The sequence below is a fragment of the Prionailurus viverrinus genome, chromosome X, assembly GCF_022837055.1.
Source record: "Prionailurus viverrinus isolate Anna chromosome X, UM_Priviv_1.0, whole genome shotgun sequence".
In the NCBI taxonomy this organism is placed as follows: Eukaryota; Metazoa; Chordata; class Mammalia; order Carnivora; family Felidae; genus Prionailurus; species Prionailurus viverrinus.
Window position 1 is genome coordinate 91754837 of NC_062579.1, and position 71757 is coordinate 91826593.

Below are 71757 nucleotides of genomic sequence, written 5' to 3' on the forward strand. Positions count from 1 at the left end.
CTTGCGGATCTTTGTTCCCGAGCTTGAAAATCGTCCACGAAACCCCTGCGAAGCGTATTGTGGCATCGCCACGGGGATCCGACCCAGGGCAGTGCTTGGAAACGTGGAAGTCCCAGCTTACATTTGAAAGGGTGACCCTTCAGGACCAAAAGGATCCAAAGGACAGTGCCCCAGCCACCCTCTCTAAGCTCAGAGAAAGGGCTGAGCCATCTCTTCTCGGTGGGCCCGGATGGAAGAGCGAGAAACAGGAAACGGAAGAGGTCAAGGGAGAAGCAGTGGGAAAAATACAGCCACTGTCAGCGCCACCTCCCTGCCACCACGTTTGGGGTAAAAAGCTGCCCTCATTGGGGCGCCTGGGTGGCTCAGTAGGTTGAGCGTCTGACTCTTGATTTCGGCTCAGGTCATGTTCCCACGGTTTGTGAGTTTGAGCTGAGCATCGGGCTCTGTGCTGGCAGCATGAAGCCTGCTTGGGATTCTCTCTCTCTCCTCTCTCTGTCCCTCCCGCCTCCCCCACTCGTTCTCTCTCTCTCCCTCTCTCTCTGTCTGTCTGTCTCTCTCTCCCACAAATAAATGAACATTAAAAATTGTTTTTTTTAAAGCTGCCCTCGTGGTAGGTCAGTGCACCTGCCATCCTGTCTCCTCCGTCTCTTGGCCCTGGGGAAGGATTTCCCCAGTGGGACAATGTGCAGGGTGGGGAGTGGACACTCCCGTGTATGCAGGTGATTAAACGAGAGAGGGACAGAGAGACGGGCATCTCGAATAAAAAAGGGGGAAGCCAAAAAAATAAAACAAGGATTTCTGCTCTTAAAAAAAAAAAAGACTCCTAAACTTTGCCTGAGGCGCCACCCGGGGGCCCCACGTATGAAATGAATCTGGGATCCAGGAGAAACAAAGCACTGCCCAGTGTTCCTGGACACATTAAGTTGGTATGTGTTTGGCGATGTCTGAAGGTGGAGATGGTATCCAAAGTTAGAAGACGCTTTGAATAGCGCAGAACAAACCATCGTTGAATACTTGCTATGCACCAGATGCTAGAAATAATTAAAATTCAGATCCTGCTCTCAAGAAGGTCACAACTAAGTGGGGGGGGGGAGAGATTTGGAAAGAAAGAAAGAAAGAAAGAAGAAAGAAAGAAAGAAAGAAAGAGGAAGAAAGAAAGAAAGAAAGAAAGAAAGAAAGAAAGAAAGAAAGAAAGAAAGAAAATTTCAGGACAGAAAACTAAATGCAGTGGTAAAAGTGTATGCTGGATTCTGAGAAAGGACTGGGAAGGGTTTCCTAACCCAGGCAGGAGAGATGGGGGAAGTGGTGCCTGATTTAAGTTTTACAAGATTGACTCCTTCATCCATTCTCTACGATGTAAGGCCCGTGAAGTCAGGGACTTATTTTGTTCACTGCTGTAGGTCCAATGCCTAGAACAGTACCTGGAACGTGGTAGCTCAGTATTCATTGAATAGATGAATACATGCCTACTGTGTGCCAAGCATTGTGCTAAGCACTTGGGAGACTTGGAGGAGGGGTGACGGAAAGGGAAGAATCAAGGAAGGTTTCTAGGTTTCTGGCTTGAGAAGAGGAGGATTGTGTTAATTCTTCTTTAAACTTTTGGTTGGAATTCACCAGCGAAGCTTTCTGGTCCTGGGCTTTGTTCTGGTGGGAATTTTGACCACTGATTCTATGTTTTTGCTTGTACCTGTCTTTTCAGACTTTCTATTTCCCCTTCAGTCAGCGTTGGCAGCTTGTATCTTCCTACAAATTTCTCCATTTCATCTGGTTTGTCTAATTTTGTTGGCATGCAATTGTTTATGGCACTTCTTTAAAAAAAAAATCTCTATAATGTTGGCGGTAACGTCCCCAACTATTGCTGTTGAATTGTCTATTTCTCCTTGCAATTCTGACAGAGTTCGCTTCACATATATGGGGCTGGGCTGTTTTTAGGTGTGTATATATTTATAATTGTCATATCCCCCTGAATTGCTGACCTCACTGTTATTATCAAATCTTCTTCCTTGCCTCTACTAACTTCTGTCTTAAAGTCTCATTTGTCTGGTATTAGTTTATCCGTTCCAACTCTCTTCTGGTTACCGTTTTCATGATACATCTTTTCCATCCTTTTACTTTCAACTTAATTGTATCTTTGAATCCAAAGCACGTCTCCTGTAGACAGCATATAATTGGATCAAGCTTTTTTATCCATTCTTCCGATCTCTGCCCTTTGATAGTAGTGTTTAATCTATTTGGATTTAACTTAATTACCAAAAAGGTAAATTTTACGTCTGCTCTTTTGCTGTTTGTTTTTTCTATTTCATGTCTTTTGTGTTCATCAAATCCTCCACTACTGCCTTATTTTGTATTAAATGCATTATTTTCTGGTCTACCATTTTGATTACCTTATCATTTCTTTTACCATATTTTCAGTTATTTTCTTACTGGTCTCCCTGAGGACTGCAATTAATACATTCACCTATAAAAATCAAGTTGAAATTAATGCCAATATTATGTAAGAACTGTGTTCCAAGATAGCTCCATTCCCTCCTCCATCCTTTGTGCTGTTATTATCATACAAGTTACATCTTTATGCTGTATGTCCATGTACACAGATTTATCATGATTGTTTTATGCAGTTGTCTTTTGAGTCAGAAAGGGAAAAAAGGAACGTGGCACACAGTCTAAAATTAATATTACATGTTGCTTTGACATCTGGTAAAGTTGGGAAGGCCTCCGGTGGCCTAACTGCAAATTCTCCTCCCCCACTCTGCTTCCATGGATAAGGTCCCCTCGCCGAACAACCCTCCTTATCACGGACACCAGGCATAGTTCCTGCTTATCCCTGAGTAGTGGGTTTCTGTTCCCTGCCAGCCCATAGAATTACTTCAACAAGCCAATCACATCCTCTTATGGGAACCAGGGATCACCCCATCTTCTTGATACTACAAAGCCTGCCCTTCACAACGCTTGGTTGTACATCCCGATCCCAAGTGCAAACCGCCTGTGGCTCTATGTGACGTGCAGTGTCCTCCTCCTCCCTCAGGCTGTCAGTATATGCGACTAATAAACTGCTGCCAAGCTCACGTGTCCAGTGTTGGGTGTTGGGTGTTCATTCATCCCCATAATTCTAGGGAGGAATCCCTCCCTCATCAGTAGGGTGAAGAAGAGGTGATCAAAACAATTGGCATCATGAAGAGGATAGACCAACCATGACCAAGGACACCTGGTTAGCTTTAATTCACTGCTTATGGCTAATTAACAGATTCCATGATATGGCGGATGCTGTCTGGGACAGAGTTGTCAATTGCTAATGGACTTGCTCTTCGGCTTACAGGGCACTGTGTGGTCTTTGCCACGTATCGGTAGCTCTTACTCTAAATGTTCTAATTCTGGGGCACCTGGATGGCTCAGTGGGTTAAGCGTCTGACTCTTGATCTCGGCTCAGGTCGTGATCTCACAGTTCATGGGTTCGAGCCCTGCGTCGGGCTCTACTGATGGTGTGGAGCCTGCTTGGGATTCTGTGTCTCCTTCTCTCTGCCCCTCCCCCGTTTGTGCACGCTCTCATGCTCTCTCACTCTCTCAAAATAAATAAACATTAAAAAAGTTTAAATGCTCTAATCCTCACAACAAGAATTGTTGCTAATTGACATGTCATTGGGTTTGGTCTGGGTTTGGCAGGTGGGCGCTGGGCCTCCTGCCAGTGAAGAAAGCACACACAGTATCCTAATCACTTGGCACTTGACTACCAAGAGTGGAGCTATCACTCTCTGGTTACTGTGTCTAGCCTGGTTATTGTCACCAGCTGCTTGGGCAGCCGTGCAAACCTGTTTATGATTGTGCGCTGCCAGGATGGGGACACCTCTCTGTGAGGTTTGTGGAAAGGAAGGAGACTGCCGTCCTGGGGAGAACTAAGCATGGCACCCCGGTTGCCTAATGGTCATTGTTGTTTAGACAAGGGTAGTATCTTTGCTTCTCTCTCCTGTGCTGCTACCTCCCTTGCTACTGTAGCATATGATCTCCTGACCCCCCCCAAAGACACCGAGGTGCACATCCATGGTGACCCACGGCCCAGGTACTGATGACTTTTACAAATGGGAAGGAGTATTTTGTACTTAATTGCTTTCCCCATGCACAATCCCTAGCCAGTGTGCCTGAGCTTTGCCTAGCCCTGCCGCCCACCAGGAAGCCCAAGGGCTAATCTTGCAGTCATGGGACTTGATGGATCCCATTCAGGTCACAGACAGAATGATTTTATTGGTTATGGACCTCAACCCTGGAAAGATTGACTGGCATCCCCTGGAGGAAGAGACAGCTGCCCATGAGGCAGGCCCCAGGGCCCCTGAACCTTTCCCCCTAACCACCAAGAAGGTCCATATCATGGGTGATTGGACAGAAACAGAAACTAAAATTGGAGGCTTTGCTTGGCTGGAAATCTAAATTACTGTGAGAGAATTTTTACAGAGAGAAAAATAGGGGGAGAAAGGAAAGCCCTTGTGGGGAAAAAAGTCGGGCCATACCAGAATTGTGGACCCAGTGCTCTCCTGCTATGCTATTCTGCTATGCCTCCTTTGCAACAAAGAACTCACCCCTCAGGGTTGCAAGGAAAAAACTTAAATCAAGACAAAGGCATGCACTTTGATACTACTGGAAATCCAAAATTTCCTAAAAGAATTTATACAGCAAAAAGACTAAAGGGCACTGATTGACTTTTGCGCCTCTACAACACAGGTTCTGAATTAACGTCCACATTTGCTTAAATGCACCAATTGGCAAACCTACATGGACTTGATCAATAGTGGGACTCAAATTACAGTTATACCTGGGGACCCATTAAACTTAAACAAGGTACTCTCTATAATCTTAAGGGAGTTACTGAATATAAAATAAAGGACAGATAGGTATGCCTCACCTTAACGATCAGAATTAGTATTTTGCCAAAATTTCCCATGGTCATTGCACCCATGACCCTAAACTATCCTCCAGGGGGCACAAACATTCTGACCCAATTGAGTAATAAATTAAAATTATATAAAGTCTTCGGCCCTTATAAGTTGGCTTGACTAAATGAGATGCCATGGATTCCCCAGTTTAAAAAGTTAATGGGCCAGTGTAACTCAAAACAGGGCCCTGAAGGATTCAAAGTTATGATATGAGATCTAATTAGTGAGGGGTGAGTATCCCCACTGCTTCTTCATTTAACATCCCAGTTTGGCCTGGTCTTAAACCTGAGGAGAATGATCGGTGCCTCACAGTGAATCACCGTACGTCAGTGCTGTGGTCCCGGCCATTAAGACCCCCATATCCAACACTGACTATTGGAATTAGTGACTCCATCCACTCAGCACTGGCAGATATTTTGCTATTATAGATTTGAATAATATATCCTGCTCGGTGTCTGTTTCAACAGTCTCTCAACTGCTGTTTGCTTTCCTCTCTGAAAGGAAACAATACATCTTTTACCAGGCTACCCATGGGATACCTCAGCAGCCTTGCCATTATGCACCATCTTTGCCGGCAAGATCGGGGATCCTAACAGCATCCACCTCTGTCTAGAAACACAGATATGACATGACATGCATGACACCCTCCTCCAAGGAGATTCATGTGACACATTTATTAACGACACGCAAATACTGATAAAGGAACTCACAAAAAGGGGACAGACCATTGCCACACACGTAGTCAAGGCTCCACCACCTCTGTCACATTCCTGAAAACTCTTTGGTATACTGAGGGCTACTCCATCTCCGGCAGTTAAGAAAACAGCTGCTGACCCTCTCAGCACCCACAATGTTAATACAAGTCCAACATCCTCTAGTATTTTGTTGTTGTTTTGGAAATACCATAGTCTTCTTTTTTTTTTTTTTTTGAAGTTTATTTATTTATTTATTTTGAGAGAGAGAGAGAGAGAGAGAATGGGAGAAAGGCAGAGAGAGAGGGAGACAGAGAGAATCCTAAGCAGGCTCCGCCCTGTTAGCACAGAGCCCAATGCAGGACTCGAACTCACGAAACCGTGAGATCATGACCTGAGCCAAAACCAAGAGTTGGATGCTTAACCAACTGAACCACCCAAGTGCCCCGACCATAGCCTTCATTCACAGATTTTACTTAATCTCACTGATGCTGTTACATGCAAATCATTTTGCCTTGAATCGGTCTCCAACACAAAGCTCCAGAATCTGTCCAAATTGAAATCAACAAGCACTCTAAGAGTGTCCTCAGAGACTCCGTCACTGTAACTTTAGCAACATCCTTCCATGCCTCCTGGAATCTCTGGGCCACCTATGATGACCATAAGTGGTCTATAGGCCTCTAATATAAGAAATTGCCCTTCATAGCCCTGCACTATGTACTATTAGAGCAACAACTGCTGGCCACATAGTGAGCCTGAAAATCAAGGCTCTCACAGTCCCTAAGCCTGTGGCCTTCTATACCCAGCTGCCCATTATGCTTTGGGTCATGGAAGCAGCACTCCATAAGCACATTACAGCCACTGAGACCTCCTTGTTACAGGATAGAGCTAAACCTGGGCCCTCTAGTAGATCCCACATACAGAAGGATGACCTTCTCTATCTTCTGTCACTTGCCAGATGCCATGATGCTCAAGGAGGTCAACCCTCTCCCAGACCCCTGGCTACCTAGAGACCCCTTTAGGATCAACTGAGTGACCAACAATGGGAGTTCATACACTTTATAGATGGCGTTGCACCGTCATACATGATGGAGTTCAGTAGAATGTTGCTGGGTTTCCTCCCTTAACCAGAATATCCCTGAAAAGCATGGCACTGAAGAGTCAGCACAATTGGACATACTTTAGGTAGTCATTTTAACACTGGATAACTGGCCAACAAATAGTATCATTTGCACATTTTTAAGAAACCCTTGGGCCATTGCCCAAGAGTCGCCCTCTTTTGGAGTGAAGAACTCTGGGAATCTCTTGCCTCACAGATATCCAAAATATGAATGAAGGTCACATGTCTCTACATATACTAAGGCCACACACAATACAAGGCCCTACCAGGATATTCCTGATCACCTTTGTAGTTACATTATTGCCAGTGACAAGGACACTCATTTCACTTCTCAGAATACACAATGAAGGCTCTTAAAGAAGGCTTTCAGAGGCATCTGGGTGGCTTAGTCGGTTAAGCATCCAACTTCAGCTCAGGTCATGATCTGCTTCGGGTTCTGTGTCTCCCTCTCTCTCTGCCCCTCTCCTGCTCATTCTCTCTCTCTCTCTCTCTCTCTCTCTCTCCCCCTCCCTCTCTCAAAAGTAAATAAACATTTAAAAAAAGAAGACTTTCAGTGGAATTTTCCCTCTAGGATCCAGGAAGTTGGTTTAATTGAAAGGCATAATGAATGGGCTCCTCAGATAACTCTTATTTAAGTTACAGAGTGGCAAATGGGCCCCCCCACTGGGTGTCACTATTGCTACAGGCATTGATTAGTCTAAATTCATGGCCCCTGGAGACATGCACTCCCTGCATTAGTGCCACACAGGTCCCTCAAATGCCTTTTTTGGCCATAAAGGGGGGCATCTCTAAAGTTCAAGTTTTTGAAAACTATCATTTCACCATGTGGCCCTTTTCCTCCTGGTCAAGTACTTACTTCACTTCCTAGGGAGGCATCTACTCTCTAAAAATCTCAGTCATAACCAAGATTGAAACCGATAAGACATTCAAGGGGTCATGTGTGATGCCAGTCCTAAAATTAATATTAAGTGCTGCCTTGACAGCTGGTAAAATCAGGAGAGCCTCAAATAGACTAACCACAAGTTCACCTCTCCACTCTGCTTCCATGGATAAGTTCCCCTAGCCAAAACAACAAAACAAAACAAAACAAAACAAAACAAAACAACTTCTGATCATGGGGACCTGGCACAGTTAGTTCTTGCTCATCCCTGACCAGCAGGCCTCAGTTTCCTGCCAGCCTATAGAATTATTCAAAAAAGCCAATCACACCCTTCTGTGGGAACCAAGATTCACCTCACCCTTTTGACACTAGAAAGTCTGCCTCCCACAGACCCTGTTTGTTCACTCTGTGCTCAAGTGCAAACACCTTGTTTCCCTGCACGGCATGTGGTGCCCTCCTCCCCTGGCCTGTGAGCATATGTGACTAGTAGACCACTGGCTTTCTCATCTACGCAGTGTCAGATGTCATGTGTTTGGCCATCCCCATCATTCTACATTGGGGAATCTATTCTTCACCAAAGCGTTGAAGAGGAAGTGATTAAAGCAAGGAGTTACAAAGAATAAAACCACACTTGCATTGTCTTTTATATTTACCTATGCAATTAAGTTTATCAGGGTTTTTTTCTTTTAATGTGGATTCAAGTTAGTGTCCTTTCACTTAAGCCTGAGAAGTTCCCTGTAGCATTTCTTATAGGTCAGGGCTGCCAGCAATGAATTCTCTTAGTTTTTGTTTATCTGGGAATGTCTTGGTTTCTCCTTTATTTTTCAAGAAAACTTTTGCTGGATATAGAATTCTTAGTTGACAGTCTTTTTCTTTCATCACTTTTAATGAGTCATCTAACTGCCTTCTGGCACCCTGGTTTCTGATGAGAAATTAGCCGTTAATCTTCTTTGCGTGATGCTTTTATCTAATGAGTCACTTCTCTCTTGCTGCTTTCAAGATGATCTCTCTGTCTTTGTCTTTTGACAGTTTGATTATGATGTGTCTTAGGTGTGGATCTTTTTTGAGTTTTTCCTACTTGGAAAATCTCCTTTGTTTGGCTTCTGGATGCGTAGATTCACGTTTTCTTTTTTTATGAAATGTAGGAAGTTTCTGACATTATTTCTTCATCTGTACCTCTTGCCCCATTCACTCTCTCCTCTCCTTCTGGGTGTCTCCTTGTGTTTATGCTTGGTTGTGTCCAACGGGTCCCAGAGGCTCTGATCACTTTGCTTTCGGCCCCTCAGATTCAAAAATCTCAACTAGCTTATTCTCAAATTCATGGATTCTTTCTTCTGCCTGCTCTATTCTGTTGTCAAGCCCCTTTGTTGAATTTGTCATTTTCTCATTGTCCTTTTTAACTTTGTACTTTCTATTTCATTTGTTTTATAATTTATTAAGTTTATTTATTTGTTTTGAGATAGAGAGAGACAGAGAAAGAGAGAGAGCATGAGTGGGGAGGGGCATAGAGAGAGGAAGAGAGAGAATCCCAAGCAGGCTCTGTGCTTATTTCAGGCAAGAATCATCAATGGATGAGAATATAATCAGAAAAAGAATATCTATATAGTATTGAAGTATCTTTCCATAAGATCTGTATTAATTACAGAGAGTAAAATGTAACTTTACATTAGAGAAGCCTGTGAGGGACCACCTTCACCAAATGGTTGAAGTTAATTAACATTATGAGCAAAAGCACAAAGCAATATCATGTATCTCTGAGGTGATGCACTATAAAAGACACAGCATCACTCTTTGGTATTCCTGCCAAAAATGAATAACCTAAATCTAATCATGAGAAATCATCAGAAAAATCTAAATTAAGGGACATTTTATAAGATAAATGGCCTGTACTCTCTAAAAAGTCAAGGTCCAGGGACACCTGGGTGGCTCAGTCCATTAAGTCTCTGACTTCAGCTCAGATCATGATCTCACAGTTCGTGAGTTCAAGCCCTGCATCCGGCTGTCTGCTGTCAGTGCAAAGCCTGCTTCAGATCCTCTGTCGCCTCTCTCTTTGCCCCTCCCCCACTGGTTCTCTCTCTGCTCTCTCTCCCTTTTTCTCTTCCTCTCTCTCCCTCCCTCCCTCTCAAAATAAATACATAAATTCAAAAAACAAGTCAAGGTCCAGAAAAAGAATGAGGAACTATGCAAGGTTAAAAGGAGACTAAAAAGACAATTAAATGCAATGTGTGATCCTAGGTTGCATCCTGGACCAGATTTTTTTCTTTTTGCCCTAAAGATAACTAGTGTGACAATTGGTGAATTTAAATTTAAGATGAGTACATTTGATAATAGTCTGTTATTAATGTTAATTTCTGATTTTGATAATTGTTCTGTAGTTATATATGAGAAGTTCTGTTTATAAGAAATGCCTATTTTGAGGTAAAGGAACATCAAGCCCACAACTTAATTTTAAATGTTTCAGCAACATATATAGGGGAACAGAAAGCAAATGTTATAAATCGTTAACAGTTGGGCAATCTGTGTCTGTGACGGGTACAGAGTGTACCCGTGCAATTTTTCCGTAAGACTGATATTATTTCAAAATAAAACATTTTAAAAATTCCTAGGAAAAAATCTAATAAATGTGTGCAAGACCTCTATATGGAAAACTATAATACTTTCCTGAGAGACATCGTAGATATATAGAAGGGATATACATTATTCATAAATTAGAAAACTTATATTGTAAAGATGTTAATTCGCTCAAATACAGACTCAATGAAATTGCAGTCACGACCCCCCCAATGTTGTGTGTGTATGTGTTTGAGAGAGAGAGAGAGAGAGACAAGAGAGACAGAGAGAGAGAGAGAGAGAGACTTAAAAGCTAAATTTTATTTATTTTTAATGTTTATTTAAAATATTCATTTTTGTTTTTTATTTTTTAATGTTTATTTTTGAAAGAGAGACAGAGCACGAGCGGGGGAGGGGCAAAGAGAGAGAGACACACACACACAGAATCTGAAGCAGGCTCTAGGCTCCCAGCTGCCAGCACAGAGGCCAACATGGGGCTTGAACCCACAAACAGTGAGATCATGACCTGAGACAAAGTTGGAGTTTAACCGACTGAGCCACCCAGGCGCCCCTAAAATGTTTATTTATTTTTGAGAGAGCACAAGCAGGGGAGGGCAGAGAGGGAGACAGAGGATCCGAAGCAGGCTCTGTGCTGACAGCAGTGACTCTCAACCGACTGAGCCACCCAGGCACGCCTTAAATTTTAAATGCGTAGAAAAATACAAGAGGTATCGTAGACACTTTTAAAGAAGCAGAGGCAGAAGTGAGAGGACTTACTTAACCAAATATCAGACATATTATAAAGCTATAGTAAACAGGATGGTATAATATCGGCACAGAGAGACAAGAGAGCCCTAGAACAATCCATATATATGGAGACTTGTATGACAGAGATGGTGCGGGGAAATGGAGAGAGGATGGTGTGTCGTTTTAAGACCTCTGATAAACAGAAGTTGAAATGGGGCTAGAAATGCAGGAGGTTTATTGGGAGTGGGGTGGGTATCACCTGTGAAAGATAAAAGGGAAGGAAGCAGGATTGTGTAGTAGGAGCCTCAGACTTGCTAAATTTTTGGCCAGTGCAACAGGGAGCTCTAGAGCAAAGGTTACCGGGTAGAGAAGTCCCACATCGGGCAGAATTGCCCGGATGTAGCACTCACTCCGCGTTGAATGGCGAGCTCTTTCTCACGGGGAGGTCCTCCGTGGCTGCCACAATCCATCTCTTGTGCTGAGCACATCAGTTTGTGCATATCTGGGGACAAGTTTTTGTCGTTTTCCCATAGGCCTCTCTTCCCGAGTGACAATTAGAAGAGGGAGAGGCTAGTGGGGAAAAAAAAAACTGCAGCTCCCACTGCCGCAGGTGGTCTCAGAACTACAACCAGAATCCCTTATCTCCTCCCTAATTGTCTCCATCCTAAATTCCTCCTGCCCCCGGCTATCACCTCTGCTGGTCCCGGCGGCTTACATGGTGAAGTGGGTAAAACCCTCATTACTGAGAAACCTGAGCCCCAGTAACCAACCATACATATCTCAGTTCGGGGCTGCTGCACTCGCCTATTCACAATTAAAACGGAGCAAGGCAAAAGAGTACCAAGAAGGGTCCAAATGGATTACGTAAGCTCCCTCCCTATCTCGCCCTGTCCGTATTCTGTAACAGCAGTCCGTGTTTTGTACCCGGGACTTGCCAGGAACTCTCCAGTGCGTGTGTTCTCACGCCTTACTCTGCCCACTCCACGGGGTCTGCTGGATCGTGCGAGTTAAGCATCAGGGCTGCTTTTACCGCCCTGTGACTTACTCAAAAGTGGTAGACTTCCATGCCCCTGACTGCGCGGAGTGAGTGGACCTGTGTTCCCAGGTATGGAGTGGTTTGCTCTAAAATCTAAATGGTCCGTCCTAGTGCTGTGCTTTGTTTTACAAGACACCACAATTTGTCGTCTACTTTGGCAGGGATTTCCCTGTGTGCTCCTGACCACTGGATTCTTAAAAACTCCATTAAATGTTTATAGGCTTTATCTCCTACAACCTGGAGCACATGTGTCGTACCAAGGCCTCCAGAGTGCTAGCCATCTCTCGCTCATCCCGCTCGATCAGCACAGTGAGGTCACCGATGCAATGGATCAGAATGATGTTCTGCGGATGTCCAGAGAGGCCAGATCTCTTTGAACTGTGTTATGACAGAAGGCAGGAGAAATAACATGTTCCAGAACAAAACTGTAAATGCATATTGTTATACATTCTGCGTGAATGTGAGCTCTCTCTGATTCTCTCTCTTGATTGAGATAGCAAAGAACACATTTGCCACATCAATGGCCATCTATCGTGTACCTGAAGCCAAATTCATTTGCTCTAGTAAAGGTACCATGACTGTCATAGAAGCTGTGATTGGCTTCTACCTGCTTGAACTTGTAGTCATCTCCAGTTATCGTTCAAGTCCTAGTCAGTTTCTTCAGAGTCTATACTGGTGTATCAAATGGGGAACACCGTCGCTTCATCACTGAGATCCTTAAGGGTGCCACCAATCTATGCTACACCCCATTCTGGGGCAGGGGATGGAGCATTCATTTTGGTTTACTATCTCAGCTGTGGGCTGCAGCTTCAGAGTCGTGGACTTGGCCTTTCTACTATCGTAGCTCTTATGCCACAGGACAAAGACCTAATGTGGAAGTTACTCCAGCTGCTAAGTATGTCAATCCTAATGAAGACTCAGTGACCAGAGAAATGACCACCTGGTAGGTCTACAGGTCCAGTGGAGCTGAGTATTAGTGTCCAATAGTCCTCGAAATGGCTCCCCTTTCCCCAGTGTACAGTCACCCACATAAATGGCCCTAGATCCCTTTGGAGAAGAGCTGAGACCATGGTGTATAATATCCATAGTGATTTAGGGTCCTTCCTTCTGGGGAACTTCCCACCTTTGCGGACAAGGGGTTCTAGGTCTGAAAACTGACTCAGGTCCAGGGACTCAGGTCCGGGATGCAAGGGATCATAGTTTGCTCAGACTCCTGTGTACATATAAATATATAATATTTTTATCTCTTTGTTGACTGTCCATCTATTTGGCCCTAGGGACCATACTGCATTTCTTTTCATTTTTTTACTTTTGAGAGAGAGCGAGCACATGCACAGGGGAATGGCAGAAGGAGAGAGAGAATCTTAAGCAGCCTCCCTACCCAGCACGAAGCCCAACATGACTGTGAGGTCATGACCTGAGCAGAAATCAAGAGTCAGATGCTTAACTGGCCAAGCCACCCAGGCGCCCTAGGGACTATACTGTATTGATCCTCTTGACTCCCCGAGTCAGGGAAGGGGTGGGGCACTTGTGCAGGTTCTAAGGGTGCAGAGAGGTCCAGGGTTGGGGTATAGATAATCAGTGGGATGTCCAGTTAAATTAGAATTTCGGATAAATTGCTAGTGGAAGTATATCCCATGAAACCTTTTTTCATTTTTATTTTAGAGAGAGAGAGAACATGAGTTGGGGAGAGGGGCAAAGGGAGACAGAGAGAGAGAGAGAGAGAGAGAGAGAGAGGTGGAGAGAATCTTAAGCAGGCTCCACGCTCAGCATGGAGCCCAACTCAGGGCTTGATCCCATGACCCTGGGATCATGACCTGAGCCGAAATCAAGAGTCAGATGCTCAACCGACTGAGCCACACGGGTACCCCGCCCCAAAACATTTTTTTATTTGTCATCCTTATTTGCTAAATCTGGCAATGCTTGTCTGGGGAGCTGCTATGATCTGAACGTTTATAACCCCCACCCCAATTCATATGTTGAAATCCTCATGCCCAATGTGATGATATTAGAAGGTGGGGTCTTTAGGGTGATTAGGTCATGAGAATGGAGCCGTCACGATGGAGTTGGTGCTCTTATAAAAGAGACCCCACAGAGCTCCCGAGCCCCTCCTATCAGGTGAGGACACAGCTAGATGTCTGAAACCCAGAAGAGGACCCTCACCCAGACCATACTGGCACCCTGAGCTCAAAATTCTGGCCTCCAGGGGCGCCTGGGTGGCTCAGTCGGTTAAGCATCCAACTTGGGCTCAGGTCATAATCTCCCAGTTCATGGGTTCGAGCCCCGCATTGGGCTCTGTGTCTCCCTCCCTCCCTCCGTCTCTCTCTCTCTCTCTCTCTCTCTCTGCCCCTCATTCACTCATGCTCTGTCTCTCTCTCTCTCAAAAATAAATGAACATTTAAAAAAAAATTTTTTAAAAAGGAAGAGAAAGGAGGATGGGGCACAGAGAACCTCGAATTGTGAACGTGTTGGCATCTGGAAGAACCCATTAGAGAAATTGCTCACTGGGGGAAAAGGATCAGGTCTTAGTACGCCTCCCGCATGCAGTCACTGGCCAGGGGCTGCCTGGGAGGAGCCTGGCTTCTGCTTAAATGCTTTAGCAGATCTCCAACGGGCTGCAGCTTGAGGCTGACCGCTAACTGCTCTCTTGGCAGCTGGATGGCGAGTTCTTCTTCAAAGAATAGCCAAGAGGCACAGATGGTTATTTTCAAAAATGGCGGGGAGATGATTGGGTACCCGCATGGAAACACTGAAATAAATTGGGCCCTTCAATTAATACGCTCAAATTAGTTACAAGTAGATTATACACCTAAATTTAAAGGGCACAATTATGCTTTTAAAATGTACATGATGGGGCACCTGGTGTTAAGGATCTGACTCCAGCTCAGGTCATGATCTCAGGGCTCATGAGATCGAGTCCCAAATCGGGTGAGCTCGAGCCCTGCTTCGGGTGAACACTGCTTCTCTTTCTCTCTCTCTCTCTACCTCTCTCTCTCTCTCTCTCTCTCTCTGCCCCTCCTGAGATTCCCTCTCTGCCCCTCACTCACTTGTGCCCTCTCTCTCTCTCAAAAAAAAAATAAAATAAAATGTACGTGATTATGTTGACAACTTTGGGATAGTGAAGAACTTCTTACACAGTACATACAACTGCTAGCCATAAAGGGAAAAGATTGATAACCTTGATCACGATAAAATTAAACAGTTCATCAAAAGACACCATTAAGAGAATTAAAAACTGAACCGCAGGGTAGCAGAAGGTATTTGCAATATATATGTAGCAAATAAAGTTCGAGGACCTAGAACGTTTACAGAATTGCTGGAACACAATAAGAAAATGAGAAAAATGGGCCAAAAGTCACAGAAGTGGAAATCCAAATGACCAATAAACATATAAAAATGTCCTCAACTTTTCAGGGAAATGCATATTAAAACCATTATGTGATATTACCACACATTCACTAGGATGGCTACATTTTAAATATGTTTTTTTTAAGTTTATTTATTTACTTTTTGAGCGAGACAGAGAGAGAGCACACAAGCAGGGGAGGGCAAGAGAGAAAGAGGGAGAGAGAGAATCCCAAGCAGTGCAGAGGCCGACATGGGGCTCAAACACAACGAACCATGAGTTCATGAACTGAGCTGAAACCAAGATTCAGCCACTTAACCGACTGAGCCATATAATTTGATTGAAACACTTTGAAGAAGCTTGCCACTATCTTGGAGATTTGAAGCGAATACATTTTGTGACCCAGCAATTTCACTTCTAGTTATACACCCAACAGAAATGTGTACGTGTGTTCATCAAAAGGCACGTACGAGAGTTTTTTGGCAGCATTAATAGACCTTACACTTGAGTCACCCAAAATGTTGGTCAGCGGGCAGTAGAAAAGATGAAAAATTGTAATATATCCGTACAATGGAATACTATTCAGCAATGAAAATTAATGAACTACAGTTCCGTTCAACAACATGAATGAACCTTACAAACATAAGAATGATATAAACAAGACAAGAACAAATACAGTCGACCCCTGAACAACATGAGTTTCAGCTGCACGGGTCCACTTCTATGCAGATTTTTTCAATAAATACAGTACAGGACTGTGAGTGTATTTTCTCTTCCTTATGACTTTCTTAATAACATTTTCTTTTCTCTACCTTAATTATGAGAAGACAGTATATCATTCACATGACATACAAAATATGTGTTCATCGACTGTTCTGGTTATTGATAAGGCTTCCAACCAACAGTAGGCTATTAGTAGTTAAGTTTTGGAGGAGTCAAAAGTTACAGGTGGATTTTTTGACTGCACAGGGAGTCAGCAACCCAACCCCTGTGTTGTTGAAGGGTCAATTATATTACATACCGTATGACCCCGTGTATATATAGTTGAAAAACAAGTAAAGTTGAAAAACATTGTTTAAGGAATCATATGTAGATGGTAGAACTGTAAAGCAAAGTAAGGGCATGATTAATCCAAAAGCTAGGATGTTGGTTATTTCTTGGAAGAGGAAAGGTGGGAGCAATGAGGAAGGCACACATGGGAGGACTTTTTCTACTTTTTCCAATTTTTTATTATGGATATTTTCACAGACATAGGAAAAATTGAAAAAAAATAACACAATTAATACTCACGCACCCTCCAGTTAGATGTAATAATTGGTAACATTTTGGTATTTGTTTTATATCCTTCTGTGTATACATACATGCATATATATTTTTTTCATTTTTAAATTTTGTTAACGTTTATTCATTTTTTGAGACACAGAGAGAGACAGAGTGTGAGTGGGGGAGGAGCAGAGAGAGAGGGCGACACAGAATCTGAAGCAGGCTCCAGGCTCTAAACTGAGCACAGAGCCCAACGTGGGGCTCAAACTCACGGACCGTGAGATCATGACCTGAGCTGAAGTTGGAAGCTTAACCGACTAAGCCACCCAGGCACCCCTATTTTTTTTTTAATTTTTAAAGAGAGAGAGGGAGAGAGATCATGAGTAGGTAGAGGGGCAGAGGGCAAAAGAGAGAGAGAGAGAGAGAGAGAGAGAGAGAATCTCAAGCAGGCTCCACGCTCAGCACAGAGCCCAATGTGGGGCTCAAACCCACAACCCTGGAATCACGACCCAAGCCGAAATCAGGAGTCCGACACTCAACCGACCGAGCCACCCAGGCACCCCTACATATATATATATATTTTAACAACTTTATTGACACACAATTAACAGCCCATACAGTTTACCCATTTTTAGTCTACAACTGATGGTTTTTAGTATCGTCACAGATACATGCAGCCATCACCGTATTCAATTTTCGAACATTTTCATCACCTCAGAAATAAATTCCATACTTTCAGCTATTAACCCCCCATCCCTCCATCCTCCCAGCCCTAAGCAAGCACGAATACACTTTCTGTCTCTGTAGATTTGCCTATTCTGGACATTTCATATACATGGAATCATATACGTGGTTGTTTTTGCAATTAGCTTCTTTCACTTAGAATAATGTTTTCAAGTTTCATATATGTTGCAGCATGTGTCAGACCTTGCATTAGTCTGTTTGGGCTGCCATAACAAAATGCCACGCACTGGGTGGCTCAAACAGTTCTGGAAACTGGAGGTCCAAGATCAAGGTGCCAGCAGGTTTGGTTTCTGGTGAGGCCTCTCTCCTCAGCTTGCAGATGGCTGCATTTTTGCTGGGTCCTCACATGGCCTTTGCTCTGCGTGCCTGCAGAGAGAGAGAGAGAGAGAGAGGTTTCTCTGGTATCTCTTCCTCTTCTTATAAGGCTGCCAGTCCTATCAGACTAAGGCACCACCATTCTGACCTTATTTAATCTTTATTATCTCCTTAAAGGCTCTGTGTCCAAATACAGTCCCATTGGAGGTCAGGGTTTTCAACATACACATTTTTGGAGGGACACAATTCAGTCTATAACAGTACAGCGTTCCTATTTGTGACTGAATGATATTCCATTATATAGATATATCACATTTTGTGTATCTATTCATCAGTTGATAGACATTTGGGTTTTTTCCACCTTCTATCTATTATGAATACTGCTACCATAAACGGTGGTGTACAAATTTATGTGTCGACATGTGTGTTCATTTCTCCCGGGTTGTATCCCTAGGAGTTGAATGGCTGGTTCATGTGGTAACTCTATGTTTAGCCATTTGAGGAACTGACAAACTGTTTCCTCTTCTTTTTTAAAAAAATTATTTTTTAATTTACATCCAAGTTAGTTAGCATATAGTGCAACAATGATTTCAGGAGTAGATTCCTTAGTGCCCTGACCCATTTACCCCATCCCCCCTCCCACAACCCCCCCCCCAGTAACCCTCTGTTTGTTCTCCATATTTAAAAGTCTCTTATGTTTTGTCCCCCTCCCTGTTTTTATATTATTTTTGCTTCCCTTCCCTTATGTTCATCTGTTTTGTCTCTTAAAGTCCTCATATGAGTGAAGTCATGATATTTGTCTTTCTCTGACTAATTTCCCTTAGCGTAATACCCTCTAGTTCCATCCGTGTAGTTGCAAATGGCAAGATTTCATTCTTTTTTGATTGCCGAGTAATACTCTATTGTGTATATATACCACATCTTCTTTATCCATTCATTCGTTGATGGACATTTGGGCTCTTTCCATACTTTGGCTATTGTTGGTAGTGCCGCTGGAAACATTGGGGTGCATGTGCCCCTTTGAAACAGCTGCCTGTATCCCGTGGATAAATACTTGGTAGTGCAATTGCTGAGTCATAGGGTAGTTCTATTTTTAGCTTTTTGAGGAACCTCCATACTGTTTTCCAGAGTGGCTGTACCAGTTTGCATTCCCACCAACACTGCAAAAGAGATCCTCTCTCTCCGCATCCTCGCCAACATCTGCTGTTGCCTGAATTGTGAATGTTAGCTATTCTGACAGGTGTGAGGTGGTATCTCATCGTGGTTTTGATCTGTGCTTCCCTGATGATGAGTGATGTTGCATATTTTTTCATGTGTCGGTCGGCCATCTGGATGTCTTCTTTGGAGAAGTGTCTATTCATGTCTTTTGTCCATTTCTTCACTGGATTATTTGGGGGTTTTTTTGAGTGTTGAGTTTGATAAGTTCTTTATAGATTTTGGATACTGACCCTTTATCTGGAAGTGTCTATTCATGTCTTTTGGCCATTTCTTCACTGGATTATTTGTTTTTTTGGGTGTTGAGTTTGACAGGTTCTTTATAGATTTTGGATACTAACCCTTTATCTGATATGTTATTTGAAAATATCTTCTCTCATTCCATTGGTTACATTTTAGTTTTGCTGATTGTTTCCTTCGCTGTGCAGAAGCTTTTTATTTTGAGGAGGTCCCAATAGTTCATTTTTCCTTTTGTTTCTCTTGCCTCTGGAGGCGTGTTGAGTAAGAAGTTGCTGCAGTCAAGGTCAAAGAGGTTTTTGCCTGCTTTCTCCTTGAGGATTTTGATGGCTTCCTGTCTTGCATTTAGGTCTTTCATCCATTTTGAGTTTATTTTTGTGTCTGGTGTAAGAGAGTGGTCCAGGTTCATTCTTCTGCATGTCGCTGTCCAGTTTTCCCAGCACCACTTGCTGAAGAGATTGTCTTTATTTCGTTGGATATTCTTTTCTGCTTTGTCAAGGATTAGTTGGCCATACATTTGTGGGTCCATTTCTGGGTTCTCTATTCTGTTCCGTTGATCTGATTGTCTGTTCTTGTGCCAGTACCATACTGTCTTGATGATTACAACTTTGTAATACAGCTCGAAGCCCAGGATTGTGATGCCTCCAGCTTTGGTTTTCTTTTTCACGATTGCTTTGGCTATTTGGGGTCTTTTCAAATTTTAGGATTGTTTGTTCTGGCTCTGTGAAGAATGCTGGTGTTATTTTGATAGGGATTGCATTGAATATGTAGATAGCTTTGTATAGTATTGACATTTTAACAATATTTGTTCTTCCTCTCCAGGAGCATGGAATCTTTTTCCATTTTTTTGTCAGACTATTTTCTGAAGCGGCTGCACCCTCTTACATTCCCACCAGCAATGTACATGTGTTCCAGTTTTACCAATTCTTTGACAATTGTTATTATCTGACTTTTTAACTTTTATTTAAAAATTTTTTAAATGTTTACTTATTTTTGAGAGAGAGACAGACAGAATGTGAGCAGGGGAGGGGCAGAGAGAGAGAGAGGGACACAGAATCAGAAGCAGGCTCCAGGCTCTGAGCTGTCAGCACAGAGCCCAGCTCGGGGCTCGAACTCACAAGCCGGGAGTTCACGACCTCACAGATGCTTAACTGACTGAACCACCCAGGCGCCCTTTTATTTTTTATTTTTAATTTTTTTTAATGTTTTGCTTTATTTTATTTTTGAAAGCGAGAACGTGCAAGCAGGGGAGGGGCAGAGAGAGAAGGGGACAGAGGATCCGAAGCAGGCTCTGTGCTGACAGCAGCGAGCCCCTTGTGGTGCTCAAACTCACAAACTGCGAGATGGTGACCTGAGCTGAAGTTGGACACTCAACCGACAGGAGCCCCTCTGAGTTTTCCGTATAGTCATCCTCATTTTTATGAGTGACATCTCATTGTAGTTTCGATTTGTATTTCTTTGATCAATCATGATGTCAAGCATCTTTTTTAATGTGTTTATTGGCTATTCGTATTTGTTCTTTGGAGAAATATTTATTCAAACCCCTTGCCCAATTTTTAATTGGGTTATTTGTCTTTGTATTATTGACTTTTAAGAGTTCTTTATATGTTCCTTTTTTCTTATTTCTTTCATTTCCTGATCTGGTCTCAACCTGAGCCATCTAGGCGCTCCAACAACCCCCACTATCTTTGAGAGATCCTTCAAACTAGAACTTCTCTACACTGTTGCAAATGAAGTCAGTTCCTTTGGGAAGACATTCAGAGCCCTCTGTTTATGGCCTGCTTCTCTCCCCCGAGCAAAATCTCTGATCCACGGCTCTGGAGCTGGGGGTGGAGATAATGGTGCACTTTTCTCTGAGTGGCACCTCCATTCTAGAAGCTTAGTGTTCGGTGGAACGGGGAGCGATAGCCTCAGGTTTTCTAGGCTTGCTTTTCCCAGCACAGAAGCACCACCTCACAAGCCAGCACAGGGGTGAGTGGGATCTCCATATTTCTCAGTGGTACCATGCCCAAGATAGAGGCCTCCACCCCACGTGTGGGGGGGAGGTGGAAGAAGGAAGCCTGTACCTTTCCACACTCAGTGGATCCTAGCCTCAGCAACAGATAGCTAAGGGCCAGATGAGAAACACTCACCTCTTGCCCCTCCGGAGAAAACAGCCCTCCAACGGGGAACCAGGAGAAGGGGGAGCCCTATGTCCTCAGCTGCACCAATCTGGGGTGGAGTTCTGTCCTCACGGAGCTAACAAAGGGAGATGAAAGTTCGCCTGGGTGGCTCAGTCAGTTAAGGTTCTAACTCTTGGTTTGGGCTCAGGTCATGATCTCACCCTTTCGTGAGTTCGAGCCCCACGTCGGACTCTGCGCCGACAGCGCTGAGCCTGCTTGGGATTTTCTCTCTCCCTCTCTCTCTGCCCCTCCCCCACCGTGTGCTCTGTCTCTCTCAAAATAAATAAATAAACTTAAAAAAAAAGAAAGGGAGATGGAGGGAATGGGTCGTGGCTCAAATACTATAGATACTCCATGTTCTCACCAAATTTTAGTAGACTTTCTTGAATAGATGCTTCTTAATTTGTTGTATGTCCTTGGGATCATTTCTAGAGAGATTTAATGACTGCATGTATATTTTCCATAATTTTCCGCAGTTTCATCAGAGAGCCGGTCCACAGAGCTCCTCACATTGTCATGCTGGAAGTGGAACGCCTATATATATTTTTTGCTGCGCCATCTCAAAATAAGTTGCAGACATCAGGAAGCTTTATCCCTAAATACTTCAGCATGCGTCTCCCCAAATTGAGGACATTCTCCTACGTAATGACAATACTATTATCATTCTTGAATAAATTAACATAATTCTATAGTATTGCCTAATAAACATGCCATATTCAAATTTCTCTAAGAATGTCTTTTACTAATCCTTTTTGGGGGGTGAGTAGAGACAATAACAAAACAAGGTTCACATGTTGCATTTTGTTGCTTTGTCCCTTTAGACTTCTTGAATTTACTATTATTTTTAAATTTTTTAATGTTTATTTTTGAGAGACAGAGACCAAGTGTGAGCGGAGGAGGGGCAGAGAGAGAAAAGGAGATACAGAATCCGAAGCAGGCTCCAGGCTCTGAGCTGTCAGAGCCCCATAAGGGCTCCGAAACCACGGACTGCAAGATCATGACCTGAGCTGAAGTTGAACGCTTAACCACTGAGCCACCCAGGTGCCCCAGAGTTCTTTAATTTATTTTTTTTTAATTTTTTTTTCAACGTTTATTTATTTTTGGGACAGGGAGAGACACAGCATGAATGGGGGAGGGGCAGAGAGAGAGGGAGACACAGAATCGGAAACAGGCTCCAGGCTCTGAGCCATCAGCCCAGAGCCCGACTCGGGGCTTGAACTCACGAACCGCGAGATCGTGACCTGGCTGAAGTCGGATGCTTAACCGACTGCGCCACCCAGGCGCCCCAGAGTTCTTTAAAACAAACCTTTCGGGGCACCGAAACTTATAGTTTGTGAGTTCAAGCCCCGTGTCAGACTCTGGGCTGAGAGCTCAGAGTCTGGAGCCTGCTTTGGATTCTGTGTCTCCCTCTCTCTCTCTGCCCCTCCCCTCCTCTCTCTGTCTCTCAAAACTAAATAAACATTAAAAAATTTTCAAACAAACCTTTCAACTTTTTTAATTTATTTATTTAGAGAGAGACAGAGACAGTGCAAGTGGGGGAGGGGCAGAGAGAGAGAATCCCAAGCAGGCTCCATGCTACCAGCGCAGAGCCCGACTCGGGGCTCGAACTCACAAAACCATGAGATCATGACCTGAGCCAAAACCAAGAGTCGGACGCCTAACCAACTGAGCTACCCAGGCGCCTCCCAACTTTTCTTTTCTTGTTATTGATATTTTGAAGATTCCAGCTAGTGTCTTTTAGAAGTTCACATGGGGAGAAGGTTATTTCTTGAGTGCTGTCAATCTTCTATTTCTTGACCTCCGCAGTGGTGTAGTAGGGTTCTTGCACAGAGAGTCATGACCCCGAGGCTTTTCTTTCCAGGAAGCAACTTTATTCGTGCCGGCACCACTCAGTTGGGTTTGTACCCGAAGAACTGAGCCCCGAACGCCACTTGGCGTAGTTTTTTTAAATATGTTTTACTTCCTTGTCTCCCATTTATGGTAACACACAAACATGCAGTCTGATTAAGTGGTCTCATGTTACAAGGTCATGAGGGATGTTGTCACGTATGCATAAAACCAGGTTGCCTTGAGGGTTTTTTTTCCCCTTTCCATATAGGGAGGGGACCCTACCACAGTGGTTTCCCTATGGTGTTGGCTTTTTAACATTTTTCATTAGGCTACACAATAATATTCTATGCATCAAATTTGTTTGTCATCAGTACTAAAAAGAAATGAGCTCTCATGCCACGAGAGGACCCTTAAATGAATGAATGTACTTAGAGATGCCAATCTGAAAAGGTTATATACTGTATGATTCCAACTATGTAACATTCTGGAAAATGTGAAACTATGGCTACAGTGAAAAGGTCAGTGGTTGCCAAGTGTTAGGGATGGGGTGGGGATAAATAGAGGGAGACAGAGGATTTTTAGGGCAGTGAAATTACTTTGCATGATACCCTAATGGTGGATACACAGCATTATACACTTGTCAAAATGCATAGAATGTTCAGCACCAAAAGTGAACCCTAGTGTAAACTGAACCATGGACTTTGGGTGATAATGATATGTCAGTGTAGGTCCACCGATTGTGACATACCGCTGTGGTGTGGGATGTTGATAGTGGGGGAGTGGGCAGGGGATATATGGGAACTTTCTGTATTTTCCATCCAATTTTGCTGTGAGCCTAAAAAATAATCTATTTAAAAATCTGTAAGAATATTTCACAACTTTTAGAAATGGAGAAGTATCTAGAAAGGAGTGACTGTAGTTCTAGTGCTCTAAGTTTCTCACTGTTTTTAGGAGTCATGTCAATATATTCATTTTAAACTTAGTTAAGTACACTGTACTGTCAATGTCCAAATTCTTTTTTAAATTTTATGTATGTATGTATTTATTTATTTATTTATGTTTATTTATTTTTGAGAGAGATAGAACACAAGTGGTGGAGGGGCAGAGAGGGAGACACAGAATCTGAAGCAGGCTCCAGGCTCTGAGTTGTCAGTGCAGAGCCTGCTGTGGGGCTCGAACCCACAAACTGCGAGGTCATGACCTGAACCGAAGTCAGACACTTAACCGACTGAGCCACCCCGGTGCCCCCAAAGTCCAAATTCTATGCTTTTCCATTACGTCATCCTTCCCCTCTAGAATCAAGTTAGGAATTGTTGACTTCCCAAGGCCTCCTGGATCCAGTCCTGAGAAGTGAACAGCCAGATACGGTGCCTGGGCTCATGTTTGCAGTCGTCATAGCTTCTTCCTCTTCCCTTCTTGTGAGAGTCTCCCTGCTGCCATGTTTGAAAGTTCCTTCCAAATCTCACTCTCTCCAAAGGGTTATTCTGTTCCCTTGACCTGTTGCAATAGCTGACAGGTAATGACCTCTTCCCTCGTGCCTTCCCCTGAAGCTGATCGCCATTTGCCCCCTGCCCCGGGGAGGGACATTGACAGAAGACTTGACATACCATTGGAAAGGTCTCGGACTCGTGATCAAGGGGATTAGACTAAGAAAGAGGCCGAGCTAATGATTAAAAGGAGAGTTAGGGATGAAGTTCCCTCGCTTCTATTCCTAGCAGTACGGTACCAGCAGGGGATTGGTTTGGATAAACGCCTGACTTTCTGATCTGTGAAACTAGGGAGGCCAATCTGTTTGGGCTCACAAAATACTTGGGGAAAAATATTTTTGTTGATGCCGTAAGAGTGACTGACCAGAGAAGTCTGAGAATTTTTATAAATAAAACAACCATGAATCTGCTTTGTAAACACACCATTCCACAGTGTCATTTCTTCTTCTTCTTCTTCTTCTTTTTTTTTTTAGCTATGTATTTATTCATGTATTTCTTTTTGAGAACAGATTGTTTGTGTCCCTGAGTAGATGCAGGCTTTGCTGGGAGGGGAAGGAGTGGCGGTGAGTTATAAGTAAGGTGCGGGCTCCGCCTTCAAGGTTCTTACATCCTTATTGGAGAGAAAAAACATTCAGCTAGGATGAGAACGGGCGGTGGCAAACCCGTGAAATACCTCACTGGTTTGGAGACCGTGATCATTTCTTTACACGCCAGAGGTGAGGCTGACCTTTGAAGAAAGGGAGGAAGGTTTTGTAGCTAATTAATCATGAAAAATGAGGGCACTCCGTAGGTTCCTTAAGAGTGAAGGCTAACGGATTAGCTTACAAACGCTCTTTTGGCAGCTGTGTTTTGTCTTAAAGAACGGCTCTGCTGATGTCAACTGGGATCTGTTCTTTCAAGTTCTCAGCAGATTCTAGAAGCCTTATTTCCCTGACCCTCCTTTCTATCACCAGTGTCTCGGCCTGTCTTGGAATGTAATAGGACTCCGCTCTTTGGACGGCGTTCCACATCCTAGCCGGTTCACAAGTTTAGGTCGACCTTTCACCTAGTTAGGGCCCAGGAGTGAAGTGTGATTCCATCAAGGAAAAGTGGTAAGAGATACGATCCTATGCGGACAGCGTCTCTCTGTGAGGCAGTGCAGGTCGAATGAGGGAAATGGGGAAAATCCTCTCTTCCGTATATTATCTTCTCCTGGTGACCAATAATTTTGTATCTGTTTGTTTCGTGTCCATCTCCCCAACTAAAGGGCAAGCTGTATGACAGTGGTGGCCATGCCTTGTTCGTTCTCTGCCAGATCCCTGGCCCCTAGCATCGTATCTGACGCATGGTAAGTGTCCTATAAATGTTTGTAAATGAATGAAAAATTAATGAATTAACTGAGACCTAAATCCTGACAGGATGTGGCTGGAGACTAGCAAAAGGGGTGAGCAATCAGCTGAGGTCTTCACTGGCAGCCGTGGGATGACTGCGGGGACAGAAGTGACCGTGGCAAGCAGCAGGACAGGCTAGTGGTAGTGGCTGGGAAGTGAGGGCGAGGGCGACGAAACTAACCTTTGTTGAGCATCTTCTAGGCGTCTGGTGCTTTAACACGTCAGAACTCATTTACCCTTCACCACGCCAGGGCGGAGGTACTATTCAATATGCAGCAAAACCTTGGTTTGCGAGCATGATTCATTCCGGAAACATGCCCGTCATCCAAAGCACTTATATCAAAGCAAATTTCCCCATAAGAAATAATGGAAACTCAGATGATTCATTCCATATCCTAAAAATATTCATATAAAAAATGATTACAATACTATAATGTAATACAGAATAATAAAGAAAATGCAAAATATAAGGAAAAATAAATTAACCTGCACTTTGAAAACTTTCGTGGCTGGTGTGAGGGAGACCAGGGAGAAGAGGGTTATTGTGTAGGACGACTTTCACTATCACTAACAGAATCACTGCTATCTATTGGCTCAATGGAATCTTGTTCCGCATGGGGGCCATTGTAGACGCTCGCACGGATGTTGACTACAGTACAGTGTTAATACTCTGGTCCTATGCTGTATTTAATGTAACTGGCAATAAGGCAGCAGAGGAAAGGGCTATATCTGCCGACAGCCTGACCTAGAATGAAGCAAAGCATTCCGATGCTTCTTCTTGTATGGAGAAGCAAAGGACTGTCCAGAGGTGCTTCGAAGGTACAAAAAAATACACTGGTGCCAGTTATGGGCACCTTCCAGCGTTCTGAAAAATCACTGATTTCTGCCAAACACCGTGGCTTGAGACCAAGCATCCGAGCATGAGAGGTGATCACCCACAATCCTGCAGCGAGAGAGAGAGAGAAGAACCATTGGCTCAGTTGTGATCATATGATATTTGGCATCTTGTGCTACTCATATTGCAAGACATCACTCGTTTATCAAGTTAAAATTTATTAGAAATGTTTGCTCGTCTTGCGGAACACTCGCAGAGCAAGTTACTCGCAATCCGAGGTCTTACTGTACGTGTTACTGATGAAAACAAGATGAGACTCAGAGAGGTTGGAGCTTGTTCATGATCACTAACTAGTGTTGAGGCCGTCGTTTCCCACAGATCTCTCATGCTCCTGTGCAGTTCTGAGCTGACTGACACTGTTCTGGAGTAGCTTTTCAAGGGGATTTGTGGCTTGAACGGCTTTGGAAGACCCGGGGTCTCCCTCTGGAGCAAAGGAAAGGCACACTTATCGCCCACCGTGAAAGACTCAGGCTCAGGCAGCTCAGTGTTGCTCTCCTGCAGCACAAGTCACAGCAGGTGTTGGGTGTCCGCTGGCCCTTTGTGAGGAGCTCCTGTGAAATCTGGACACAAAGGGAATTGACCCAAGAAAATCTTTATACTCTGGCTACTACTATTGCTGTGACAAATAAAGTCCCTCATCACTGACCTCGGAGTCAGGCTTTTGTCAGGCAGATTCGTATTGATGGGCAGGAATTCCCAGAGGACATAACAGCTGGAGTACCTTAGATACTTCATAAATAACCAGCTAGTTTTAGCTCTTTGGGGGATACCATACAGTGGTGAGATCCCAATATCACATTCTTGTATATTTCTTTTTTTTAATGTTTATTTATTTATTTTGAGAGAGAGAGAGAGAGAGAGAGAGAGAGAGAATCCCAAGCGGGCTCTGTGCCGATAGCACAGAGCCCGATGAGGGACTGGATCCCAGGAACCGTGAACTCGTGACCTGATGGGAGATCAAGAGTCAGATGCTCAACCGACTGAGCCACCCAGGCTCATTCCTGTCTCTTCCTAACCCCCAGATATATTGTATAAAGTGGTGTCAGTAAAGACTTCTAATCTCAGGGGTCTCAAGTAGCCCTTTTGTTTAATACAGGTCTTTTGCTGGCGTCATTTACAATCTCTTTTTATCTTCAGCAATGTCTGGATGTTAGGCAATCATTTTCTCTGTTCACTGAAGCAACAGCTGCCAGCACGGGGCAGTGAAGAGGAGAAACGGGAGGCTGTGGAGGAGTGGGGCCACTCCTACTCGGCACGTCCCCGGAGGACGGCTCTACCAGAAGGCCTGATGATTTGCCTAGCGCTTCCCCCAGAGCGATTGCCCGCTCTCCTCCTAACAGCCCTTTGAGAAAACCGGGGTCTTAAGGGTCTATTCCAACAGCAGACTGTGCATTTATAGCCGGTCTGGGGCCAGCAGTCCTTTCCCTGCTGCAGATACTTAGCGAGCTCAGAGGAGAGTGCTCTGGTTTCGAGAGGAGGACGAGCAGGAACATTGGGATGAATCCCTTCCTTTTGACAGCATCCGGTCATCCTGCCCGGAAGACCGAACCTCAGGAGACACAGGGCGGGGCAGAGTCCGTGCCAAGCTGAGTGGCGCTTCCTCCCACAAAGGCAGGGTGGAAGACTGGCACAAGGCACTGGTGTACTGCAAAGAGCCAGGGACCGAGAATCCCCCGCGTCTGACTGGACCATGACTTTTTCCTTTTCCCTGCGTCCCAGATCTGCAATGGGTAGGGGTCTCGTCGCCTGAGATGGTTAGTCTTTCCCTCCTGGAGTCCAGCCAGGTGGCTGGTCCCTCTGGCCGAATGGCCCCCTGGCAGGGTTTCTGGCAGTGGAAATGAGCTCCCCACGGCCTTCGGCTGGCCCTTCCCCCCTCCCCCTCCCCCTCCCCCCCTCCCCCTCCCCCCCCCCCGCCCCAGCAGCTGTTGCCCTTGTCCGAACAGAGGACGATTGTTTCACTTCTTGACTTCTGGGCATAGATTTACCAAGCTGAGCTCTGCTTGCATTGCAGCCAGAGGTGGTGGGAAGAAACCGGTGCATAAAAGGACTACACAAGTTGGGGTTTCCACCATCCTGAACCGAGCAAGGAGGACCGGGGATCGGAAAGGGAGGCCTTTGAGACACAGGCATGTATAACATAGAAAGGGTCTCGAGAAAGTGGGCTCGGGGTGTCTTTTCTTGACTTGCGTGTTTACTTAAAGAGACAAGAGACAGGAAACGAGGGAACAATCGGCTTATTTCTGTCCTGCCCGCTCCTCAGGTGAGCCGCAAACATGCCCCAAGGACACTTTCTTTTCTTAGTACGGGCATTAGACATTCTCTAAAACAGGGAACCTCACAGAAGGTGCATTAATGTAACCCCTTTATCTTAAGGTTATCAATCCACTTAGGATGCCTCAAGAAAAGGAACATTATGTGAGGATACACATAGCCTGGGAAACAACTAGATTCCAAAGCTGCTCCAGTATCAGCATCTTGTGTCCTTTCTCTTGTATAATGTCCCTGCTTCACACTATAAGTATGCTCTGTTCTCCCCTCAGCACTCTGGAAAATTCTCTCCAGACTCTATAGAAACAGTTCCACAGGGTGCTGGTCCGATCGCCTTAGCTTATTACTATAATCCTATTGAGCAGAGCCCTTTGTCCCTGGCTGCGTTATCTGTCACCAAATTGTGGGGCCCATTCCTGGTACAGTTATGTGCCACAACTAGCTGGATTTGCCTTCCTGAGCAGGAAGCAGTGAGCAGAGTATTGGACATGGCAGGTGCCATGACTCACGGGTCTAGTACAGAGGGCTTTCTTCTGAAGGTTTACGTCAGCCTTAGTGACAATTCACCTATGACGGATTCAGCTGACCGGGAGACAGACAGGGCCAGTTCTCTATGTAAGTGAACTAGGCAGCTGCTCACGTCAGTGTGTCCCAAGTCATGGTCCTCAGACCTCTGCACCAGATTCATCTTAGGGCTTAAAAATATATTTTAGGGGCGCCTGGGTGGCGCAGTCGGTTAAGCGTCCGACTTCAGCCAGGTCACGATCTTGCAGTCTGTGAGTTCTAGCCCCGCGTCGGGCTCTGGGCTGATGGCTCAGAGCCTGGAGCCTGCTTCCGATTCTGTGTCTCCTTCTCTCTCTGCCCCTCCCCTGTTCATGCTCTGTCTCTCTCTGTCCCAAAAATAAATAAAAAACGTTGAAAAAAAAAATTAAAAAAAAATTTTTTAAAAAGAATCATGGAGGTGCCTGGGTGGCTCAGTCAGTTGAGCGTCCGACTTTGGCTCAGGTCGTGATCTCACGGTTCGTGGGTTCGAGCTCCACGTTGGGCTCTGTGCTGACAGCTCGGAGCCTGGAGCCTGCTTTGGATTCTGTGTCTCCCTCTCTCTCTCTGGCCCTCCCCTGCTTGTGCTCTCTGTCTCTCAAAAATAAATTAAAATTAGGGGCGCCTGGGTGGCACAGTCAGTTAAGCGTCCGACTTCAGCCACGTCACGATCTCGCGGTCCGTGAGTTCGAGCCCCGAGTCGGGCTCTGGGCTGATGGCTCAGAGCCTGGAGCCTGTTTCCGATTCTGTGTCTCCCTCTCTCTCTGCCCCTCCCCCGTTCATGCTCTGTCTCTCTCTGTCCCAAAAATAAATAAACGTTGAAAAAAAAATTAAAAAAAAAATAAATAAAAAATAAATAAATTAAAATTAAAAAAAAAAAGAATCATGGATTTCACTTAATTTGGTTTTGGTTTTTGTTTTGTTTTAGCCTGTAATCTAGATCCTAGAACAGTACCTTGGCTATTTTTCTTAAAGATACTGATATTTTTGAAGAGTCCAGGTTAGCTGTCCTATTTGTAATCTGGATTTGTCTGATTGTTTCTTCATGATTAGATCCATATTCAACACCTTTTCCTTTTTTAAAATTTTTTTAATGTGTATTTATTTTTGAGAGAGACAGAGACAGAGCATGAGCAGGGGAGGGGCAGAGAGAGAGGGAGACACGGAATCCGAAGGAGGCTCCGGGCTCTGAGCCGGACGCAGGGCTCGAACTCAAGAACTGCTAGATCGTGACCTGAGCCAAAGTCGGACACTTAATGGGCTGAGCCAGCCAGGCACCCCTCTTTTTAAAAAATAAATAAATAAAAAGTTTATTTATTTTGAGAGAGAGTATGTGTACGAGGAGGAAAGGGACAGGGAGAGGGAAAGGGAGAATCCCAAGCAGGCCCTGAGCCGTCAGCTCAGAGCCTGATGTAGGGCTCGATCCCATGAACCATGAGATCATGACCTGAGCCGAAATCAAGAGTCAGACGCTCAACCGACTGAGGCCCCCGCCGGCGCCCCCATATTCAACACCTTTGGCAAGAATACTACAGAAGTAATATTGCCTACTTCACGTTGCATCACGTGCCATTGCCCTATTACTGGCGATGCTAAATTTGATCACTTATATAACGTGTGTCTTCCAGAACTCTTTATTGTAAAGGTACTTTTTTTTCTTTGAAATTAACAAGTGATCTGTGGAGTAATTAGGAATGTGCATATTGAACAAGCTCTTATGTTGATTCTTGAGTTCCCTGAAGTTTGAAACACTGTTTTCCATGTCGTGATGTGAAAGAAGGTCCTCAAAGGCCTTATCCACTTCCCAAATACGGACTCACCCCGGGCTTAGAATGTCTTCACCATTGGGGCCCATGAGGGCCCATTGGGGCCTTCACCCATGAGGGGCCCCCTCATGGCTCAGTCAGTTAAGCATCAGAGTCTTGATTTCCCTCAGATTATGATCTCATGGTTCATGGGTTCGAGCCCCGCTTTGGGCTGCACGCTGATAGCACAAAGCCTGCTTGGCATTCTCTCTTCCTCGATCTCTGCCCCTCCCCCACATTCTGTCTGTCTGTCTCTGTCTCTCTCAAAGTAAATAAATAAACATTAAAAAAAAGACAAGGTATTTTTGTTTGGTTGGCTCACTGGTTTGTATTACTATCAACAGTAACAATCCTTTTTAAGTGAAATACGCAAAGCACTTGTATAAATGATATCATCTGATCCTTATACCGATCCACTGGCTGTATAGATGGGAAAATTGAGGTTCAGAGAGGTGAGGTAACTTCCCTAAGTTTCCACAGCCATTAAATAGAGTGGGTACTGGATTCAAATGCAGTTTCAGTTGTAGAGCCCATGCCTTTAGGTATTATGCTGTCCTCCCTAAAGAGCCCTCAATTCACCTGACTTCAGAATTCCGTCACCATCGTCTTCTGAAGCCTTCTAGGCCCTCAGCATTCCCAAGAGTAAGGAAGCAGGGGCGCTGGACTTATTCTCTTTCAAGGCGGAGAGACGGTGCAACACAGAAATCAATAGGCACTCCTGTGGTCTTACGGCAAGTGAGTAACCGAGCGGGGCTGTTGATGGAGAGACCTTAAGCTCTTGCTTATGAATTTGATTTTGATTTAAGAGGCAGCTGAGAGCCACTGTGATTTCTGACTGGTGCTTGCTGAATCCAGAGTGGGTTCAGGTTGGATTAATATCACTGTCCTTTGTGTGTGTGTGGGGGGGGGGTGGGGAGAAATGCTGCTGCTCGATAATAAACAGGTTTGCAGGGTTTGGTGGAAAAGACCAATGTTGCCTCACGGCCCCTTCTGTGCTTGGCACACGTGATGGACTGTCTTTAGGTTTACAGCTCTCTGTCCAGCCTGTCTCGGGGAAAAATGCTACCTCTCAGATTCTAGTTAGCTCAAGAAAACCTCTCGCCGCCCCCCCCCCTCCACACCCCATCCCCAATAAACTGAAAACAAGCCTTGTAAAGGTGCTCCGAGTTCGTGCGGCCCACAGTTTACCCTAGTCTATCAATTCTCCGGGAGAACGCCCGCGCCACCACTGCAGTGAAAGGAAAGCGACCCCACAAACCGCCCCGCGGAAAAGCAAGACTGTCCCCTGCTTGCAGCCACTTGTAATTTGGGGGGTTATTGCCCAATTTATCTTTAGTTTCAGGCTGCCCATTTCCTAGCGACCGAGGTGTCAGACAAATATCTCTGCACCTGTTGCAAAGTTTCAGCCGCGGCTGGAGATAGACACAGACAAACACATATAGAGTATCATCCCAATTTTAGCTTCTGCACTGTTGAAGCAAGCCCGTGTACATATAAAGTATCATCCAAGTTCAGGGTATGTCCTGATAAATTAAGCGGTGTCATATATAGACCCAGAGGATTTCAAAGTTGGAAGAATCCTGAGAGGCCCCCAGCAAAGCCCTCCATCCTACTCATCACCCCCTGGCCGGGATACCAAAGTTTGGGCCACTCCAGGGACAGGTTGCTCACTAGCTTCCAGAGGCAGCCGGCCTCTGTGACCAGCTTTTCAACAAAGGTCTTATAGAAAATAAGGTGAAATCCATTCTCCCGTTACCTGCTAGCCATTGGGGGCGACTTCCTTCCTCTGGGGCCCCTCAAAACAAGGGACCTCCTTTTGCACCCAGGCCCTTCCCCCTAGCCAGAACCCTGTCCGCAAGGACTCTTCCCCTCCGACGGCTCCCTTTGGTGGCATGTGTCTCTGAGGCCCATTCCCTGGCTGGTGCTGCCCGACCTACATCGCTCTGCTCCTCCCGGCCCACCCAGCACGCACAGGGCTCCAGGGAAGCCGGGCCTCTGCGGGCCCACCGCAATGCCATCACTCTGCTTGCCAAAAGCCATTTGATGGAGCAGGTAGGCGAGCAGTTAGAGAGGTGCATTGGGTTTCTGAGCGGCACCAGTCTAGCTAAGGCAGAAATAGGCTATAACTTAATAATCTGCTCATCACACACAGTAAGAGACACCCTGACTTATTCAAAGACACCGTGGGCGGTGCAGAGGATGAATAAGCATGATTCACTGCCACTCTGGCACCCGGGGCACGAAGAATAATAAAACGCAAAGAATTGTAGCCGCCTGAGTAGTAAATTAAGAGATCCGGGGCTCAGCTAGACTCTAGACATCAATGTTACCATGGCAACAAGGGCCCCAGCGTTCAGCAGCTATTACAGACCAGGCATCTGAGAGGCTAGTCTATGTCACAGCCAAAGCCCACGGGGCTAGCAAAGAAGACCAATTAGCATATCCATTCATTAGGGGCCTCTGCACACTTCTTCTCTTAATTCCAATTAGTTGTTTGTTTGAACCAACGTCTCTTGCCTGCATTATACTCAATTAGTGCCTTTTAGCCACTGGAAATAGGCTGGAATCCCCACAAGGACCTCACAATTTCCCCAGCCTTCGTGTCTTCCCCCTAGGGGTCGAGGCTTATACAGTCACAAACCCATGGCCCTCAGTCCCTCGAAATGAAAACATCTCTCACTGTAGGACTGTACTCGACAGATGGAAACTCTGCTCAGGAATGTGATGCGCTAAGGGTTCTTCCTGGAACCCAGCAAAGTAGGGATCTCGGGCCATTATCTGGACCATTCAGGTCAAGGAAACCCTCTGGCCTTAGCCAGTGAGCCTGCTGGCTACGCTTGCTGGCCACTACTCAGAGGCTAGCTGTTCGGGAGGGGGAATTTCGGGCACCAGGGACCATCCTGGCATCATCAGAGTCGGGCAATAGCTGTCCCAGCTTGAAGGACTGCCCTTCAAGGTCCAACCCAAGCCCCGCCCACTCTGGGAAGCCTTCCCTGATCTCTGCAGCCCCAAATAAGTTCCCCCTCTTCCACACACTCTGAAGACGACACCTTGTGCTGGCAGTATTCACGGGCAGCTTCAGGCCCTAGGCTGGCCTGGAGCTTCCTCACCCGTGACTTCAGAGTCCACAGGTCACTACTGCTGGATGGGTCTGGGCTTCTAGAGTGTGCCCAGCACTGCCCGGGTGACTCCAGTGGCAAACAACTCTTAAGCTCCATGCACATGATCTCCCAGAGGATCCCTGAAGATTTAGCCAATCCATAGGTAAGGAAAACACACAACCGCTCTTTGATGGCTCTGGGACACACTCCACCCTCCCCCCCCCACACACACACATACAATTGTGGGAAGTGACCCACAGGAACAGATGTCATAAACTAGCCCATCTCATGGTAGAGGCAAAACCTCTCTGAAGAATGCCGCCATCTCTTCCTTCCTTTGAGGACACGAGGACCCAGTCTATGGGCTTCTGTTCCCCATCGGCAACCCAGCAACCACGTGGTTTTACCGGAACAGGCAAGCAGGAAAGGAGGCTTAGAGAAGCAGGTGCTAACACCTGCGCCCAAGGACGGGGCATTCGGTCTGAGAGACTTGAGTCATTTGCCGTTGAATCTGCTGTCAAAGCCTCTCCTTTCTCCCTCCTCTCTTGCATCTGTAGTCACCGTTCTTTTGCAGCCCATTAGCCACTTCTGGCTCCAGTCTGCTGTACCGTTTAGCAGATTGCTTTTTTCCTCCCCAAAATCAGCAGGAATGGTTTCTCCTGTAGCTAGAGTCTCCTGGGTGTGAACTCACACCAATTTCTGTCTTTGAGACCCTATGGGATTTTGTTATTTTACCCCACCCAACAGCTGGCATTCCAGAAGGCAGCCTGAGCTATAGTCAAAATATGTCGCAAATATATAAAGTATATACCAAACCCCAAGTTACCCAGAATGCTAGGGCGTGAGAGATTCTGGAGAATGGAATATTTTGTTGCCTGAGGTCACATTACTCCAAATCTCCTTTTGTCTTCCCACTCTTGGGGTTTTCCCCCAGCTTTATTGAGATATACTGACATATAACATAGTAAAAGTTTAAGGTGAACAAGGTGAATCCACTTCTATATTTGAAAATGATTATCACCAGAGTGTTAGCCAAGAAACCCTTCATCACATCACATGATTGCCATTTCTTTGCTATGGCGAGAACACTTAAGATCGACTCTCTTAACTTTCAAGCATATGATACAGTGTTATTAACTATAGTCACCACGCTATGCATTAGATCCCCAGAACTTATCCACCCTATAACTGCAAGTTTGTACCCTTTGACCAACATCTCCCCAATCCCCCTACCCCAGCCCCTGGCAACCACTACTCCACTGTGTTTCTATGAATTCAGTTTTTGTTTTATTTTATTCATTTTTTAATGTTTATTTATTTTTGTGTGTGAGAAAGTGTGTGAGCAGGGGAGGGGCAGAGAGAGAGGGAGACACGGAATCTGAAGCAGCCTCCGGGCTCTGAGCTGTCAGCACAGAGCCTGATGCGGGGCTCAAACCCACGAACCGCGAGATCATGACCCGAGCTGAAGTTGGGCACTTGACTGACTGAGCCATCCAGGCCCCCCGAGTTGGGTTTTTTTAGATCCCACTTAAATGAGAGCACACGGTATCTGTCTTTCGCTGACTTATTTCACTTGGCATAATGCCTTCAAGGTCCATCCATGTTGTTGCTAATGGCAGGATTTCCTTTGTCATAGCTAAATAATATTCCTCTGTGTGTGTGTGTGTGTGTGTGTGCGCGCGCATGTGTGTGTGTGTATCACAATTTCCTCATTCATCCACTGATAGACACTTTGGTTGCTTCCATATCTTGCCTACTGTGAATAATGCTGCCTCCCACTCTTGTTTTTTGAAATCTTGTCCAGTTAACCTATCTTCTGGTTTTTGAGGCTTGCAAAGGATTTCAGGATTCCCATATTTAACACTAGGAATCAGGGGCACCTGGGTGACTCAGTTGGTTAAGCATCTGACTTCGGCTCAGGTCATGATCTCACAGTTCATGAGTTCGAGCCCCGGGTTGGGCTCTGTGCTGACAGTTCAGAGCCTGGAGCCTGCTTGGGATTCTGTGTCTCCCTCTCTCTCGTCCCCTCCCCCACTTGCATGAGCCCTCTCTCTCTCTCTCTTTCTCAAATAAGTAAACATTAAAAATTGTTTTTAAAAAGGAATCACACAAAATACTCGACTGGAGAAAGTGTAAGAGACCAGATTATCTATCCCTTGGAATATATTTTGCTTTTATTAAAATCCTAGAGGTGTGAGCTTCCCTTTTTTCATCAGTGGCCTCTCTCTCTTCAAATTAGTGTATGGTCGGGGTCGGGGACTCTTGTCAAGGAAGAGTCCTAATTAGTGACATTCTGGTAAATGGAATCTTTATTTTAAATTAACCACTATTGGGGCACCTGGGCGGCTTGGTCAGTTAAGTATCCAACTTCAGCTCAGCTCCTGATCTCACAGTTTGTGAGTTAAAGCCCCACATTGGGCTCTGTGCTGACAGCTCAGAGCCTGGAGCCTGCTTCGGATTCTGTGCCTCCCTCTCTCTCTGCCCCTCCCCTGCTCATGCTGTCTCTCTCTCTCCCCCTTTCTCTCAAAAATAAATAAACATTAAAAAAAATTTTTTAATTAACCACTATTAAAGCTGTCTTCATTAGAATAGCCTGGGCTTGGAATTACGAATAAGTCAATCTCTCTAAGCTATTGTGCTAGTTTTCTTGGTTATGCATATGCCCAGAATCTCATTATCTCCAACATTCTCAGCCACCTGGGTGTAATGGGGGTGTGATTTATGAAGGACCACAAACTCCTCGCAGGCCTTTTAGCCACCCAGGCTCCAGTGGGGTGGACCGAACAGACCAAAACTGCTATACAATGTTTTTGGCTCTTTCTACTAATTTTCCTTTTGTTGGATCTCACATTGGCTTCAGGAGTTATATATGTCTGGGAAACTGACACTGCAAAGTTCTGGCTTGTTCCCTGCCCTGATGCTAAGGGATAAATATAGATCTCAACCACTACAGAAATGTGGCCAGGATTCCAAGGGGTGTGTGCGTGAGGGGCAGTGACTGTTCAGGCTATTCTGACGTGTGGGCTACAGAAAAGCTTCTTTATGTCCAAGACCCTCTTTGGGGAGGGGAGGGGCAAAGCAGGAGCCTGGCCCCTAAAATCAGAACACATAACCCACATTTCAAGGGGCTCATGGGTTGACACAAATAAGGAATATTGTAGGTGGCTCGGTGTGTGTTGGGGGGGTGGGCAGAGCAAAGAGAATCTTTCCTGACACCCTGGATCCTTTTGCATGAGATCAGCCTTATGAAAAAAGAAAGTTATTCTTGGCCATGTCCCCTCACCCCCAACTCCCACCCACGCCCACCCCCTGCACACGCTGATACTCAGCTCTCAATTGAGAAGAGCAAGACTTAAGCTTTCCATTGGGCCTGTAGTATCTTGGGCGCTGGAGGAGAGCAGAGGGCGGGTAGAGCATGAGGTGAGGGGGATGGGGAGTCACTCATCCTCGTGACCCAGAATATCCCCCCTCCCTGTGATGGTGAGCTTGCTTTTCCAGAAGGGCTTTCCTTTGATTCAGGGAATGGGCCAACCAATGAGAAAGGGGCATGTTAGATTATTTTGGGGAAGGGCTCGTGCCAGGAGGGTGCACTTTTACTAGGCGACAAGTGTCCCCAGCAACCAGTGTCTCCTGTACCAGCAGAAGCTCGGGAACTCTCACCCCCTTGCCTGCCTCTGCCGCGTCTTTGCCCACTGACCAGCCATGAGAAGGCAGCTCCGGTCCAGAAGGGCTCCGGCCTCTCCTTACGGTTATCGCTACAGACTTGTGAGTCCCAGGGAGCAGACTATTTTGCTGTCCCTTGTTAGTGGGGTTGTGGTGTGCGTAGATCTTGGCTTATGGCTGCTTCTCCTCGGCATGGGCAGGAACAGTGAGGTTTATGGAAGCCTATAGTTTCAAGATCGAGCAGCGACTCCTGGCACCCCACTGAACCCTACATTGCTGCATTGAAGGAGGAAGCCCCTCTTCCTGGGGAACAAAGATAAGGGAGGGGAAAGATGCCAGAGAAGAAGCGGCCTTCTAACATTGGGGGAAGGGGGGAGTCTAGAATTTAAACAGACCTTTTGGAGTCTGAGAGTAGAGATTTCATTCCCATAGCAGGAAATTCAGCCAGGGGAGAGGGAAGGGGAAAGAGGAAACCACAGACCCAGCTGTCTTGGTCCCCTTGGGTGGGAGCTTCTCAGGAACCCAGCTGCTCTTTTCCTAGAGCAGAAATTCCAAACTAGTGCTAAAATCACAGAATCGTTGCTAGAAGCTGGGAGTAATCTCAGACATCATCTCTCCAGAAGCCCTCGGTGTAGAAAGGAGGCTGCCGGGGCTCAGAGCGCACGAGTGACTCACAGGTTAGCAGGAGAGCCACAGTGAGAATGCAAGTTTCCCCATTTCTAATCTTGTGCTCTCTCTGTTATATGTGCAGTGTGCAACTCCCTAGCCCCCTGATCCTCCGCCACCCGCCTCCACCCTGCGTGCCACCCCACCCTGCCCAACACACACACACACACACACACACACAAGCCCATGCACGGGCACATGCACACATGTGCACACACACCTCCCTCTAGTTGCCATTTATCTCCAGGGTGCATTACAGAGTTCTTTGAACCCAGAGTTTCTTTGAATTTACTTTGCTCTAAATCATTATATATGCCCCATGCAGTACTTTTTTGGGGGTGGGGGAGTGTAGTCTGAAATCTCCCTTAGAGAGGGCTGTGATCCGAGCCCCAGGAGGAAACAAAGCTTAATCCATTTTTCTTTGGAAATGGCCACTTGTATAAGCAGGGATTTAAGTAAAGACTGTCAACAGCCAGCAGAGGAAAACACGAATCCTTCTAACCCCATATCACCCTACAGAGGGCTTCCCTCAGCTTTTCAGCCATACGGTGTAGAAGCTTTCTTTTCACATTTCCAAAGTTCCTCCCAGGTTTCAGAGTGGTCACGATCCGCAGGGCACATATAACTATTCCTTCCCTGGCTTCTTTTCTATGTAACTTTGCTAAAATGTTGTGTATAATTTCAATTCTTTGTCAAGTGCACCAGAAGATCTTGCTCTTTGTAAGAAAGACTTGATTTTTTCAATCTTTTTTTTTTTTTAGTAGGATTCGAATTTTATTTTTTTTTAACACGAAATGTAGTGTCAAATCGGTTTCCATACGACGCCCGGTGCTCGTCCCAACTTTCAAATGCGTCGGGGGAATCTCGCTCTTTATAGGGAGTACTCGATCAAATTTGAAAAGAAACTCTGACGCCGTGAATAACCGGATGCTAATTTCCCTTTTAAAATTAACCAGCCATTCAAACGTTTACGGGGTGTTACTCAATGCAGGGCACAAATTTATCCTTTGGGTCATACTGTTTGTTTATGTGTTTATATGTTTATATATTTAGAGTGCTCAAAATGGAGCCACCCTCTGCCCTTCAGATCTTCCCTTTTAGGGCAACAGGATGGCCACAGCACACACCCACTGCTACCTTCCAACACATTCGCACACACCATCACATGAGGGCAGCGCCACTTTAGGAGACCGGCAAAAACAGACCCTCTCATCACCGAAGGGTTCCCCGCAGGATCCGGTTAAACAGTTGCACAAGAGGGTCTCTCTTGCACCATATGAGGTTCTCCTACACTTGGAAGCAGAGGGGAGGAAAAAAAAGATAATCGAGGTTCCCGAACCCCGGGCACTGTGAGAGCCGTGGGGGAAATTAGCTCTGAGAAGGTTAATTCTTCCCGGGAGGGTAAAGCTTTAATGACAAGCCATCTTTAATGGGATTATCACGAAAGCTCATATCTACAAATAAGATCAGGCTGAGGCCAAGGCCAGCTGCCGCCTCTGCGGAGTGGAGGTGGAGGGCGGGCACACAGGCGACGTGGAGAGAAAAAGGAAGTTGTGCAAATATAAAGGCGATACAAATCCCTCCGCGATGCACTGTTACACTTCAAATTCCCCGAGGTTCCCAGACGCAGGAGATTCTTCGGGGGCATGATGACCACCCACCACAGCGCCCAGTCCTGCTGAGGTTAGGGCGACAGGCTCTGTGGGAGCAAATTCCCCCGGGGTCCAGCCTCAGAAGTTTGAAGTCAGGCGGTTATCCCCGGCACTTGTTCAGTACCTGATGGTTACCTAGCTGTGGGCTCCGCACTGTGGAGGGCCGTCCAGGAGTTACAAAATACCGACTCCGGGGGCCCCTGGGTGGCTCAGACGGTTAAGCGTCCGACTTCGGCTCAGGTCATGATCTCGGGTCCGTGAGTTCGAGCCCCGCGTCGGGCTCTGTGCTGAGTGCTCAGAGCCTGGAGCCTGCTTCGGATTCTGTGTCTGACTCTCCCTCTGCCCCTCCCCCCCCAAAATAAGTAAACATTGAAAAAATTAAAAAGAAAAAAAAAAAAAGAAATACTGACTCTGTCCCCTGGGTGCTCAGAATGTAGTTTGAGAAGCTAGACGTGTACCTGTGTTCACGCACAAGTGAAAGAGATTTACGAACATTTAATTCATCCATTTAACACAGAGTCCACGTTAGAGTCAGAAATCCTCGATTATAAGCACCTGCAATCTCTTGGGAACACAGAACCTAACACATTGTTGTGCTCCAGAAATCTGTTAATCACCTCTAGGCACTTGTCTTTGGTGCGACAGAGGAGAAACGTCATCGTCCAGGGTAGCAAGACCTAGGTTCTGAGACTGTCAACTCTATCACACACTTGCTGTGTGGCTTTACCTACATCCAGTCCCCTGTCTGGGCCTCTGATGGACAAGGGATCTTCAAGGTCCCTGTCAATTCTGATACAGTGTGTGACATGAAGCTGTCCATTTATACAAATTAGAGAGCAATTCAAGAGTGCTTATAATCAGGAGCTAGACAGCGCCGGGCAGACTGAGTACCGAGAGCAGAGCCTTGTCATTCTGTGTCACTTTTACTGATTCTGAACAACCCGATTTTCCAAGTATCGCTCCCGCCCCCCCCCCCCCAACTAATGGCAGCATTTTTAGCTGAGTGTCCTCTAAATGGCCTTTGAGGAATCAGGCAGGGAGGGGGAGGCACGGAGCCCCTGGCCTCTATCATTTGACGCATCCAACCCCAACAGGTGCACAGGCCCGGCCACTCTTCAGATTTGGACAGCAAGAGAGAAGGGAGGGTGGCCTCATTTTCTGCGGCCGCAGTGAGCCTTCGCAGAGCCACAAAGAGCAAAGAAAGATCCACCTCTCCCGCCTATGGCTGGGAGGCATTTGAAATACCGTTGGTGACGTCTGGGTTTCTCTTTTTTGGTTTAATTTTCTTAGAACCACTCAGAGAAGATTACGGTTTCAGATCTCCATGGCTGCAGTCGATCAACAAATATGTGCTGAGCGCTCACTACGTGCCTAGATTTTTGCCGAGGGTTATGGGGTGCGGGGGTGGGTGTGGGGGTGGGGACTAAGGAACTATCTGTTGAAGTTCCGGCCCTCAGGTGGTCTGTTCAACCAGCTTAAGGCAGGAAGAGGTTCCAGCTCAGGGGACAGAGAAGCGACCAATAAACCCCTATGTTCTTCTGCTGGGAAGGGAGTCTAAGTTTTGAGGACGGGCACAGCAGCTGGCCTCTCCTCCTGCTGTCTGTCCCAGGCTACTTTTCGCACAGCTTGGGCTGGTAAGGTTGAGCACCCGCAAGGGTGCAGGACCGGGGGTGGAGCTGGCTTAGACTCAGAATTTGCCATCACGGACTCAAGTGCCTAAATTGACTCCATCCTCGGGGCGCCTGGCTGACTCAGGGGGAGCACGCGACTCTTGAGCTCGGGGTCGTGAGTTCGAGCCCCACGTTGGGTGCAGAGATCACTTAAAAATAAAAATCTTAAAAAAAAAAAGTAAATAAAATAATTCCACCCTCCAGTGTCGAACTCAGCTCTACCCTGAAAAGCCAGACAAAGGGAAGCGGGAGGCCGGGGCCCCAGGACAGAGTAGCGACATAAGCAGTCCTAGGGGAAGAGCCAAAAGGCGTGAAGGCAAGAATAAAACTTACACCTCTGCGGAAAGAGTATTGGGTCAAAAGTGGGTCAGAGAAGGAATATTTCCTCCCAATGAAGAGAGAAAGAAAATGTGCCTCTTGTAACAACCGGTACGTGAATGGGGAAGTGGAAATTCGAAGCATCTCCAAATCTTGAGTCACTTTCCATTTATTTTCTTTCAACTTTTGAAACATTTTGAAACATTTTTTAAGCTTATTTATTTATTTTAAGAGAGAGGGTGAGCAGAGGAGGGGCAGAGAGAGAAAGAGGAGAGAGAGAATCCCAAGCAGGCTGCGCACTGCCAGGGCAGAACCCAGGGCAGGGCTCAAACTCACCAACCGTGAGATCATGACCTGAGCGGATATCCAGAGTCAGACACTTAACTGACTGAGCCACCCAGGCGCCCTGTTTTCCATTTCCTTTTGGCTGGCGGGATGTGCCGCTGGAAGTTTTTTTGTCGAAAAGGGGATTGTGTTTTGTCACCATTCCAGGACGATCAGGATGAAGTAAACCAGAACTACTTGGCAGATGAAGAGGAAGAAGCGGAAGAAGAGGCTCGGGTGATGGTGGTACCCAATTTGGAGGAGGAGGAGGAGGAAGAAGGACAGGAGGAGGAAGAGGAGGAGATAGAAGAGGAAAAGGAGGAGGAAGAGGGTCAGGGTCCGCCAACAGGCAATGCCTGGTGGCAGAAATTGCAGACCGTAAGCGAATACCTGTGGGATCCGGAGAAAAGGATGTCTCTGGCCCGAACAGGTCAGAGTTGGAGTAAGTCCCAGTTGTCCCCATGCCCCAGTCGGGTGTCCTTTGCTTTTGGCTTGGTGTCCAGGACTCCTTTACCATACGTTGGATGGGCTTGTCTGCAAACTTCTCTTAGATTTCATGTAAAGGGCTCAGTGCCTAGGGACATGCCTGGATGTGGGCAGATGCCATGGGAAGAAACTCCGACCGAGCAGGTAAACACACTGGCTTGTGGAGCTGAAATCCGCTGGGCTCAACTTCATTCACGATGCAGAGACAGTAAGGATGAGTTGGAAAGGCACAGATTTTTTTTTTTTTTTAAGGAAGTCCCAGCCCTGTCACTCTGTATCTGTGTGGCCTTGGGCTCATCATTTACCCTCTCTGAGCCTCTGTTTCCTCACCTGCCAAATGAAGGAAATGATCCCTACCTTGTCTCTCTCAGCCGGTCGGCCTGAGGCTCCGATGAGATGTTAAAAATGGAAAGTTGAAAGTGCAGTTGACTGTTGAACGGCACAGGTCTGACCTGCACGGGTCCACACAGGGTTGCTTTTGGTTTTGTTTCTGTGTTTTCCGAGAAGTACAGGCTAGCGCTGTAAACGTTAAGAGGTTCTTTCCTCTAGCTTACTTTATTGGAAGAAGACGGTATATATAACACAGGTAACATACAAAATAGGTGTTAACGGACTACTGACGGTATTGGAAAGGCGTCTGGTCAACATGAGGCTCTTCGCACTAAAGGGTTTGAGGACAGTCAAAAGCCAGACACAGATTTTCGACTGCACGGGCCTGCCGCCCCTGAGCCCCACGTTGTACAACCGTACGGCGCAGGGGACCGGCGCAGGGGACCGTTTCTAGGATACAAGCCCCAAGGCCCTGCCGACCTGAGCAAGGGTTTACAGGATCTCATCATTTCGCTCAGTGACGTCAGAGAAGGAAAGCCGGGGGGCCTGCCCTGGGCGCCAGCCTGTGGGTGCCTCGTGCTCCCACGGCGTGTGCACAGAGAAATCGGGTTTAAAGGGAGCGTTTCCAGCGATTAAGGCTGAGCCCCCGTCACGCTTCATCAACGGCGGAATTGCATTTCTTAGCTTTTCGTCTTTGTGCCACACGCCGCCACCGCTTGTACCTCACAGCTTCCCCAGACTCCTTTCCCAGGGCCTTGCTCACCTCTTGCTCTACGAATGCAAGAGCCTTCTCCTCAGGAGGTTTAGCCTGGGATAAAATTCACACTCGCCACAGTCTCTGCATGGCCCAGAAAAAGAGCGGCCGCTGGTTTGGAACTCAGTTAACCCACAGGAGAAGGGCAAAATAGATGACTCTGTGGATGAAATAAGAGTCCCCTAGCGCCCAGGGTCTAGGTTGCTAAAGTTGATGGTCATGCCTTCTAAAGGCCCCTCTGGCTGAGAATTCTCTCCCCTCCTAGTTTACGTCTCTAATTCAGCTCAGTCAAGGTGAACCGGCCAGCCCTCCTTCCTGGAATTAGGCATAGCAGGTGTGGCGCCGTGAGCAACACCCACCTCCCTTCACCCCTCCTCAGTTCCCAGCCCCACCCCTGCCCATCCCTCAAACTCTCAGCTGGAACAAATGTGCCATTCAAGGAACATTCCGACATTCTGGAAGCTGTAGGCAAATGCTGGACGCTCGCTCCAAAGGGGGCACAGCTGTTTCTCCCTTGCCTAAAGAAGACTAGAGACACGGGCTGTGAAATGCAAGTGTGATTCTGGGAGAGCCATGCTTTAACCCCTAAGCAGCCAGCCATTGGAACCTCACCAGAGAAGCTGATCCAAACTGCTCCTGTGGAGAATAACCCGTAGGCCAAGAAAGAGCAATGAGGGAGAAAGGTTCGAGTGCTCGGGGAAGATAATGGCGCTGGGGACTCTGCATGGCAGGCCATATCCAGGCCTCTGGACAGGAGGTCTGAGGAGAGCCCGGGAACTCAGGCTTCTGCTGTTGGGCTATGCCTGGGCCATGGGCAAATGGCGATGTTAATGCATAGACCACCAAGCGTATGCTTTGCTGTCCTCTTGCTTGAAAACTAGGTGTCCACTTGGGCATTTACTAACCCTATCCCAGCCTGGACATCAACATGACCAACATATTCACCCAGCCTATGATTACATTCTGGGTTTTTTCTTTGGTAGCTGGGTAGCCTCTATTTTTAGGAACTATATGTTATTTTATTGGATACTGACAAGAACCATATGAGGTAGTAATATTATTGTCCCCATTTTACAGATGCAGAAACTGAGGCTTAGAGAGGGTAAGTAACTTATCTAAAGCCCCGCAGTCAATAAGTGGCAGCACTGGGATTCAAACCCAGGTCAGATGAACATGGGGGCGTAATTCTCTTGCCGGAACACCACACTGTCTTCGTGAACGGTAGTGATGAGCAAAGCCCTGATGGGTCGGGTCTCAGGACCTGATGGGATGTTTTGGTGGGGGGAGTAAAGAATCTGGATCACGGGTGCCTACTACATCCAAGATATCCAGGTCTATACAGGCTTGGGGAAAGCATTCAGGAGAGAACCCTGGATTACCTAGAGGAGTGGCCCAAGTAAAACTTGGATGTCCAGAGCAGAAAAAGTTGGAGCGACCAATAGGCTCTGATGGGTATGGTGCTTGGTTTTCCTTGGTGGGGACGGGGGTGGGTGGGAAGCTGTGTTAGCTTAACCTATGGCAGACTTCAGGGCACCCATCCCGGGTGAGGCTCAGGGGACTCACTGCGAGTGCCATTCTCCTACCTACAGCTTCCTAGCCACACATCCTAGACAAAATGGAAGCTATACCTCCAAGGGAACGTACCTGTATTCTATTGCTTTCCTTTCGTTCATGAAACTGAGTCTTCTAGTCCCCCAGGATGGCTCCAGCCATCGGCCCATCCCCAGGATGGGGGTGGGGGTTGAGGAACGGAGGCGAAGACACAGGGCACATCCCATTAGGGCAGCCAAGGGGCAGGAGCCCAGGATCACACAGGTGCTACCGTGTCCTCTCCAGGGACTCCAGCTGAATCGATGCGCTCATGTTCCCGTTCTGCTTCAGTTCATCTTATAAAACATCAAGCTTCCATTTCCAGTTGGGTTACTAAGGATCTTTCTTCTCGTTTCCTGTCCACTCCCCCCCCTCTTTTTTTTTTTTTTTTTTTTTGGCTAATTTTCTCTGGTTCATGGTTCAATTTAAAAATTATTATTCGGATTCAGTTTTGGGTACAGCAAAGTTACGTGGTTTGTTCCAGTTTCTGGTTCACGATTCAGTTCAAATCTGTAGTTCCGACATCGTGTCACTGCTGTGAGCGGAGCCAGATACTGTTGCCCGAGAGAGAGCCTCAAGGAGACTTGGAAAGAGTTTCTCAGCTGCAATCTCATGCTCGTTCACCTCGCTCGGGGCTGCCTCGAACGGGGGCAGACCTAATCCCGATGCCACTCACAGAGGAGGGGCTCACACAACCGTGCTTCTGGTCCGACAGCAAAAATCACAATAATAACAATGGTGAGGGCTGCCATTTAAAGAGCACTGGGTAGGGGCGCCTGGGTGGCTCAGTCACTTAAGTGCCCAACTTCGGCTCAGGTCATGATCTCACATTCGTGGGTTCGAGCCCCCACCTCGGGCTCTGTGTTGACAGCGCAGAGCCGGGAGCCTGCTTCGGATTCTGTGTCCCCCTCTCTCTCTGCCCCTCCCCCCACCGCTCACGGTCCGTCTCTCTCTCAAAAATGAATAAACATTACGAAAAATAAAGAGCACTGGGTATCTGCCAGGCTCTGCGCTCTGCTATTTACATGCATCTTTCAAGGCTAAGAAGTCGGTACGATTACTGTTCTTGTTTTACAGATGAGGAAATTGAGACCCAGGAGGGTGAACGACATGTCCAAGATGAAACAGCTAGGAAATGGTCAGGTCAGGATAGGATGTAAGGAAAAGCAGAATTGCCGGGATTGTTAGGCATGTAGATCAGTATATGAGCTTAAGGGCTACCCTTATTTCCATTTTACCCGTGAGGAGTCGGCGGTAAGGAGAGGTTCTGTCACTTGGCCAGGCGCACAGGTATAGAGCATCCAGGTAGCAAGAGTCAGTAAGCAGGGCTCCTTCCTCCTTCCCTCCCCGTCCTCGTTCCTTTTGAAAAGTCGAGCCACTTAAATATTTGCTAAAGATGAGTAAGATTTGAAATAAGTAGGGTGAAGCCTCACTTTGCCTTGATTAGAGACAAGTCCAGTGGAAATTAATCAAAAGTTTGAATGATAGGCTACGTGAAAAGAAATGCAGTTTTCATCACTTGCAAATACATATAATCACTGGAACCAAGCTGCTAGGACTCTTCAGGGCATCTGCTTTAATGAATAGCGAAGAATGATTTGTACTTAGGACATCAACCGTTGCCCAGAGGGCTCCCAAGCAATTTGCCCTCCGCGGTACATTCAACTCCGCTCCCCTGTGATCTTGCCATCGGTCATCATCTGCTCAGCAAGCCCTTCCATCGGAGATGCCGTAAAGGTACACTGCGATCAGGTCTCCGACACAATTCTCACGAACTCCAAATTGGTGACATCTGAATAAGCCAAGGACATACTGAATCTGGGGGATTTGAAGAGACGAAAAACAACCAAAAAACAAAAATAAAATGCCAACGTGTTTGGGTTGGTTCTGGCTCAGGAGTTCGAGTGAGGAGGCGGGGTCTGTTGGCAAGCACTGATCACTCTCCTCTCTGATTGTTCTGCAGGCCTGATCTTAGTCATTTACTTCTTCTTCTATGCCTCCCTGGCTGCTGTGATTACCCTCTGCATGTACACGCTATTTCTGACCATCAGTCCTTACATGCCGACCTTCACCGAGAGGGTGAAGCCTCCTGGTGAGTGCCAAACGCCCTGTGCTGTCAGAACTTGCTGGACGGAAACCTGCCTCCGCAGCATGTTCAGCCTCAATTAACTTTGGCTCTTCCCGGTAATGACTTAGGGATTCCATTATTAAGAGTAAAAGTAAAATGGTATTTGGCAAATTACGGTCCTTTTTATTTTGATTGCCTGGGGGGGGGGGGTGAAGGTTCCATGGGAATCAATAAAAAAAAAAAAAAATTATCCCAAGAATGGGTTAATATATCTAAGACCTGTTTTCATTGCCAGGAGTGATGATCAGACCCTTCGCCCATAGCCTTAACTTCAACTTCAACGTTTCCGAACCTGACACCTGGCAGCATTATGTCATTAGCCTAAATGGCTTTCTCCAGGGTAAGTTCCTCTGAAGGGGGGAAATCTCTTTGGAAGGATGATGGGGATGGGGATTCAAAATTCGCAATGCACCAGAAACCCCACTCTTATTAACCCCAGCCATCCCGGTCTTTCTTTACCTTGCACCTCCCTCAGCAACTGTACATACAATCAAAACCGCTCTAGTTTGGGATTGTATGTTGCCTTGAAAGCATATAAGCCAACTCTCCAGCACTCTGCTGAGTTCACTGGGGCAGAGAACTTGTTTTCTTTTCTTGAACATTCTAGGGCACCTACTTATGTCCTGGGCTCATCCAGATGAGTCTTGGGCTCAGTAATTATGAAAGATAATTCGAGGTGGGGGTAGTGTTGAGGAAAGAAGGGTGTTTTCCAGAACGGGAAGATTCCTGCCCCCCTATACTTTCTCAAGGGAAGGGAATTCATTGCTTGGAGATGGGCCATCTTCAAGGAAGAGAGCAAGGGTCTTCATTTAATAGCATCCCAACAGGGAGTTAGAGGAAGAATCTCTCTGGGTGACAGTCACTCCAGCATTTTGATTGCAAGTGTTTGCAAGATGCCTATCTCTATAGCGTCATCAGATACCCTTTCAGGGACAAATGAGTGGCTTCTGGAGAAGCCCTTCCAAAGAGTGAAAACTGAGGTAGCAATTTGTTGAGGGTTCAACACAGAGCACACAGGCTATCAAAAAGGAGCCCCAGTGGGTTTACCTTGCTGCACCAATTATTTGTGGCAAAAAGCCAGTTGGATCGGTCTGGTTGTCCCTTCCTGGCCAAAGGGGGTACAGATAGGGAGTGGTAGAATGTGCACTGAATTAGGAGAAAAACAATCTCTTACGTGGTGGGAAGTGTTATGTAAATGCATAAATTTTGTCATTCAACCTTAATTCTGCATAGCAGAATCTACTGTCTCCAGTTTATGAATGGGGCAACTGAGGCTCAGAAAGGGGAAGTAACAGGGTGCCCGAGTAGCTCAGTTGGTTAAGCGTCCAACTTCGGCTCAGATCATGATCTCGAGGTCCGGTCTGTGAGTTCGAGCCTTGCATCGGGCTCTGTGCTGACAGCTCAGAGTCTGGAGCCTTCTTTGGATTCTGTGTCTCCCTCTCGCTCTCTGCCCCTCCCCCGCTCTCTCTCTCTTGCTCTCTCTCTCAAAAATAAACATTAAACAAATTTAAAAAAAAGAAAGAGGAAGTAACGTGATAAAAAGCCTCCTGGCAGCTGAACCAGTGTTTAAACCCACATCCGTGGTTTTGACCCCCTTGCTACTCAAAGTGCAATCTAAGACCCGCAGCATCGGCATCGCCTGGGGGGTTGCTACAAAGCCAGGCTCTCGGGCCCTGCCCCAGACCGGTTGGGTCAGGATCTGCACTTAAACAAGATCCACAGGTGATCTGTATGAACTTTAAAGATTGAGAAATACTGCTCTTCATAATTCTTTGCTGCTGCCATATGACCAGGAGTCAGAAACTCAGTTTTGTATCTATCAGTCATGCTCAGTGTCATTTTGGGTAAGTCTGAGTTTCAGATCCCTCACTTGTAAAATGAGGGGGGCTGGGTCCTCTCTGAGTCCATGTAGTTCCTTTTTGAGCTAAAAAAAAAAAATGTTTTGGGCATCTTAGCCGGCGCAATATCTTCTTTTCTTTCAAAATACTCGTGAGATATTACAGGCGTGTTGCCAGAATCTCTGCTGAGGAAATCCCTCTGAGAAGCTAGTAGATGGAGAAATACCGATTCTGACCTGATGACAGAGGTGGAGAACAGTAGGGAAAGCACTGGGTTTTTAGTTCCTAAGTGTAGATAACATGCCCTACTTAAAAGGGACACATCTCTGAAATAGACATCCCAGAGTATCAATTTCATTCCCAGGAGGACTGGGATTTTGCAATAAGGGTCATGCCCATGTCACATTATTTTTAATGGAACTATCTCAAGAGAAACAATGAGCATGTGATTAGAGCTTCTATTTAGAAACTTCTTATTTGCACATAGTTCTTGTTCTAAAAAAAAGATTAAAACAAAACCTTGAATTGAACGTAGCTTTGTCAAAGGCAAAATAAAGGCTTAACCATAATTGGAATAGATTTTAAATTCCCAGTTGCTCCTGAACAATATTAAACCCAAGTCACAACCTGTCTAGATGAAAACCCAGCAGGACATTTGGAGTTTTACCACTGGTAGATCACAGGTGCACAATTTCCTCTGAAAAATGAAGCTACTGGAGGGGCACCTTGGTGGCTCAGTCGGTTAGGCATCTGAATTCAGCTCAGATCATGATCTCACAGTTTGTGGGTTCGAGCCCCACGTCAGGCTCCACACTAGTAGTGGGAAGCCGGCTTGGGATTCTCCCTCTCCCTCTCTCTCTGCCCCTTCCTCTGCTCGTACTTTCTCCCCCTCTCAAAAGTAAAAAATAAATCTAAAAAAAAACCCACTAAGATACTGGGAACATGAGTGCACAGAGGCTGGATCTGGCAGGACTAACTAGATTCCATCATTTAAAACAAAACTGGAAATGATGCAATAATTTCCAAAGCTCAGTTCCATGGCATCTGGTGGGCCAAAGAGTGAGCTCACAGACAGCCCCTTTTAGCTCTCTCCCTGATGTGCATGCCTTGCGCACATGTTACGTTCCATCCAATGTAAAGGGACGTGAACTCTGAGCGCCTCGGGTCTACTGAGTGCCTCAGTAGACAAGATCTTACCCTCTCAGTGGAGGCTCTGTGGTTGTTGTTAGTTTCTGTCTTTCTTTTTTTCTTTTTTGAAAGTTATTAGAGAGAGAGAGCGCGCGCATATGCTAGGGGCAGAGAGAGAGAGACAGAATCCCAAGGAGGCCCCTCTGTCAGTGTAGAGCACCACAGGGGCTCTAACTCATGAACCGAGATCAAGAGTCCCGTGCTGGGATGCCTGGGTGGCTCAATCGGTTAAGTGTCCAACTTTGACTCAGGTCATGATCTCACAGTTCTTGAGTTCAAGCCCTACATGGGGCTCTGTGCTGACAGCTCGGAGCCTGGAGCCTGCTTCCGATTCTGTGCCCCCTCTCTCTCTGCCCCTCCCCTGTTTGTGCTCTGTCTCTCTCTCAAAAATAAATGAACATTAAAAATTTTTTAAAAAGAAAGAGTCTGGTGCTTAACCGACTGAGCCACCCAGGCGCCCCTGGTTTCTGTCTTTCAACCTAAGCTTCTGTTTTGCAGTGCTAACTTCCCTCGGTAAGGGATGAGAAGCTGGTTTTATCTCCTCTTCTTCCTCCCTCTCGTCTTCTTCCTCTCCCTTCCTCCTGTCCCACAACACGCACGTCTCATTCTCTTGCATCAGGTGGCTCTCATGGACCTCAAAGGGAGATGTTTCCCAGACTGAACTTAAAGAGATTTAGTCCAAGAGTTTCACTCTTTTATATAAGCCATGCCATGACATGATTCAGTCCCTCTTCCAAGATCTGTCCACCGTGTACCTATTCCTCTTCCAGAAGTAGAAGAGGCCGCCCCCCACGCTTACAATTTGCTATAGCTGAAAAGAAATAATGGAGAATAGAGAGAAGTTATAAGGTGACCAACACATGACCCAGAGGTAGATATTCCAAAGTTCCAAGGCAATGAGAAGCAATCAGATGATGGGCCGAGGGGACTAGCCCCAAAGGCTTCCCGGAAAGATGTTACTGATGAAAGTCCCCGGGGAACGGAGGCCCGGTCACAGAGCCTGGGCCAGACTGACTGGCCTTTCAGAGGCTCACCAGCAAGCTGGGGAAAGGAAACTAGGGAGGAGGACTACTGAAAGCATGGCCTTCCCCTGTAGCACCCGTCTAACGTGACCCTTTGCCACCCACACACATGCTTTAGGTTACAATGACAGTCTTCAAGAGGAAATGAATGTGGATTGTCCCCCGGGGCAGTACTTCATCCAAGATGGCGACGAGGATGAAGACAAGAAGGCCTGCCAGTTTAAGCGCTCCTTCCTGAAGAACTGCTCGGGCTTGGAGGACCCTACTTTTGGCTACTCTACTGGACAGCCCTGCATCCTTCTAAAGATGAACCGGGTATATTGGCCCTTGATACTCCGGCGATGATAAGTTGGATGAGCTGGGTAGGAGGGCTCTGGCCACTCCATTTCTCTTGGGCTCTGTCTTCACACACTGCACGTTCGGCCATTTTTACTGACAGCATCATTAATACAAACAACCAGATCAACCTATCAAGCAATAATAGCTTTTTCTCCCTGAACACTTCCTATTTCCACTCATCTCCCCCACCCCCAGCCTGCCCTTTGATGCCCTCTATCAGTAATGAGGTCCTGGGCTGTTTGGAACAGGGGACTGACATGACGTGGGGGGACAATTCTTATAGCATAAAAAATGCATTTTCCTCCTCTCCTGCCATGCCTTAGGTGGGGTAGAGCCTTACCCAGGCACATCCCTCTTAAAACCAGAAAGTTCTTTACATCTTCAGGATTATCTTGCTGCAGTTACCATCGTATGAACATCAGTCCCAAACACCACTAGGGGAAAGCCAAGCTGCACAGTTCTGAAGATATTTTGCATTCTTTGCCCTCTGTAACATTCCTGAGAGGGCAACATAGATGAACTTTATGCCTAAGGAAGGGATGGCTTAAGGGCGGTTAAGAAAACTCCCATTTTTTATTGTCAAATCTGTTTTCTTTTTTTGATTATATATATATATATATATATATATATATATATATATAAACACTGGCTTTTCTTTTCATAGATTGTAGGCTTCCGTCCTGAACTTGGAGATCCTGTGAAGGTTTCCTGCAAAGTTCAGGTAAAGTGCCTTTTTTTTTTTAAGTTTATTTATTCATTTTGGGAGAGAGAGCGCACAGGACCAGGGCAGAGAGAGAGGGAGACACAGAATCCCAAGCAGGCTCTGCACTGTCAGTGCAGAGCCCGATGCGGGGCTCGATCTCACAAACCGGGAGATCATGACCTGAACCAAAGTCAGATGCTTAACCATCTGAGCCACCCAGGTGCCCCTAAAATGCCTTTTTGAATAGGTACTGTTAGCACATCTATTTTATGCAAAAAGATGGCTCATCCCTTCCAAGGGCTTCCCCATGGATGATTGGCTATGGGTTAGGGAAAGGGTTAATCTTTTCATAACTACACCTCCCTTTAGTACCTTCAGGCCTCCGCACTGCCAGAAAGCATTCAGGTCATGTGGGTGCGTGTGTGCCTGTGCTGATATATACCTGTGAAAGCCGAAGAAGAGCCTCAGCTAAGGCCCACAGCAGGGAACGACAGTGTGCCACGTCATTAATTGGGATTCTGTTTACGCTTTTGCTTTTACCTCTAATTACTTGTTTCTTTGAACTAAACAAACAGCTTTCATTAGAGTCATTAGTCCCTGCTTTTAAAACAGAATTTCACTTTTTGCAGCAATGACCAGTGGCACTGGGTGTTGCAATAACAAATGACTACAAGGGAAGTAGAAACAGAACTCCATTAATATGCTAATTAACTGTCCTTCGGGAGACCATTAACTCCTATCTCATCTGCGCCAATTAGCTCCTTTGTAGGAAAAAGCCCTAGATCTTGGGTTTGCTTCCCAGACTGAAGCAGTAGCTCCCTCTGGTTTCGTAACATCGACCGCACCCCCCCAGCCCTGGACAGTTGCAAGACCTGGTGTGTGAAGCTGGGTGATCCCACTCTCAGTACTAGAGATACAGCTCAAAGCTCCAGGCTGGACGGTGACAGATCAGAAAGCAGCAAAAGGCGGCATGTATTCATTCAGCAGGCGTGTATCGATCACTTATTATATACCAGGTACTTTGCTAGGTGCTGGGGGTGCCAAGATAAATATGACTCTGTCTCCGAAGTCAGGGCAATTGCGTATTACAGCTGCTATGAAAGGTGGAGCGGGGACATTGAAGAGGGAAAGGTTCGTTCCACGTGGGAGATGGTGACACTGAAGATGAGGTTTTGGTTTTTTTTTTTTTTTTAAGTTTATTTATTTATTTATTTATTTTGAGAAAGCGCAAGCGGGGTAGGGGCAGAGAGAAAGGAAGAGAGAGAACCCCGAGCAGGCTCCGCGCTGGCAGCCCAGAGCTCGATGTGGGGCTTGAACTCACGAACCGCGAGATCATGACCTGAGCCAAAATCAAGAGTCGGACGCTTAACCGACCGAGCCACCCAGGCGCCCCGATGATGAGTTTTGAAAGGTCAGGCAGGGGTTTGCCGGGTGAACAAGGTAGGAAGGACATTCATTGTGTGCACACGTACATGGGTATGTGTAAACACACACACGTGAGGTGTGACTACAAACTAGTGGGACCGATTCCACAGAGTATTCACACAAAAAAATGAATTTCATTGCTTTTTAGAGGAATGTGTAACTAAATCATAAAGACCAACTCAGTCCTAAACCAACGTATTAAGTGGATAGAATCCTGCTTACGGTTCCCTAGTGGAAGCCATTCATTTTTCAGCTTACACAGACTCTTGCTGAGAACTGTCCTTTCAAAAGACAACAAGCAATATTAAGTCTTTACACACTGTATAGTAATCAATATTGGTCGAAATCCACACCCACTTGTGGAAATCAAGCAGGATAAGGAAATTACTAGGATGAATTAAGGCGTATCGTATGAACGATTACACTATATTGACAGAATAATCACATGCCCCCCGTGAGTGATTTGCTGCTGGTGATGCAGTGTCTGTCCCTTATCAGCCCCCAGCCCTCTGCTATTTAGGACAAGCCTAATGCATAGCCAGACAGCTCAGTCCCCTACCTGATACGCTATGATGATGGTAGAGTTGTTTATTTAATCATTTCCAGTTATGGGTCCCCTCTTGCTTATCGTCCTGACGTCACCTGCTGTGCTTAAGCAGAGAATATGGTCAGAGACATGAGTTTAGGTGGGCCAGACTCTAGGCTGTGTCCCTATGAGTCAGGTCCCTGTGCACCTGGTGTGACATGCCATGAACCGAGCCCACGGTGTACGAGTCGTCGTGCAGTGGGATTATCTAGACGTGGTCTAACTTACACCTGCCTCAAGGTCCAAGACCGGGTGCCAGGCCCAGTATGAGTTCTTTGGAGAGGGCCTGGTGTGTAGGCTCTTGTGCTGGAGCAGCTAAGGCAAGCCCTTTGGAGTCGTCCATCTGGCTCCTCTAGGAGCCAGTGCAGAACCATATGGAGCACCTTGGGACTCCCCAGTCCAGACCTTCCATTCAGTAATCTTGGAACTGGAAACCAAGGCACAATCTCTTTCTGGAAACGCTCTGGGGGATAGGTCTGGGGTAAGCTATGCCCCATTCTGCTTTCGTGGGTCTTCCTGGGACAGTTGGTTGTGGGTCACACAGTGATTTCACCTGGGGCACAGGCCCCTTGAGCTCAGGCTCCAACTCACCGAGAGACCCGGCATCCGTCATATACCTGCTTTTACTTACAGAGAGGTGATGAAAATGACATCCGATCCATCAATTACTACCCAGAGTCGGCTTCTTTTGACCTTCGCTACTACCCTTACTACGGCAAACTGACTCACGTAAGCCTGTATCCTTTTCAGTCTTTGCTGTCAGAAAGAGACACAGGAAGGAAGGGCTGTTTGGTATCTACGGGAATTAGGAGGCACCCGAATTAGGAATTAGGAATTAGGAGTCAGCGGGGTGAGTAGCTGCCGGCCAAGACCAGCAGCCCCCTCTACCAATTCCCAGTACAACCGCTGCTTTCCAAATCTGAAGGAATCTCAGATAGGGTCTGGTCTGACTCCTTCAGTTTACAGATGGAGAAATTAGGGTTCGGAGACAGTGACTTGCCCGACACACATAGCTAATTAGTGACAGAGCCGGGAGGAGACAAATCACTGTCGTTGCACTCAGCTGTGCCCAAATAATCACACTTGCCTGTTCCGCCCAGTGAAAGCCCCAGGGCAGTGGTTGTGGGTCATACGGTGAGGCTTCGTCTCTGGCGTAGAGGTTTGAAAGATCCTAGTTCTGCTTTGACTCATGGTCTGATATCCAGGAAATCATATCACGCAGAGGCAGAATTCGTTTTCCCCAGAGGACAGTCAGACATCTGAGAGGGACTTACAAGAGAAATGTGTGATTTCCCCCACTGTCCCAGGGCATGTCACTGGCTTCAGCCATCTGTGACTTGGCATCATGGGGTTTGCTCGGTTCCCTTTGCGAGGGGTTATCCCATCCCGCACTGTCTGATCCCTTCCATCCTGTGACCCACCCCCGCCCTGTCCCCTCTTCACACTGAGGATTCATTGTTCTTCCGCCTACAGGTTAACTACACCTCCCCACTGGTGGCCATGCACTTTACAGACGTGGTGAAGAACCAGGCGGTGCCCGTGCAGTGCCAACTGAAGGGCAAGGGCATCATAAATGATGTCATCAATGATCGTTTTGTGGGGAGGGTAATCTTTACTCTGAACATAGAAACCTAAGGACTTCAGGGGCCACTTCCGCTAGTTCTGTTTCTGTTCTATTTCATGGACCCCTGGTAGTTCCTGAATTCTTTTTCTTCAATCAGGACACAGCCAGACGGACACTTAAGACAGCAGATGATCTTTCCTTGCCTTTGACATATGTGTAAAATGACATTGTGGCATTGATTTTTTAAAGATAGTCTCTCCTGATGACAAATAGATTCTATTAATTTCCTCCCCCCGCCCCCACTTAAACGAAAACCGTTCTTGCTGCTACAAGCCTCTCACCGTAGTGTAAACATAGTGTCTGATAAAATTCACAAGGGCCATGAAGGAGACTTTCTATGATGGTTTGAAATTCATCGTGTTTTGTAAGATTCTGTTGTTTTGAGAGGTGAGATTCCTCCCAACCAGGCTGATAACTAACCTTTTTTTTGTTTGTTTGTTTTTGTCTTAACCTGCCTGGCAAGTTCCTTCCCTGGGAATCGCCGATCAGACCAACCCAGAATACACCTAGGGCTACCAGGCCTAGAGAACTCTATACCCAAGGGTGCTTGAGGGACTGGCTGTCTCAAATGGGCAACTAAAACAAATACTGATTTGAAGACTAGGTTATCTTCAACTGGGACAGAAAGCAGTGCTAACTGGATATCGTTCTGGAATAGAAACGAAGACCTTTCCTATGACTTTTTTGGGAGGCGGGGTCCATAGCGACTGGGGAGAATACCTACCATGTGGATGTGACCGGTATTTGATTCCTTGCTCTGTGGTGTCATCATCCAAAGGCCAACATCCTTGCATGCAGGTCTGCCTCGGCTTCAGGGAAAGGAAAAAACAAGGAAGATTTCCGCCAGCGAATTATTCTTGGGCTGTCTGCTTGACAGTACTATAATGTTCTTTGAGAACATCGGGGATGGGCGTGTTGACCCCCGGCTACAGCCCTGGGGATTGAAATCATGGTCTGCCAACTGATACGTGGCGAGACAGAGAGCTCCTGCCGGGTCACCCTAAATCCAAGGCCCGTTGCTAGCGTTCCATTTGGCTAGAAAACGACATGAGGCCGATGTTTACCCAGGTTGTGGATCGGCCAGGCTGCTTTGTCTTAGCTTTGGCCATGGGATCATTCCACTGCGTCTTAACACCTCCACCAGGGGGAGGGCTGGGACAAGGAGAAAAAGCGAGCATTTGAGAATGGCATAGGGTCTCAGGGTCCAAAGTAAGCTGAAATGCCATCTAGAAGCATCGGGAGTCTGAATGTCCTCTATACTGTTTATGCTCTCCCAAAACAGGGAACTGGCAGTCTGGTAGTGAAGACATACAAGCAGAGAAGTGACTAGGAACTCGTGTGACGAGTTACAAAACCAGTATGTGGAAATGCTAGGGGAACATGAGGAAAAGTAACTAACTTGAGCTGAGAAGGTAGCAGAGGGAATTTCACCTGCAAAGTCACGATCACGAAAGACCACGGTGTGTTTGGGTAACTGGGGGCAGTTCGTGTGGCTGGAGTGTAAGGGGCTCAGAGGAATGACCAGGAGTGGCAGGGGATTAGACTAGAGAGAGAGCCCTAGAGAGAGGGCTGGGGTTTAATCCAGTAAGTGAAAGGGAGTCATTAAAGTCTTTTAAGCTGGGAAGCTCTGTGATCATATTCGCACTTCAGAAAGAGCACTTTGGCAGCCACAATAGGAAGGGTGGGTCGGAGAGGCCAAGCCTGGGGAATGAGGGAGAAGGAAGAGTCGAGAATGACTCCACGGTTTTGAGCGTGGCTGGAACCGGCGTGATGGTGATGTTGATCAAGACTGGGAACACAAGAGAGAAGCGAGATTGGAGAGCAAGATGTGGTCCATTTTGGACGTTTAAAGCTCATGATTCCTATTGGCCGGACACTGATCACAAGCCGTCATCACAAGCGGGGTGGGGGAGAAGGAAATCTGAGAACAAAAGCAACGTGTGCCTAAGTGAACTCTCTTAAGAAATTCTAAGCTATTTAATCTCAGGCATCTGAGCCCGTCCTGTAAACACACCACAGCAGCGATCTAGTCTCTCAGATACTGTTTTTCTCTCCGCTTGTGGCAGGAGGCGCTACTAGGGTGTTTCAGAATCCCCTTCCCGCTTGCAAGGCAGTAGAGGGGAGCTGACCTCTACTAACAAGCGACGAAAGATATTCGATGGCAGATCTGTGGGAAATACAAAACAAAACAAAACAAAACACCGAAACTGTCTTCCCCCAACCCCTTTCCTTACCAGATTCGAGTTTCAGAGCGAATCTTTTAAAAAAGAAACAAAAGACTTGAAGACTATAACTTGAAAACCACTTAAAAAAAATACCTCCGCAAAACCAAACTCTCAAGATTCAGTAGCAAAAGGTCATAGAACATTAGGTCTGGAAAAGGGCGTTAGAGCGTTTAGAGAAATCAACCTGCCTCGCATCTGACTCCAGGTCCAGTGCTCTTTCTACTCTGAGCTGCTGCTTACCAGGAAGCACCGTCCTCTTTAAAAATCAATGGGTGATCCCGAACATTTTGAAGCATATGTCAAATTTGAGCTCGAATAGTTAACATTTCACAGGAATTCAACTACTGGTGCTATATTTTATACATAATACATTATCCCGTTACATCTGTTGACTATTCCACAGACAAGGAATTGTGAAGCTTTTGTCATACCGTAGTTTTCATTCAATGGAATCCATTGGATCCACAGTTTCAAAGCAGTATTGAATAGTACTGGGATGGTTTGGGTTGTTAGCTGGGACATGAAAAAAAAAATAGCTTTATTACACAGAACTGGATATAATGATAAATATATATATATATATTCATGAAAATAGAATTCTAACAGTTCCACCAACTTGAGGTGGGTTCATTTAAATCATCCCCCACACAGCAAACGTGCCAGGATTTGATTTGTATCCCATCGGCCGCAATGCACTTGGTTTTACTTAGTTGTCAATGAGAATTACTACTTCAAATGCCTTCATGGTTTTGTCCATGCTAGATTTATGATTTCTCACCCCTCCAAAATCATTACCCTAAAGTAACTTTTCTCAGGCATCTATTTGCTGGGAATCTTCATGTAGAAAACATTACTATTGTATTGAGGAGTTGTTGACAACAATAAATTGAAATAAAAAAGAAGCGTATGGTTTCCTCTTTCCAGACTGTACCACTGATTTCCCCCACAGGAATACCGGGCAGCCATGTGGGTGCAAAACTTGACAGGTAACAGCCTATTCGTTTAAAACTTTTTTTTTCTTCTTCTTCCCCCCGACTTTTTTTTTTTTTTTTTTTTACTCTCGGAGTTTAACCACAGGAGGATGAAACTGAAAGCTGTTTCATTTCTGAGCATTTTTCCTTTTGTAGTCTCCATGCTCTGGTTTCTCAGAAGACTACTTTGTCAGAGCAAACTTCCTCTCTTCATCGAGTCCTGGTACAAATTGTTCTATTTGTGTAGGAAAGAAACACTAGGAAAAACTTTGAGGTGGGGCGAAGGAACCAAAATCCAAAGAGAAACTGCAGTTGCTTGATGAAAGCCCGGCTAAGTGACTTTAGGGCACAACTGGCCACAAATGGTCTCCCAGAGCAAATCTCTAATGGTAATTGCAACTAAAGACAGAAATATTTCCACTCCCTTGTTTGACTCAGAGACTCAGCTGCTATAGGAATCCCTTCTTTCTTTGGAAGCTGCCATGGCCCAAGGTCTACTAGGTTTATATGGTTTGATTGCGGTGATGTCTGCGACCCTGATGCATTTCTCCTACCTAGGTTCTTTGTTAGAGTTATTTTCCTTACTGATTTCCTCTTAAAGTATTCAAACATGATAAAGCAATTTAGCCAAATCCTACAGAGTGTGATTTACACTGTGATTTTTATCGAGGCAGAGAATAGAGGTTTGGATGCGTGTGGTGGTGGGGAGGAAGGATAGGATAGATGGAGGCAAAGAGCAAGGAAGGAATTGGAAGGCTGAATAGCCCTGCCTACTTCGCAAAGTTCTTTAGTTGCAGGCTAGAGGGAAGACAAGCTGATAGGAGGATCTAAAAGGCTTAAGAAGGATGTGACAGGCTCTCAATCTGGCAGCTTAGTCTCCAAGATGTACGTCTGTGTAGGCTCCTGTGTGGCTATAACATCAATCAAGTTTCCAACAATAAATAGCATACTTGGGGTGCCTGGGTGGCTCTGTCGGTTAAGCGTCTGAATTCGGCTCAGGTCATGATCTCAAGGTTCCAGCCCCACATTAGGCTCTCTGCTGTCAGCAGGGAACCTGCTTCAGATCCTCTGTCTCCCTCTCTCTCTGCCCCTCCCTTGCTCACGCTCTCTTTCCCTCTCTCTCAAAAAATAAAGAAACATTAAAAAATAAATAAATAGGGGCGTCTGAGTGGCTCAGTTGGTTAAGCATCTGACTCTTGATTTTGGCTCAGGTCATGATCTCACAGTTCATGAGTTCGAGCCCCATGTCGGGCTCTGCGCTGACAGTGCAGAGCCTGCTTAGGATTCTCTCTCTCTCCCTCCGCTCCTCCCCTGCTTGTACTGTCTCTCTGTCTCTCTCTTTCTCTCCAAATAAATAAACTTAAAAAAAAATAAAAACATGCAAATAAATAAAATAGCACACTTGACAAAATGGAATAATTGGAAGGGGGGTTATTTACAAAGACATTACTTATAAATGTGTAGACACAGGGAACCACCAGAGAATAGCACAATAGCCCGCGCTAGTATAAGTGAACCATTATCTTCCCCAGACCTTAAGGGGCAGGGGTAGGAGGTGGCTTCCACAACCCAGAAAGACTGAGTCCTGTACAACTGACTGCCTTGAAAGGAGTGATGACCTTGTTGAGGGACTAAGCTAGGCCAAGGTGATCTTGTGTGTGTGTGCAGGGGGGTAATCCTACACCTGTTTATGGTTGTGTCTGAGCTTTTCAACTAAAATCTTCTCAAAATTTTAACATTAAGTTCTCCAAAGAATAGTCCTGTTACTCCACCCTAGCATTTTGTCGACATCCTTCACTTAAAAGAAAGGGAGTTTGAAAAGAGAAAGAAGCCACTTGGATTTATTCTGCTTCATCTTTACCAAAAAAAAAAAAAAAAAAATTCTATAATTCAACTCTGCATTGAATGTCTGGCTTGCATAAGACATTTTCTTTCCAGAACAGAATGATACAACCTTCATAACATAGTGAACTTGAATGAGAAAAGGATTTGTCTTCCATTAAGGACAAACATGTTCAGAAATGAGAGTCAGGATAAGGTGACATCCTTTCCCTCCTCTCTAATCCTCCAGCTGATGATGTCATCTTGTAGATAGAAAATCCTAAGGAATCTATGAAAAGACTATTACAGGGGCGCCTGGGTGGCGCAGTCGGTTGAGCGTCCGACTTCAGCCAGGTCACGATCTCGCGGTCCGTGAGTTCGAGCCCCGCGTCAGGCTCTGGGCTGATGGCTCAGAGCCTGGAGCTTGTTTCCGATTCTGTGTCTCCCTCTCTCTCTGCCCCTCCCCCGTTCATGCTCTGTCTCTCTCTGTCCCAAAAATAAATAAATGTTGAAAAAAAAAATTTAAAAAAAAAAAAAAAAAAGAAAAGACTATTACAGCTAATGAACAATTCAGCAAAATTGCAAGACAAAAGATCAGTATACAAAAATCAGTTGTCCGTCTATACACTAGCAGTGAACAACTAAAAAAAGAAATGAACAAAACAATGCCATTTACAATTGCACAAAAAATAAAATACTTAGGAAAAGATTAACAAAAGAAACCCAAGACTTGTGCACTGAAAACTACATAGCATTGTTGAAATAAAAGAGCTAAGACAATGGAAAGACACCCATGCTCATGAATTAGAAGATTAATATTGCTAAAATGGCAATACTTTCCAAATTGATCTACATATTCAATACAATCCTTTCAAAACTCCAACTTCCTTTTTTTTCCAGAAATTGATACGGTAATCCAAAGTTTCATGTGGAAATGTAAGGGACCCAGGAAAAGCCAAAATAGTTTTGAAAAAGAACAAATCTGGAAGACTCATACACCTCAATTTCAAAACTTACTGCGAAGCTAGAGTAATTAAAACAGTGTGGTACTAGGGAGCCTGGGTGGCTCAATCAGTTAAGCATCTGACTTCAGCTCAGGTCATGATCTCACGGCTTGTGGGTTTGAGCCCTCCCTCAGGCTCTGTGCTGGCAGCTCGGAGCCTGGAGCCTGCCTCATGTTCCCTCTGTGTCTCCCTCTCTCTCAGCCCCTCCCCCACTCATGCTCTGTCTGTCTCTCTCTCTCTCAAAGATAAATACACATTAAAAGTTTTTTCAAAGTTAACTCCAAATGGATCAAAGATCTAAATGTAAGAGCTAAAATTGTAAAATTCTTAGAAGAAATATAGACATAAATCTTTGGACCTTGGATTAAACAGTGGTTTTTTAAATACAAAATTGTGCAGTCTAAAGAGATATTTCTCCAAAAGAGATATACAAATGACTAACAAATATATGAAAATGTGTTAAATGTCGTTAGTCATCAGGGAAATGCAAATAAATCAAAACCACAATAAGATACCATTTCACACCCATTATAATGGCTAATAAAAAAAGGACAATAACAAGTGTTGCTGAGAATGTGGAGAAATTAGAACCCTCATAAACTGCTGGAGAGAATGTAAAATGGTGGAGGCACTTTGGAAAAAACAAGTTTGGCGGTTCTTCAAAAGGTTAAATACAGAGCTTCCCATTTGACCCAGAAATTCCTCTCCTAGATACACACCGAAGATAATTAAAAACATATGTCCACCCAAAAGCATGTGTGCAAATGTCCACAGCAGCATTATTCATAATAACCCAAAAGTGGAAATAACCCAACGTCTATCAACTGATGGATGAGTAAACCAAGTGGGGTATATCCATATAATGGAATCTTACTCAGCTGTAAAGGGTATGAAATACTGATCTGTGCTATAGCATAGATAAACCTTAAAACATTATGCTAACTTAAAGTAGCCAGAAACAAAAGGTCACATATATGATCCCATTTATAAGACATGTCCAGAATAGGCAAGCCCATAAAGACACAAAACAGATCAGTGGGTTCGCAGGGAGGGGCTGGAGGGAGGTGGGATAGAGAGTGCTAATGGGGATGAGAATCTCTCTCTCTCTCTCTCTCTCTCTCTCCATCCATCCATCCATCTGTCTATTCATCTATGTATCTATAGACAGAGGGAAGGAGAGAAACTTCTGGGTCTTACGGCAACTTCTTCTTTAACTTTTACAGGAACTGCCAAAACTGTTTTCCAAAGCAGCTGCACCATTTTACAGGCCCAGCAGCAATGTATCAGAGTTCCAATTTCTCCATACCCTTGCCTACACTCGTTACTGTCCAATTTTAAAATTATAGTCATCCCACTGGGTGTGCAGTTGTATTTCGTTTTGGTTTTGATTTGCATTTTGCGTTTCCCCAATAACTGGTAATGTTGACCATTTTTTTTCACATGCTCATTGACTGTATATTTTCTTTGGAGAAAATCTATTTTCAGAGTCTGTGCTCATTTTCAGTTGGGTTGTCTTTTTACTCTTTTTGTTAGAGCTATTTATGTATTGTGGATAGTAGACCCATATCAAGTATAAGAGTTACATAACTTTTCTCCCATTTTATGGATTGTCTTTTCAATTTCTTAATAGAATCCTTTGAAGTAAAAAAACTTTTAATTTGGGCGAGGTCCAATTTATAGAGTCTTTCCTTTGTTGTTTGTGCTTTTGGTCTCATATCTAAGAAACTCTTTCCTAACTCAAGGTCATAAAGTTTATTCCTATGTTTTCTTCTGTTTTGGAGTGTTTGCTGGTCCACTTAGATCTATAACCATTTTGAGTTACTGCACTCTTTTAATTACTATAGCTTTGTAGCAAGTTGTAATTGGAAAGTGTGAATCTTCCAACTTTGTTGTTGTTGTTCTTCTTTTTTTTAAGTTTATTTATTTGGGTGCCTGGGTGGCTCAGTTGGTTGAGCATCCAGCTTCAGCTCAGGTCATGGTGTCGTGGTTCGTGGGTTCGTGGGTTCGTGGGTTCGAGGCCCATGCAGGGCTCACTGCTGTCAGCACACAGCCCGCTTCAGATCCTTTCTGCTCCTCCCACACACACACGTGTGTGTGTGTGCTCTCTCTCTTTTTCAAAAATGAATAAACATTAAAAAGATAAGAAAGTTTATTTTTGGAAGAGAGAGCATGAACAGGGGAAGGACAGAGAGAGAGAGAGAGAGAGAGAGAGAGAGAATCTCAAGCAGGATCCACGCTATCAGCATAGAGCCAGATGCAGGGCTCGAACCCACAAACTGTGAGATCATGACCTGAGCTGAAATTCAGAGTCGGATGCTTAACCAAGTGAGCCACCCAGGTGCCCCTGTTCTTTTCAAGGGCGTTTTTTTGGATTTTATGCATCCTTTTAATTTCTATGTAAATTTTTGGATCTGTTTGTTAATTTCTACAAGAAGAATTCTATTTCAATGGTTGCTTTAGGATTTATAGCAGGTTTTTCTCAACCTCAGCATTGTTGACCTTTGAGGCCAGCTACTTGTTTTGGGGGTTGTCCTGTGTATTTTACAGCATCCTTGGCCTCTATCCAATAAATACCAGTTTGGGAAACCAAACATGTCTCCAGACATTGTTGAATCTTCCAGGGTTCAAAATCACCCCTGATTGAGAGCCACTGGTTTAGAGTTTACATCTTTCACAACACAATCTACCTTTAAGTTATATTCTACCATTTTTCTCATTCAGACATTCCGGCCATTGTTATCAGACATTTTACTTATTCATATGTCATAAGCCCCACCACACATTTTTACTATTTTTATGTAAACAGTTTTTTAAAGAAATTTAAATAATAAGAAAAAAATCGTGTATATTTAATCATGGGGTTGCCATTTCCAGGGCTCTTTACTCCTTGGTCCTGCAGACCCAGGTTTCCAAATAGCATCGTTTTCTTTCTGCTTGAAGAACGTCCTTTAACATGTTTGGTAGCGCAGATGGTTTCTTTTGGCTTTTGTATGCCTGAAAGCCCTTATTTTTGCCTTTGTTTTTGAAAAATATGTTGATGAGTACAGAATTCTTGATTAAGAGTGTTTTCTTTCACTTCTTTAGAGATGTCGCGTCACTGTCTCCTGGCTTGTTTCTCCACATGTTAACCTTTGCACATATCATATCTTTTTTCCCCTACTGTTTGTAGGATTTTCTCTTAACGCTATTTCTAAGCAATTTGACATCCTGTGCCTCGCGTAGTTTCCATGCTCCTTGTGCTGAGAGTTCACTGATCTTCTGGGAGCTGTGGGCCTGTCGTTTCCCTAAAATTTAGAAATAACTCGGCCATTATCTCTTCTCCAAATATTCTTCCAGCTACCACCCTCACCTCGTCCTCTCTTTCTGGGACTCCAAATACATACATACATAACTCTCTCTCTCTCTCTCTCTCTATATATATATATATATATATATATATTTGCCTGAAATTTTCCCACAACTTACTGATACACTGATCTTTTTTTCAGTTTTTTTTCTAAATTATTTCGTTGTGACTATTTTCTATTGTTATATCTTCAAGTACACCAACACTTTTCTCTACAACTGGTAATCTACCATTAATCCAATATAGTGCTTAGTTCATCTCAGCTATTGTAGTTTTCATTTCTACAAGTTTGATTTGGGTCCTTTTTATATCTCCCATGTCTCCACTTATTATGTCCAGCCTTTCTGTAGTTTATTGAGGATGTGAAATACATTTATAACGACTTTTTCAAAAAGATTAGATGCTTAAAGATCTGTGGGCAGTGGTACACGGCCCGGACCACTGGTTGGGAACCCGGGAGGAAAATGATCGGAAGATCGCAGGCAAAAGAGTTTGGGCTATTGATGAGCATGTGGCAATGTCGACAAAGCGTGAAGATCTTTGTATCACTTGTTAATGCTCACCAAACAGTGTCTGCCACGGAAGAGGTACTAAAAAGCCAAGTAAACAAAATGACTTGGTCAGTCGACATCAGCCAGTCACTTCAGTGCCAGCATGTTGAGCACACGAACAAGGTGACTTTCGTGGCAGAGGTGGAGACTAAATATGGGCCCAATGGCATGGATTCATACTCACCAAGACTGGTCTGGCTATTGCTACCTCTGAACCTCTAACCTGCCAGCCAATTAGGGCAACAGAGAGCATCTGGTATGGCATCATCACTTTACATGTCCAACTGACCATTTGGTGACAAGTTAACTACAATGAGCCACTTCACTCTTGGATGTACTAATGGTTCATTTTCACAGCAATGGATGCATATTCCTGGTATGGGTTTGCCTTTCTTAATCACAAGGTCCCAGCCAATGCTGCTGTGTGAGATATTACAGAGTATTTGATCAATTGGCATGTGATAGTTCAGATTGCATTAAACGAGGGGATGCATTTTATAGCAAAGGAGATACAAGAATGGGCTTATGACGATGGGATCTACTGGTTCCATACCATATGACACCCCCTAGAAAGCTGATATCCTGACAAAGTAATGGAATTGCCTGCTGAAGAACAACAGCTGAAGCGCCAACTCAAAGGCAATGTTTGTGAAGACAGAATCCTATTCTCCAGAATACATTAAATCCAATGAATCAAACTTTTTTACACGGTGTGTGTCCTCAACTAGAAGAATACATGAGTTTAGGAACCAAAGAGTGGAAGCAAGAATAGCCACACTTATCATCACTTCCAAGGACACACTTGGGGGACTTTGTGTTTGCCATCCCTGCAATTCTGAACTTTCTAAAGTTAGAGGTGTTAGCCCTGTAGGGAGCCTACTAGATCTAGCCCAGCATTTCTCAACCGTGCCACCAATGACGTTGGGGGCTAGGTAATTCTTCATTCGCAGGGGCTGTCCTGTACATTGTAGGATATTTAACAGCATCCCTGGCTAGATGCCAGTAGCACACTCTTCCCAGTTGTGATGAACAAAAATGTCTCCAGATATTTCCAAATGTTCCCTGGGAGGCTGAAGTGCCCCAAGTTGGGAATCACTGCTCCATCCAATGAGGGAAAAAGAAGATTCATATTGAACTACAATTGGTGGCTGCCACCTGGGCATTTTGACCTCCTTATGTCCAGGATCCAGCAGGCAAGAAGAGGAGTCACCATTTTAACTTGGTCAATTGACCCTGACCGTTAGGAGACAGGGATACTATTTTTTTTAATTCTTCAGTTTATTTATTTATTGTGAGAGAGACAGAGAGAGCACAAGCTGGGGAGGGGCAGAGAGAGAGAGAGAGAGAGAGAGAAGCCCAAGCAGGCTTTGCAGAGTCAGCACAGAGCCCAACATGGGCTCAAACTCACAAAAACATGAGTTCATGATCTGAGCCAAAATCAAGAGTCAGACACTTAACTGACAGAGCCACCCAGGTGCCCCTGGAGATAAGGCTACTATTGTACAATGGGAACAGGGAGCAACTGTTGGAGGATAAAGTAGTCTCTAAGGAGAAGCATCTGCTAGGTTAGACTGCTATTCTGTTAGAGATCTGTCCAGTAAGGAGAAAAGTCCAAATGGATACACACAGTTTGTTATTCACATAGATAGAATAAGCAAGATCAGCACAGTGTCAGCTCCCCACATCCCTAATCACGTAGGATGACACTTGAACCTCAGGGGTCAGATAACAGACTGCTAGATCACTGTTGTGGAGGAACCAATTCTAGACTACAGCTAAGAGGTGTTAGAGCCTGTATCTATATGCTAAGGAGGCCGAGGTGGATAGCCCATGTCTCACTGAAACCAGAGAGTAGACAAGAGCCTGATTCATGGCATCCTCCTTCAAGATAAGGAAGTTCATGCGAAATAGCCTTGTGACAGCTCCTCACAAGATTTCTATCTTGCCACGTTCTTTGGTGCTCCGCCAAGACTTAGGTCAAACCAATTGAGCCTTGCCTATGTGGCCTACATAGATATATACAAGGTTGCCAGTGTGCCATGGTTGAGCCATTTCCCTACAGGTATGTGTGTGGAACGCAGGTGATCCACTTGAATATTTCTAGGTACTGCCTTTCCCAGTTAGGATGATAAATGGACAGGTGTGGCCATCTTGGACTGAGAAAGATGTGGTGAGAAGATTGAAGCCACTCAAAGACAAAGGCCTGGGTCATACCTGTAGGTGAGCCACTGAGACAACAGAGGTGGTAATTGGGGGTGAAAGGAATTTAAAATGGATATTAGAGGAAGGTGATGATGACCGCCAATTGTGAACCCAAGACCAATGTCTGTAGTGTTGACTGTAGTTTGTAACACTAACCTCCCTCTTCTAAGTTTCCCCTCAGGAGGAAACACCTTATAGAGTCCGGTAGAATCTGTCCCCCCCCCAAAAAAAATACAGAAAGAAATGTATCTGGGGCACCTGGGTGGCTCAGTCAGTTGAGTGTGACTTTGGCTCAGGTCATGATCTAACGGTTCGTGAGTTCGAGCCCCACATCAAGCTCACTGCTGTCAGTGCAGAGCCCGCTTTGGATCCTCTGGCCCCTCTCTCTCTGCCTTTCCCCCACTCTCTCTCTTGCTCTCAAAACTAAATAAAACATTAAAAAAAAGAAATGTATCCCAGTGGCACAAATGGTACATTGTGGTAGACAAAGACATATACGACCTAGATGCCTCTTCAAGGAAAAACTTGCTGCTCAGCTCTGGGAAGGGCAGTCAGCAGACCACATATAGCTGTCAGTGTCTTCAGGGTGTGCCTCAGCTGCAGAGTCTCTCTTTGCCCAAGTTACACCCTTCCTGCGACAGCCCCCATCTAGTAACTGTGAGTTTGACATGGGACCACTCTGACTGGCAGTATTCATTCCAAAGCTCTTTGCTGGATCACCAAAGTCTTTGGCCTATATCACATTTCAGCTTCTCCAATGGCCCAATCCTACTTCATCTGCCTTTCGTGGGTGTTGATCCCTAACAAGCGTCTGACACCCTAACTCCATTTCAGCATTTGTTTCTGCAGAACCCAAACTGGAACACCAATGATGATATTCAGATCCAGACTTAGAGGAAACAACATATTCTTGATACGTTAAAATATATTCTGCATTGTCTTTTTTTGTGACATAAAGTTGTTCCCTTATAATCCCTTTAATGTCTGTATGAATCTGTAGTGATGAATCTGTCTCTCGTTCCTTACACTGGTAACTTGTGTCTTTTTCACCTTTTTTTCCCTAGTGAGTCTGTCTGGAAGTTTATCAGATTTCCTTAAAGACCAGCTTTAGATTTCATTGATTTTCCTCTATTTCACTGTTTTCTTTTTTTTTTTTTTAATTTTTTTTTCAACGTTTATTTATTTTTGGGACAGAGAGAGACAGAGCATGAACGGGGGAGGGGCAGAGAGAGAGGGAAACACAGAATCAGAAACAGGCTCCAGGCTCTGAGCCATCAGCCCAGAGCCCGACACGGGGCTCGAACTCACGGACCGCGAGATCGTGACCTGGCTGAAGTCGGACGCTTAACCGACTGCGCCACCCAGGCGCCCCTATTTCACTGTTTTCTACCTCGTTGATTTCTGTTCTGATTTTTAAAATTGTTTTGCATTTAATTTACTCTTATATTTTTGGTTCCTTAATTGGAAACTCAAGTCATTGAATTGGACTTTTCTTCTTTTCTAATGTAAGCATTTAGTTCTGTAAATTTCTAAGTATATTTAGATTTAAACATAACATATTTAAACATGTTTAAAATTCCCTGGGGGCACCTGGGTGGCTCAGCCAGTTAAGTGTCCAACTCTTGATCCCAGGGTCGTGTGATGGAGCCCCTTGTTGGGCTTGGCGCTGAGCGTGGAGTCTGCTTGGGATTCTGTCTCTCTCTCCCTCTGCCCCTCCCCCAGTCTCCCTCTCTCCCTCTCCCCCTCTCTCCCTCTCTCCCTCTCTCTCTCTTTCTCTCAAATAAAATTTAAAAATATTAAGTTTCCCTCTAAGTAAGCTTATGCCTTAGCTACACCTCCGTAATTCTGATACGTTGTGCTTTTATTTTAATTCTCTTCAAAACACTTTCTAATTTCCTGTTTGATCTTCCTTAATTCATGAAAAATTTAAATTTTTTATGTTTATTTTCCAGAGAAAAAGAGAGAGACAGAGCATGAGTGGGGAAGGGGCAGAGAGAGAGGGAGACACAGAATCCGAAGCGGGATCCAGGATCCGAGCTGTCAGCACAGAGCCCGACGCGGGGCTCGAATTCATGACCTGAGCTGAAGTCGGACACTCAATCGACTGAGCCACCCAGGTGCCCCAACTCATGAAATATTTAGAAGTAGTATTACCTAGTTTCCAAATATTCATGGATTTACATATATCTTTCTATTATTGATTTCTAATTTAATTCCATTGTGGTGAGACAACATACTTCATGTTATCTGAATGATTTTAAATATATTGACTTCTTTTATAACTCAGAATATTGTCTCTCTTGACAAATGATCACTTGAAATGTGTATTCTGATGTTTGTGGGGAAAAGCATTCTATAAATATCAATTAAGTTGATTAATCATACTTTTCAAGTCTTCTTTGTGTTTGCTGCTCTGCTACCTACTCTGTTTGAAATTAAAGCTACTATTTCAGCTTTATTTCGATTACTGTTAGCATGATGTATTTTTTTCTTCAATTTTTACACTCTAGCCTATTTGTGTCTCCATATTTAAGGTGATTTATTGCAGACCACACCTAGTTGGGTCTTGTATTTTTTTCTTTTTTTTAAAGTTTATTTATTTTGAGAGAGGAAGCACACGCAGGGGAGGAATAGAGAGAGAAGGAGAGAGAGAGAATCCCAAGCAGGCTCCACACTGTCAGTGCAGAGCCTGATGTGGGGCTCAAACTCATGAACTGGGAGATCATGACCTGAGCCAAAACCAAGAGCTGGATGCTTAACTGACTGAGCCACCCAGGTGCCCCAAGGGTCATGCATTTTTTCTTAT

General features: G+C 45.4%; 1 protein-coding gene across 2 annotated transcripts; it reads left to right on the top strand.

The window, feature by feature from the left end:
* The first annotated feature begins 38227 nt into the window (after positions 1-38227).
* Positions 38228-57229, top strand: ATP1B4 (ATPase Na+/K+ transporting family member beta 4). 2 transcript variants are annotated; one of them, XM_047844155.1, is made up of 8 exons: positions 38228-38290; positions 42987-43260; positions 47942-48070; positions 48342-48446; positions 52273-52469; positions 53158-53214; positions 55841-55936; positions 56681-57229. In XM_047844155.1, exons 1-8 carry the CDS (start codon positions 38228-38230, stop codon positions 56840-56842), a joined length of 1083 nt encoding a protein of 360 aa, XP_047700111.1. In that variant the 3' UTR covers positions 56843-57229. The 2 variants fall into 2 exon arrangements, with proteins under 2 accessions (XP_047700111.1, XP_047700112.1); XM_047844156.1 differs by having other exon boundaries at positions 42987-43248.
* Positions 57230-71757: the final 14528 nt, after the last annotated feature.

What these genes read in the sequence shown, in the direction of transcription:
- ATP1B4 (XM_047844155.1), top strand. Translation starts at nt 38,228, where the DNA reads ATGAGAAGGCAGCTCCGGTCCAGAAGGGCTCCGGCCTCTCCTTACGGT. An exon ending in CCTAAATGGCTTTCTCCAGG is followed by an intron (nt 48,447 to 52,272) that starts GTAAGTTCCTCT and finishes CACATGCTTTAG; the next exon opens with GTTACAATGACAGTCTTCAA. An exon ending in AGGTTTCCTGCAAAGTTCAG is followed by an intron (nt 53,215 to 55,840) that starts GTAAAGTGCCTT and finishes TTTTACTTACAG; the next exon opens with AGAGGTGATGAAAATGACAT.